Raw genomic sequence first — 70,255 nt, 5'->3', positions numbered from 1 at the left:
TGAATCCATGCTTTTCCCAGAAGTGGGGATTGACTGCCGAGGCAAATACTGTCTGCACAGGAATGCGGTCTGGCACAGGGCTGGGTTGTGCCTCTGATCGCTGGTGTAATCCACTTCTCTCTCCATGTGACAGTACCTGAGCAAAGTGGGTTTTTGGAAGCATATGGTCTGCACTACTTGTGCTGCATAAGAGACAGTGATCATGTAAAAGCAGCAAAGGGAAAAAAGGAAGGGATGCTGAAGATAGTGGGGAAAAGTGGATTGTCTGATGTTATGTAGATCAGCTATTGTACAATTCCATGCCAAGTCATCAGAAGGATACCCTGGCAAACACATTTCTAAAATGAGCCTTTCTAATGCAAGATGTTCAATAGTTCTGACTTGAGACATTTTGGCTATGTACTGAAAATGGGCAGGATTAACAAAGTTTTCTGCTAGCCCACCATGAACAGTGTCTGATGCCCCGTTCTGAAAATTTTAAAGTATGTCAAGTCCATTTTTGACAGCAAGGCCCTGAGCAGAGGCAGATCCGACAGCAAGATTTTGTTTCTGCTGTTTGGCTAGCAGAGTGTGTGTAAAGAATTCATATTAATTAATTTATGAATTTATTTACATATTCATATATTTATGAAACATCATGTTATAAAGAGATCAGAAGATACTCTACAATGCCAAAATACCATTTATTAACGGCCAGCTAGAAGGGTAGTGGAGACCACTGCTACTGGCCGTCTGCAAAATCTGTATTGTTCTCTTTCACAGTTTTTTCCATTCACTCAGGTGTTGCTGCTCGTTCTTTGCAACGTGACCTTTCTGGGGCAGCAGCTGCTGGATGCTAGCTGCCTGTGCAGTGCCTCATTCGGTTAAAGCCTTGAGCCAGGATTATTTATACTTTCGCTTTCTGTAATATCTTTACCCAAGATATTTGATCAGAATAGAATTTCCCATTCTATCTAGTCCATCCCCGTCTCAGAAAATATTAGGGATAACTCTCCTTCCTCTTTCCCACTTCCTGCCCTGCAGACTCGGCATGGAGCAGGCTGTTTCCAACAGACGTAAGTGGTTAGGAAGGATGTATTTCTTTGACTGTAGGTCATAAAAAGAGTGGAAACTGCAGCAATCAAAAGTATTTCTTCTGCTAGGAAGAAAAGGTGAAACTTGTGATTTTTATGGGGGGGGAAAAATCAATGTGAGGGTCAAGGACGTGTTCATTCCCTTTGCCAACATCTGCAAGCGGTGAGGAACGAACGCCTTTACATCACTCTCAGAAAAGATAGTTTATTTTCTGTTTCCGTTTTAAAATGTGTTTCTTGAGTATAGAAGAATGCCCAAAAGCTTGTGGTTTTATTTTTGAGCCCTGAACAGAGGCAGTTCATGCGATGCTGGTACCAGCAGGAGGAGCTCATGGCACAGCCTGCAGCGCTCCCTCCCGCCCGAGGGGGAACTTGGGAGTCCAAGCGCGGTGGGGGGCAGCGCCCGATCACAGCTGTCACTGCTGGCATGTGACACAGGAATGCACAAACTAACACTAAGTCTGGAAAAGGCAAAGCGACCCAAAATAGAGGGCAGGTGGGACAGCTTGCCCCGGGCAGGTGCTGGGAGGTTGAACGTGATGACTCGTCACGCGAATGGCCTCGTTGTGTAGGGAATCCCAGCCTCAAGCTTTACTTCTGAAATCTCTGGTTTTCCCTCGGTAAAAACCTTAGCCGAGGTGGCATCAAGACCAGCTGGCAACCAGAAGGGGGGAGTGTTCACATGGTGTGGTGTTTTATAAAGTTTTAGGAAAGCCCTTTACAGGCGGGTCAGTTACTCCACTGCTCACTAACATGAATGTTCCCAGCTATCCAAGGGCAGCAGAACAAATTTTGAAGTGAAAGGCTGGTAGCTTTTATTATGGAATTGATGCTTGATTTCAGAAAGCAGAGATCTTCAGCTTGCAGCTGCTAAGTTTCCTCTGTCCAGGAGAAAGCAGGACAGAGCCACCAGCACTGAAATTGCTGAGGAAATTGTTTTAGCAACTTTCTGCAAAACCCCAGGATGAATGAGACAAGCCCACTGTCTCTCACATCTGTTCTGCTCTCTGTCTGTTTTTGTACTCTTTTAAAATCCAGCATTTAATTTTGCCTGAAGGGTAGCCAGTTCCCATTTCACTGAGGCAAGAGACTAACGTCTGTAGCCAGTTACTGTGGGCACCTTTCTTCTTGCTAAAATAAATTAATCCTGAACAGAGTCTTTTTATCATGGCTATATTCTTATCAGACCATCTCCCTTTATGTTTCTTCCTTCCCCAGCCATTGTGGAAACAGACATCCTGCCCAAGGCGTCGAAATCCACAGTCTGCTGCTTCTATGGAGCCTCTGGATTTTTGCCAGTGGCCCCTTGTGATGATCCCAGATGTGACTGCTTTTTCTGTGCTACCCTGAAAATATCCGGTGAAGACAAAGGGCTGCACTCACCACTGTTACTGCTTTGGAGGCCAGCACTTCCTCTGCTGTCAGGGATGTACAGTGGGAGATGTTAGTCATGATGTACCCCAGAGAAACCATGACTAAAACGGCAGGGTCACAGTCAAAGGGATATTCCTACAACAGAATAAAGCCAATCTTTTTACTGCATCTCTCAACTGGTCCTCCAGTTTTTACATCCAGTTCCCATGAACCCAGGAGATGTGTATGGCATGTCTTTCCCACAGTGTTCTTCTGTGGGGAAAATGCAGATTCCTGGCACCTACATTGTGTGTGAAAGGAGATTAGGTTTTGGTACAGCTTTTCTTCAGGGAAAAAATGCAAACAATTCTATTCTTATTTCAAAGTAACCTGCACTTAAATAGCAAAACAGCCAATGCCTTAAAATAAGACTAAAATGATTTTTGACTGACTCAGTTTTTTGGGGAGAAGGCTGGGGATAAACGAGGGAGTGGAAATACCAACTTGTGACAGTTTTTGTGGCTTGGATTTGTGGGGGGTTTGTGTTGCTTTGGTAGGCTTGAAAATCTTTAGTAGTCCTGTCTATCAGAAAAACAACGTTGTAGTCCTGGCTGCAACTGTAAGTTGTTGAAGAGACCCATGAGGAATCACAGGAATGATGTTGTAGCAAATGCACCTTGCTGCTGGGTTTCCTCGTGTAACGTCTTGTAACTTTTTTCTTAGATTTTTCCCTGCAGTTTCCCTGCTTTGATGTAAGTTGCCTGACTGCCAGACTTCCCATAGCCTAAGACTGCGCTTTGTCTGCGTGTTTGTGCATGCAGTAAAACATTCAGAAGGGTTTTAGCCTGTTCATCGATTTTTAGGCATTCACTCGTTGAGGGGAGACAGGTGAGAATCTGATGTGATCTCATTTGTGAGTCTGTGCTTATTGTTTAAAGGCTTTACTTCAGTGTCACAGCAAAGAAAACCTTCACGTCTCTCTGTTGGTATCCATCTTGCAATTGGTCTGCCACTAAACTGAAGAGATTGGAGGAAAGTGAGAAGAAGATAAGAAAAAAGATGGATCTCGATGCAATTCACGATCATCTTGCCTTAACTGCTCTAGAAAGCCACATGCTGTTCAGCTGGGCTGAGGAATTGTTACCATTGAAAGCACTTTGTTGCTGCTTTAAATCAGGAAAAACCTCTGCCCTGCATCGTATTTTCCTAACAAAGTAATTTGAGAAAGTTGACATTGCACTTGTCCTTTGGAGTTTGCAGAGTCTTTTGGAAGAACGTTTAGACAGAACCTGAAATGTATACAGCTTTTCAGGACTGCAACTTATTAGGTTATTTCCCCCCATGCCTCCCCACCAGTCTGCAGGTAAATCCAGCCAGCTTTCTGACATCCAGCTCACGGCTGTCCTCAGGGCCATGCAGTAAATGTGTGTCATGTTGGGGATGTGTGGGCATGTTCAATATGGCCTTCATGTTTATTTCCAAAAACAGAACTGTATCTCTGTGGCATCTGTTCTGTTAAATATTGACTTTCTCTCAGCAGTGTTAGAGGCAAGGAACTTCTCCAGAAAAATCAGCTCACAGGGATTTGCATGGCACTTCTGTGGCCAGAGCACAAATTTCTTTATTTTTTGTTTTAAGTAAATTGGGATAGAGATGCCTTTTGAAGTGTCTCCTCATACGAGGCAGGAACATTGCTTTGGCAAAGCACGAGGGCTGATACTTGGTCCTTTGTATGCAAGACTTACAAAGCAGAGTGCCTTAGTGACTGATGGTCTGAGATCCGTTTTAAATGGTGTCTGCCTTTTTGTTGTTACTCCTCAGGAATATCCTGACCTTGCAGACCTACAGGTGGGCTTTTCTTAACAATATGTGCAATGATCGCACCAGTCAGAAATAATTCACCCCTTGTAAGCAAATGTCTTGAAATAAAAGGCCAGAGGTGGCTTGTGAGAGTCTATGAACTTGATTCCAAAACATGATGAAAACTTCCATAGGAGAGGAAGATACAAGAACTAAGCATGATGGTCCCTGAATAACTGCTGGTGGTAACACCTAAATGGATATGCAGCCAAGAAGGACGTAAGTATATTCATGCCTTTTGCAAGCACGTTGGTAACGCAAAACCAGTCTACAATGGTTCCATGTGGCAGGGGCTTCACTTTTGTTTTTGTGTCAGAAGGGAGACTGCCTAGCCTGGTGTTTCAAGTTGGCCCTGTAGCTGTCCCCCTACTTATCATGTGAGCCAAGAGCAAATCTCCTAAGGAGGCATCTTCATTTGAAGTTGTCTGCTGCTGGGGATGCCCTGTATCAGGTGGTCGTGGGTGGTGATCTGGTCCATATGCTGGCACTATGCTGTTTGCTGTGTTTCCAGAGTAAAAGCAAGCTCTGGTGACATTCCTGGCTGTGAGTTAAATTTGTGGATGGGTAGAAGAGCCCATGTCAGCTGGTGGGCAGAGAGGGTCTCGAAGGCTGACTTGATGAATTCCTGCTTAGCCAGGCTTCTCTCATGGGCTTGTCTTCTTCATGGAGGTTGCTGCTGACTGCACAATGGGTAGCAGCACACATGTTAGCGTGAAGCAGAGAGATGGTCAGAGGCCTGGCAGTCCACAGCCTCTGGGGTGCAAGTGTGTGTGACTTGTTCTGAGCAAACCAAGCCTTTGTGTCTTGTTGGAACCAAATACTTCAAAGGGCACTTTGCATCTCTGCTGTTCCTCCCTGCAAATGGTAGGGGAGAGGAAACCTCCTGGTGAATGTTAGTGAGGATTTGTATCTTCGTAGAGCTGCTCTCTGTGTGGGCCATTAGGTGCACTCTGCATGCAGAGCTATTGATTATGCTGAATTTCTCTTTGTTCTTTTGTTTTGGAGGCTTTAGTATTAAAGGCAAGTATCAGTCTGGTGACTGAGAACTGTAATCTCTTTATCCCACAGGAAAGAAAACGAATGGACTCCCTCTGCCCACTTGTTCTGAGTACTTCTGCCAAGGCTTCAATGAGGAAACTAAGCATGTGGGTGGGAGGTCTTGCTCCATCTTGCCTGGAGGGAAGGGACCTGGGGGTGCTGGTTGATAGCCAGCTGAATAAGCCAGCAGTGTGCCCAGGTGGCCAAAAAGGCCAGCAGCATCCTGGCTTGCATCCAAAACAGTGTGGCCAGCAGGACGAGGAAGGTGATTGTCCCCCTGTACTGGGCACTGGTGAGGCTGCACCTCAAATACTGTGTTCAGTTCTGGGCCCCTCACTTCAAGACAGACACTGAGGTGCTGGAGCGTGTCCAGAGACGGGCAACGGAGCTGGTGAAGGGTCTGGAGCACAAGCGTTATGAGGAGCGGCTGAGGGAACTGGGGTTGTTTAGCCTGGAGAGAAGGAGGCTGGGGGGGGACCTTATCACTCTCTACAGGTGCCTGAAAGGAGGCTGTAGGCAGGTGGGGGTCAGTCTCTTCTCCCAGATGACAAGAGGAAACAGCCTCAGGTTGTGCCAGGGGAGGTTTAGGTTGGATATTAGGAAAAATTACTTCACTGAAAGGGTGGTCAAGCATCGGAACAGGCTGCCTAGGGAGGTGCTGGAATCACCATCCCTGGAAGCGCTTAGAAAACACATAGATATGGTTCTTAGGGACATGCTTTAGTGATGGACTTGGCAGTCCTGGCTTAACGGTTGGACTTGATGACCTCAAAGGTCTTTTCCAACATAAATGACTCTGATTCTATGATCTTTCATACTTATGTCCCGCAAACCACAGCGAAGGAGAGATGTGCTGTTGCCTGGTGTCATAGAAGTAATGCTGTGCTAAGGACAGCAAAAGCAGCCTACTGCAGAGCAGGAACCTCTGCCTGCATCCCAGGTCCCCAGCTTGGCAACCTGATAGTTGGCTGTGGTTATTTCATTTCTAGGAAAGAGGCTGATGCTATTGACCCTAAGCTGCTATTTGCCTAATAAAATACAGAGAACTGAGAGGTGGGAGCTAGATGTGAGGATCTGTGGCTTGCTGTCTTTCCTCCCTTTCCTTCCCTGGAAGGGTTTTTCAAGCACTGCCAGAACACTAGTCCTGATGGCTGGTAGCAATGTCCCTGCTCCAAGCTTGTCATATCCTGAAATGCTCTGTGTTGCTGCCTGCAGCCCTTGCAGACTGAAACCATGCAGCCTGAACAGAAGAGCTAGGCTCTCAATACTCCAAGGACTCTTGCAGCAAGACAGTGTTTTACCAGATGCCCTCAGCCATTCTAGGCAGCTCCTTGTGCCTGGGGCACTGCCTGTGATGCTGAGCCTGGCTATCACCTTGGCTTTGTGGCCCAAGCAGAGCATCCTGCCCATTTTGACAGGCATGTGCAACTTGGAGCAGGCACCAGGAAGGTTTGGTCCTGTGACGCCTGCCTTCTCCCCAGCATGCTGCAAGGGCTTGGCCACCAGAGCCGGCTGACCTCAGGACCAGGTGAGCTCTGCCAGACCTGCCTGCTCCAGCAGCTATTGCCACTGAAGGCAGAGGGAGGGAGGTCATCTATCAAGCAGATTTCTAAATAGCATGGGATCTTTCTCTGCCAGAAAGCCCAAATGAATTTTCAGATCACAAAGAAAATACCGTCTGCCTCATTACTGAGTTGCAATCTGTTCCTTCTCTACCCTCCAGTTATATTCCTCACCAGGGACTTATTGTTCCTTTTCAATCTGATGTTTTAATCTCCTATTCCCCCATCTTTGCCTGTCTCATTTCCCTTTTCAGAGCTGCTGCTCTTACTTTGGTCTCTCCTGCCCATGCCAGCTGGAGTGAGACACTTGCCTGGTGTTGCGCTTGCAAGTGCCTTTAATTGCCTACCGCTGCTAGCTGCCAAAAGAGAGGAGGTGCCCTGTAAACATAGCAAATGACAGTACTGCCACAAGGCTGCACAGGTCCTGCCCGTTTCACAGTGCTCCTGTGGCCAGACGTTAAAAGCACAGGCTGGCAGGCATGGGCTCTGGGGTTTCCAGGAGACAGAACCTGGGAGGCTGTTGTATCTGCGCTTGCCTTGACATCTGTGTAAAGCAACTCGCATCGAAGTGAAAAAGGAAGGAGAATGTACATGTTTGCATTGCTGTTGCATGCACAGAGCTTGACTGAGGTCCATGCTGTCTTCATGCTCAACGAGTTCTTGCTCTGAAGAACCTAAGCAAAGCAGGAACAAAAATGGCCCTGGCTGCTTGCTTTGCACAGAAAAATATTTGGTGGCAGCTGAAAACGAAGCCTTTAGTGACAAGGCCATCTTTCCCTGCAGGTAGAAGCAGTCTGGGAGAAAGGGCTGAGACATACTGCATTTGAAGAGCTCCCAGAAAAGGCTGACAATTATATATTTCAGGACAAGTACCCTTATAGCAATAACCTAAGTGTTTATGCTTGAGAAGGCTAGTGATGTGGTACAGCAGGGACATGCTGTTTGCTCTTGAGAGCCAAATCTACACCCCCTCCTCTGTGCTCCAGTATCTTCAGCGTGTGCTGTACAATAAGTCCTTTCTCTCCCAGATAGGGATGCGTTTCCTGTGGTTCATACTCCGGTGCCTATTTTTCAGCTTTTCCTGCCACAGGGACACAATCCTGCAGTGATGCTATGAGCTGGAAGTGAGCTAGCTGCTGCAGCGAGCCCGTGTCGCCCCAAGCTTGTCCATGTTGGCTCCGCAGCCCCAGCGGCGCGTGCCAGGCGTTGTGCAGCTGCAGGGCTGGGTGCCAGCAGCGAGGTCTCTGCCTGCACCGTAGAATGCCTGATTCAGCAGCAAAATCCCAGATCTGCCTCCAAGCCCTCCTGGAAAAACCATCTGCAGGCATCCCATTTGGGTGGGAGCATCCAATGCCGGATGCGCCTGCCAGCTTGCCCCGTCTGCTGCATGGCGTGTGGCACGCCAGGGACAGGACAGCCCTCAAAGGCTTCACCTCAAGCATCCTGGGCTCCTTGCTGCTTGAGGGCATGGACAAAGTGCAAGGGTTTGTGGTGTTCTTTCCTTCCTTGCCTCGCCTTGAAGGTCTAACCTGAAGTTTGCTGAAACCTGTGGAAAGACTCACGTTGGCTTTCCTGTGTCTTGGGACTGAAATTGCCACTTGCTTCTCAGTCAGCCACATATCTGTAGTGTTCTGCTAGTGCTAGGATAAAACAAAAGAATATAGAAGAGGAAGGGGAAAAAGAACAAACCTTTTCCTTTATCTAAACCAGTAGTAGTTGGCTGGGGAGGGATGTGATAGTGGCAGGAATTGCCTGAATGCAGTAGCTTGGTACCCTCTGTACCTGCCGCTGAGTAGTCACGTATTAAGTAGAACCAGTTAAATGCATCTGGGATAATCTCTTAATACTGCTCTTACTGTTTTCTCTCTGTTGATATGCAGGATATGTTGCGTCTTCTTTCTGGATGTGCTTTCTTGGAAGTACAGCAAGAGGCTAAAAGTGTTTTGCATTCCTGGACAGTTGCGCAACGTATGCCCGTTGGTCTGGGGCTGAATGACATGTACTGTTTGATATGGAATGGAGACTTTCCCCCAGCTTTTTGCACCAAATTTGTGTTAGGGTGCCTTGCAGGTGGCAACCAAACCAGGAAAGGAGAGGGTGGCTGTTTGGCAGCCTTGGCCATGATGGGCAAGTCCAGCAAGCAACAATGACCATCACCTCCCTTTCTTTGTCCCCCTGCCTCTCCAGGGCTTGGCACCGGTGGGCCAGGTCAGCTATAAGCAGGGGTTGTGCCTGGGTGGAAAATGTCTGGCAGGGACTGGCAGTTCATGCTGGCTGTGGTGAGGTCTAAGGGTGCTGAGCATCATCACTGGTTGAAAGCAAGCACTCTTGGTGGCCTAGAGGTCCAATTCTGAAAGGGGCTGAGGAGCGTTCCTGACATCTAGTTAACTCATCCCAGCTGATCATGATCAGTCCCAAGCTTTGACAAGCACAGAAGCCCAAACTGGCCAGAGGCCTTGTGCCCTTGAAAACCATCTTGCGTGGCAGGGGAGGCCCGTGGGGTTCACCGGCACTGTGACAGGGAATGAGGGCTTGGCCCTGGCTGCATAGTTGCTCCCCTTGGAAGTGTTTTTCCATCTCTGGAAGCAGCGCCTCAGCTGGTGCAGATCGTGCTGATCCCAGTGACATGTGGAGGCTGTTACATGCTTATATCAATCACAGCATGCCAGTTTATTTTCTTTCTTTCTTAGCTGTTTTGCAATGCCTTCCCAATTCAGTTGCTAATATTCTTCATAATTACATTTGGGCAGCTGCATTGGGCTGGAATTTGTACAGATGTCCTGAATTTTCCAGTGTTCTCACTCACACAGAGCATCTCTCACAAACCACTTGTTCCATGGAGAGGATCGTGCAAGCCAGCCAGCATTGCTCAGTGCCACAGCCCCTGCCAGAGCAGTGATCTTCCTCAGGTAAACAGCCTCCTCATCCCACGTCTGCCAGGTGAGCCGTGGTCACCCTGCACAGTCCCGTTTCCCTTGTCTTATGCGACAAATCTGCTGGGGACAGAAACAGAGGTTTGAATTGCAGTTTGTCTGCACAGCAAGTATCCCCAAGATGGAGCTGTGTGGTGAGATGGGGAGTAGGAATATTCTGGCCAGTATCATTTTAAGGCACCCAGGAGAGGACCGCTGAATTCAGCTCTTCCACGTTCAGGATGGTGGCTCCCTGGTGCTGACCACAGTGACCCCAAATCCCAGTGCCTTACGTGGTGACAGCCCTAGCCTGCCATGGAAGGTCCTCCCTTACTCTCTCCACGCGTATGTTGTGTCCGTGCTGAGCCACAGCGACAAGGAAAAGAACACATGGTGTTTCTTCCTTTGAGCGGCTGGCAGTACAGCCTTGCTGGGCTGCCATGGCCACCTGGTGCTTCGTGCTGTGCACAAAGGAAACCTCCTTCCGAGATGCCCTGCAGTGCTCAGATTTGCCTCTGAAGCAGGAGACGCAGTGACCTCTATTTCAACATCAATAACCACAATTGTAGTTCCTGCCCCTCCAGTGATGCAGGTCTTTATTAGACCTGACTGGGGTCTGTAACCTCTGCTGGCTGCAGGTTCTCCCAGCTGCTGGCGTGCTGTGTGAAGTGCTGTTTGTGTTTCCTTCTATTCATGCTAAGCTTACCTGCCGTGAATGATGCAATCATGCGGACAAGAAGAGATCATAGGGAGGTTCAAAGCCCAGGATGGAAAAAGGAGAGAGAGGGGAAAAAAAGAAGAAAAGGAAAAACCCAAAAAACAAGAGCCCAAAAATAGTTTCCAAGGCTGAAGGTCATTTGGGTGTGGGGCTCAGGGGGCATCAGAGACATGCTGGAACCCATGTTGGAAGCTGCAGGTTGGAGGGGAGCATCAGCTTGGTGCCTTTCCCTTGCCTGTAGCTATCTGTGCTTAAGCCATCACAGCCTGCAGCTGCATGGAGTCCACTGACTTCAGGGAAACCTGAAGTGAAGGGAGTCTCTGTGGGATGGTGGAGCCCTGGTTGCTGGAGAAGGTGGTGTGGCAAGGGCCATCACCAAAGGCAAGTACAAACTAATGTGTGCAGGCAGATGTGAGGATAAACTTCTGCAAGTCTAAGGAGTGGTAGCTGGTATGGCTGTGGTTGATAGCCACAAGCGGTGTCAAGGGACAAGGGGTGGCCATTGGAAGAAGCTTCTCTCCAGGATGGTGGTGCAGCACTGGAACAGGTTACCCAGAAAGGTCAGGGACCCTCTGACCTTGAGGGATTTTAAGACTTGGCTAGACAAAGCCATGGCTGATCTGAGCTAGTGTTGGCAACAGTCCTGCTTCTTACAGGAGTCAGGACCAGAGGCACACAGAAGTCCTTCCTAGCAGATACTTCTATGACTGCACTTCTATGACAGGAAAAAACATGCCCTTGTGTTGACTTAACCTTCCCAGTGAGCGTATTGATCTGGTTTTGTTGACACAATTGTTCCTAGAATCTGATTCTCACTAAATACGAGTGAAAATGGGAGGTGACCCGTATGTTACCTGAAAAAACACATGAGTGGGTTTCTGGTTACTTTCTGGTGCCACCCTTCAAGCTCTGGGAAAGCTGGCAGGGGCTGCACACTCATCCCTGTGATGACACGGTGCCAAACGCCACCCCACAGCGAGCTCTATAGATGCAGTTGCTGGAACGAGACTCCTCCTTGTGATCAGAGCCTAATGGTCCTTCAGCGCATATTTCTGCTATGTCTTTGCGCTTCAGCTTCTGCTGCAGGTGAAGTGGGCTGTAGCTAGGGAGGGCTTGGGGAGTCCAGTGCCGGCGTTCATGCCCTCGCCTCTTCTAAAACCATGAGACATAGTGACGTGTTTCTGCTTTGCTGCAGGCACAGAACAGGGATTTTGAGGGATTTGTGTGCACAACTGGAGACGCTCCTTTCAGACCAGGGGTTAAAGCTCTGCTCAGGCTGCTCTGCATTGGTAACTGCCACTCTTAACCAAACCTCCTCCCACTCCCGTGCTCCACCAAGACCCCCATCCAGCAGCCGCCAGCACAGCCCATGCCCGTGGCTGGGCTAGAGGCGTCCTGTATGTGTTGGCAGGGCTGAGCGTGTCCCGTTTTCTTTCTGGCTGGAGGGTTTGCTGTTTCTTTACAAGGCACTGCTCCCTGTTACCTGGGATGGGCCACCAGAAACTCTGGACATGCATTCCTGTACTGTCTCAGGGGGGATGAGGTAGTGGTTCTGGTCAGAGAACACCCTCCTTGTCGCCCTTCCTTCCGTCAGAGGCGTGGGGAATGGCGAGCAACTAATCTGGACCTCTGCGTAGTAAAATATAAATCCCTGTAGCCTAAGAAATTCTGGATAAGAGCCAGAAAGGGTTAACAAGGAAACATGTTCCCTCCAGCATAATTGTATTTTTGGCTGATATTTTAATAAATGAGTAACAGCTGAGCAGAGAGGCCAAAGGAGGGAGTCCCCTCACCCTGAGGTACATTCAAGGCAGAGTTTGGGCTGCATGTGAGTCAGGTACTGGGGTGGGCGATTTAGCACAAAGCACTGAGGATTAACTATGAATTAGACAGTTACTAGACAGTGAGTAGTAATCAGAGTGAGTGGCTAGTGCAGGTGTAAAGGGCTGTTGGTTTTTAACGTTTAAATTTTCTTTTGAATTCCCTGGAGGCAGGAAGAGAAGGAGCAAAGCCAGGCACTGCGGTGGAGCCTGAGGGAGCTGGAGGCCTGGGGTGATAAATCAGCAACGCTGCAGTGAAATTAAGGGGGAAACTAATGTAATATACGAGGCTATACGGAAAGAGGAGTTTTATTACTACAGTCAGCTCTGAAAGGATTCAGTTCCAGATGATTAAGGCAGGGGTAGATCAGGAACCCCTATCGGATGGGGCCCACCATCTGACAAGGTCTGACAACAACAGGAGCAGAGGAGGGTTTCCTCTGTGTCAAGAGGGACATTCACCTGGAGAGAGCTGTCTCCATAGCAGGATAAAATAGCTTGCATTCATGGGGAATTTCCTCTTTGTGAATAAAACTGGTGATGAGCATGACCACTCTGGCATTTCCCCCCATTCAGGAAATGTGCCTTGTTCTTGCAGAACATTTCTGGGAAGACTTTGGGGTTAGTCTGCTGCTCAAAAGCACCGGGTGGTTCTGGACGACGGTACCATTGGCTTAATGCTAATGGGAATACTGGCCTCGATAAACCCCCACCCCCCTGGCCATAGCAGCTCCACAGACTGGCAGCCCCAGGGACCGGGTGGCAGTTTGGCACCTGCTACGCTGTGGTGGGGACTTGTGTTCCCCAGGGAGCAGCCTGAAGCTGTTAAATTTCTTCTTGATAAATCACCGAGCAGTGGCTAGGAAGCAGTATCTTTTATAGCTCTCGGCCAGCGTAAGAGGTAAAACAAAGACCTGGTTCATGGAGGAATTTCTCCTGCAAGAGTGAGGGCTGTTGGGCATTGGCACTGCCCAGCTCCACGTTGTCAAAGGCAGACCAGCCCTCAGAGCACAGCACTGATGCAGCACAAGAAATTACTGGGAGGAGAAGGGATGTTGCTTTATTAAGGGATTATTTTTTATTTTAATTTGAAATGGTTAAGAAGAATTCTCATCTGGGGCAATTTTGGCTGTACTTTCCTACAGCATTAGACTTCTCTTCTTGGGTCTCTTCTACTAGAAATGTTTAGATTTATTTTTGTTTGTGTTCTGTCTTACGCAGCTAAGAAAACAGTTTCAAATAGGACAGATTGTCTTGTTCCAGGGAGGAGGTCTGATCTGGAGAGTGAAAACAGCTTGCTACTTGGAGAGCCACCCACAAAAGAACAAAGCTCCAAGGACAGTTCCCTGTACTGTGCCTCACAAGAGATACTATAGAGCCAAGATGCTGGCCTCAGGAAGCACTACTATGTAAGACGGTCTCCCTGTTACGTGGATTTTTTCCCCTAGGGTTTATGTGCTCCAGTGCCTGGTCCTCTGGGTGCTGCTCATTTGGGTCCAATGGACAGGGAGGCAAGTGCCTGGGGTATTTCCCTTCTGCTTGTAAGAAATGGGTATTGTGTTAGTTCACAGGGACGTTGCTGCGCCTTTCTGATCATCTTCAATAGCTGTTGTTAAAGAAGAAGAGTTGAGTCTATTTTAATCAGGTGCGTGTCTCTCCCGTATTTATGTTTTGCATGTCACTGGCAACATGAAAGGAAGAAATGCTCATGAAAAAGCCAATGTTCCTGCACAATGTTCAGGGAAAATCAGTTCTGGATGCACAGAAGTGAGAGTTTCTTGTGGCAGTTAGATGGAGAGTTGCACTCAGATGCTTAGAAAAGTGAGGTGACATCATATGATCTGTATGTACATCTTGTGAAAATGAATCAATGCTACTATTAAAACATCTCCGCTTGTAGTGGCTGCTTTGGCAAACGGGTCATGACGAAGAGTTTTGAACTTGTAGGAATATAAATCCTGGTAGGAAGGAATTCTAAAAACAGCAGGAATTTTGCTGCTTGAAAAACCAGTCTCAGTTTAGTCCAGTTTCTAACCAAAGAGCCAAAGTGTGGATTCAACACTTGTAGGTTCTCTATTAAAAGTTTATCATCACATCACCAAGAGGTCCAGACTCACCACAGCATCAGTCTGTTTTCCAGAAAAAATCACTCTTGTCCAAAGGACAACTGGGAATGCCTGAATGAGATGGTAAGTGGTGTGACCTGAGCCAAGAACTATTTTGCTGTTAAGGCTTAAAAAAATGTTTTCATCAAGAAATACGTGTTAGGAATGGCAGTCTTTTGATAGACAATTCATGAGACTAAATTTGCGTAACTCTGTAGAAGGAGCCGCCAATGGAAATTCTTACATTTACACCTAAGGCAATCACTTTGGATTTATTACTACATCTTGGGCTGCAAGCCTGAGTCTGATTTATTATCTACTGTCCCTTTTGGTTTCTTATCCAGGGTGGTAAACCAGTTGTAGAAAGCTGAAAAGAAGTTGAGCTGCATGTCTTGTCTTTTCAGCCTGTTTCTTGTGTTCATTTTGGTCTATAAACAAACATCTCTCAGGTCTCCTAGATTTTCTGATCGAGTTCCCAGAACAGACCACCAGTGGTCTCATTAAAGCTTATTTACGCTACTTTCATGCATGAATAAAAAAGCTCCCATTCACTGCTGATTTTATTTAGCTAGATCCTGTTGCTTGTGGTGGACATTGGAGTGACATTTTTGGCACATGGCACAAAAAAAAAAAGAAAAAAAAAGTTGGACTGCAGAAAATGCCTTCATTTTTTGCAGTATGAAAAGGAAAGGGTTAACCTGTTTTTGGCTGTATGGTATTGATTGAGGCCCCTGCAAAGAAAATACGGCTGTAAATAGTTAGTATTCCCTAGTAGCTGGGGTTTGTTTGGAGGTAAGTCATTGAACTGGGACGCTGGAGGTATGATCTGCTTCCCAGAGATGCCACCCACTTCCTGTGGGACAGGAGGAAGGTCACTAGTTGCTCTGGGTCTCAGCACCCCAGCTGAGAACGATGCTTTCTCCCTCCTCTGCTTTTTTGAACTCGCTTGTTTATATTGCTAGCTTTTCAGCAGAGTAACATCTACCCTGGCTGTGCGCTGATCACGATGGGTCCTGCTCTCAGCTGGGGCCTCTAGACACCACTACGAATAACAAATATGATTTTCCCTTTATGCTTGTCTCCTTCATCTCCATCCATGCTGCAGTGCCTGTGAGGTAAGATTAACAGCTAAAAATAATAATAAAAAAAAAATCAGTAAAGATGAAGAACAAGGGAGTAAAGAACCATCAGGTGTGAAAAGTTGTGAAATGGGTTTTGTTTTTCTCCAGCCCTGCTAGCTGATGATCTCATGCAAAGGTACCGCGTTTTGAAACGAGAAGGATTTGACCCTGTCCTTTAAGTCAAAAAGGGTGAACAAAACACAGCTTTGTGCATTTCCTTTGTGCTAAGCACATTGTGAATATTCTTAAGCATTGCCACAAGGATTAACATCTCTGCATTTTAATGTGCCTGGTGCTGGAATGTAGCTGGAAAGCAGAGCAGGCAGGAGTGGTCTCTCCAGGCGGTGGGCTCTGCTAGGTGTCTCTTTGAAGTGCTATTCATTTGCTTTCTGTTACTCTTTCAATTTTTCTTCTTGCCCCCCTTCTCCCCCGCCGACCTTTTTTCCCCCTGTTCCTTCAACAGCTTCTGGAACAAATCCTGATAGATTTCTTGTTTCTGTAATGTACTGGACTGTTTTATCTCCAAATACTTTTGCATGGCAGTAATATATAAAAAAAACCAAAAAAACATGTGGACAGAAGTATGGAGTTTGTTATTTACTTTGGATCATTAACCTGGTCTGTAAATTTGATTTGATCTCTCCTTTTTTTGTTCCTCCCCTCCTCTTTGTGTAATTTCAGAGCCCGCAAAGAGACGCTGTCTTTTGCTGCTTCGGGATCCCAGCAAGACATGGGAGTCTGATGGATTATAAATGCACCTGCTTTGTTTAAAACCCAGCCAAACAGATAAGTGCCCTTTTAATTATCTCACAACGGCATTTTAGACATAGCTAGGCACAGCATCTCTCTCGGGTTTCAATTCGGTGAGCCCTCTGTGTTTTACCATTGCAAATGAATGCTCTGCAGTTCTCCTTTTAGCTGAGAAATACCAGATGATATTGGTATTTCACGTGAGCCATTAATTAGCGTCTGAGGGAACTGCAGCTGGTGGCTTGGGAAGCTCCCCGGGCTCTTTTCCTATCCCTCTGGAGCTGCTGTCTCCAGCAGCCTTGTGAGGTTTTGGGACTCTGAGGAGCAGCTCTGCGGGACCAGACAAGACCCATCTGAGCCTTAAGGAGTCCTCTGGGACTCATTAGAGGTTTAATAACTAAACTTGGCTGGTTTGATTGAGAAGATGCTTGTGCAGGCTTGGCGCTATCTCAGAGAAACCATCTAACGCTGCTGGCAGGAGAGAGGGCTTTCTGCATGTGCTATTCATGTGTGTGTGGAGAAAGCGATAGCCCCCGCTTCTTCCTGCCAGTTTCCAGGTGGGAAAATAGCTGGATATGGGGGACAGAAGCCCTTAGTTATACAGGGTTTATACAGGGCGTATAAAGTATTGTGGGTGAGTGGTAACAAGAGTTGTCCCCTCAAAGTTATGGAGGCATTTATATCTATGGATGGAAAATACAGACTATCAAGAAAATAATTTCTGGCTGTGTAGATCAGTTTCTATAGGTGACCACTGTCTGCTGTTGGACACACCACTGCAGTCATTAATTTAAGGAATCCATAAAATGTGGTCTCACACACAGTGTAACTTTGCAGTAGTATACAGCCATGGGGTTGTGGCAAATATTCACTATACCTGCAATTTACTGGGTCAGAATAACGGAAAAAACACTAAAGCTGAGCATGTGAGTGTTGGAGGGGATGTGTGGCAGGAAGGGGGACAGGAGCAGAATTATCTGCTCCAGACCTGTCTTGTCTGCTCCACCAGCGTTAATTAGCAGTGTAAAATGTCTACCTTGCTCTTATGAAAACTTCAAACAAGTTTGCTACAGCAAATTAGACTGTAGTAACTGATGTGAATTCAACTTACCTACTTCAGCAAAAGGTGAGTTTCTTGGTGAAGGTGCCAGCCCAGGACTGACAGAGAGCCTGAGGAGGCAAGGTAGTGAAGTAGGTTACTGTGGTGTGAGACCTGGATCTCGATCAACTCATGTGATCCCTAGAGTGTCTGAAGTTCCCTCTTTTCTAGGAAAAACTTCACTTCTGCTGTTATTACCAAGCAAATTTTTTTATTAATAGAAGGAATAACATGTCTGATATTAATGAATATGCTCTGTCTTACAATTGTAAGGAGTATTTATTCCTGGCTTTTCAGTACTCTGATAGCAAAAAGGCTTGACAGTGTATCAAGAAACACTGATTAAATGAAGCCCTAGCGAGAAAACCGGGGTTTGTTCATTTAGCAAGGATGGATAGGAAGTTCGAAAAGCTTGTATTAAGTTTAAAAAGCTTATATATTCTGTGTACCCTAACAGAGCTCTTTGCTCCTCAAAAAAAAAAAAAAAAAAAAAAAAAAAATTACCCTCAGAGAGCCTCAAGGTCTTGATTATTAGGTTTGCAACTTGAAATCTGCTTTCTGCCAGTGTGCTGATACCAGTGTTCCCCCAAATTAGGTCCCATTACATTAACCCTAACCTGGCCAGTTCCAGTCTTGGCATCAAAATTGCATTTGGAAATCATACCTTGAAGTGTGGCACACAACTTGTAATGCTCTGTGCTCCTTGGCAGAAGAGGCAGAACGCAGTCAGGGCCCCCCTCAGGAGCTGTACCGATGTGAGAGGTGATACTGTGCTATGTGCACCTGTGCTTTGGGTGGTGCATCCAGCAGCTGAGCAAAACAGATTCAAGAGATCTTGACAGGTTTCTGTGAAAAATCTTGTCCAGAAAAGACGACCCCCGAATCCCTAACTTTTTCCTCATCTTACAGGTGAGCCTTGAGAACACGTGGGAGACCATAGCTCCTGAATGCATGACCTTCCTTTGGGATTAGAAGGAAGCCATGGGGAAAGACAAGAAAGAGGAGGCTGTCTTTCTGAGGAAAAAGATAACTTTGCTGCGGGCTTTCTCGCTCCTCATTGGCAGCATGGTTGGCAGTGGCATCTTCATCTCCCCAAAGGGAGTACTGCAAAACTCCGGCAGCGTGGGTTTCTCCCTGGTTGTCTGGTTTGCCTGTGGGCTCCTCTCAATGTTTGGTGAGTGACGAGCTTTGTCAGCCTTTGCTTAAGCACCTGAGAGGTGGGGACAACCAGCATATTTTTACGTACAAAAAACTGGGAGAAGAATAAACTGAAAATTCCCTGTTCCCACTGCAACAGAAATAAAGGTTTAACAAGCCCTGGAAGGGGTCACTATGGGTCCTTGGGGCAAGTGATTCCTCCGGGGTGATTGAGAGAATCCCAGCACTTATGGTCTGTGAATATGAAATCCTGTGCAAGTCCAGGGCAGAGGGGTGACAATGGCTGCAGATGGAGATAGCATGGTCTCTGCCAGGAAAGCTGGGGGAATATGAGGGGACTCCTTCTATAAGGTGGAAGGGAGATGTAGGCATCTAAAAGGCACTTGAGTCTGAGGGCTGTGCAGTGCTTTTCACAGACACTGTGAAATGGGCAAGAAGTGACAGTCTTAATATGCCTTAAGGGATCCCCTTTCTGTCACTCAGAATAAAGAAACACTGGAGCAGATTGCCTGGGGAGCTGCAGAGTGCCCACCAGCCTGGGATGGGTGTCTGGGTGTCTGTCAGAAATGGTTCGGATGTGTCTGGTGCTGCCTTGGGGCAGGAGATGGGGCTGGTGGGTTCAGCCCTGCTTTCTGTGCATTGCCCTTGGCTTGGTTTCTGGCATTTAGTATCAGTCTTCTCTCACAAAGAGCTGACTTTTTTTGATGACTGTTTCATTCTAGGTCTTCCGAAATAATGTAGCTTTTAAAGTAACAATGGATAAAATGTATGGCTTTTAATTTCCTTCGTTAACTGTATAAAATCACCATCTCATAAAAGCTTTAAAGGTGCTGTCAGGAGAACTGCAAGATCTCTCAGCTCTCAGGAGAAACCTGATGTTTATTTCAGTGGGAGACTTTAACATTCTTCTTCTGTCATAATTAAGGAGAAAAAAACCAAGGAAGCAGAAACCCTCCATATGGAGAAAAACACTTTGGCACTGTGATGTGCATGCAAGTTTAGAAATCAGGACATTAAATTGTTAATAAGGCAACAAGCATGGTTATTGCTCTTAGCGTATGTGTACTGATGTTTCACGTTGCAGCCTATGTGTGATTGTTTGGCGAATGATATACTTTTGCTTAAAGAAAATATTAAAATATAAAGTGAACACAGTGTTTCGTTTAACTGAGCAGAGCAATAAATGATAATGTGTGTGCTGATCACATAGCCCAAGCTCTGCACTTCGAAAAGTTTGTCTCTCCATTGCATCCTTTGATAGATTCTGCTGGAAGAGCCTTGGGAGCCTCTTTATCTAGTTATTGTATTTTGTAGCCAAATTTCTTGGTTGTTCTTCCCTTTTATCAGCTTGATGACCTCCCCTGATCATTTTCCTGACACTTTTTTTGCAGTACGTTGAAAAGGCCTGCTTTCTTTTATGCTCTTTTTTTCTTTCAAGTAAGGCATTTATACAAGTCCCATAGCATGAGTTCAGCAAAGCACTTAAACACATGCTTGAAGCATGTAAAGGGACCCACCGGAATAAATGAGATGAGGTGTCTGCCTATATTTAACACCTTGAACAGATATTCTGCACAAATTTGCTAACAGAGAGGCAGGAAAATTGAGGTCCTCCCCATCAGCGTGACCTGAGTATGGTACAATCACCATGTGTGGGGCTTGGAGCGATGGCCGTAACAGCACTGCCTTCCTCTGTGCTCTTCCTCCACAGCTGCCTGAGCTGGGCAGATAAGTAGATAGCACAGCTAGAGATGGTCTTACCCAACAGGATCACATCCCAACAGCTCTCAGCCCCATTGCAAGGATATTTGTGCTCAAAGAAGTGAAATGTTTTATGATTTCTTTTGGTGAACAAAGGATGTTTAACCCAGCAGGTGAATCCAGTTTAGGCAGGGCTTAAGAGTCATACTTAGACACATTCAAATGACTTGATAAAGTGCTCTATAGAGAAAACACAGATGCGATTTTTTTTTTTTGGTACAGGCAGAGGCATAAATGTTCCTATCCATTTGCCTGAGAGTTTTAAGCTGCCTTCTCTGTCATGCTTCTCTTGGTGTTTCTTGTTGTGCCCCAGCACAGGGGCAGGGAGGCACAGAGGTGCTTGTCAAGGCAGGAGAAGGCTGTCCCCAGCTCTGCTGGTGCACTTGCATGTGAACATGTGAGAAGAGACTGACTGAGACTGTCATGTGGATGCTTCCCTTGCTCTGCACCATTGGGGCCATATTTTCCCCCAGTGGCAGGTCTTCCCTCTCTGAGGAGGTGTCCTTCCAGGTCCTCTGCCTGGTGTCTTTGAATGAAGGAAGGGATTTATATGAAGATGCAAGATAAGGACACAGGAATATGTGGTCTGTGATCAGAAATGTGATTGGAATTATCAGTTCAGCCATAGCCTGTTGGCTGAGCTGCTGTAATGGCCTTCTAGGCACCATTTCAGTGGCCTAACTGTGAGGAGAAGCGAGAACCCGAACCTTCAGGACATTTTTCAAAGGAAACCTCTTGTAGCTTAGTGCAATGTTTCTGTCACACACTTTTCCACATAACTTCCGTGGAAAAGCTGTATCATTAACCAAGAAATAGAGAATTTCTTTCCTTCTGACAAAGTCAATTACTTCAAAACATATTTCAAAAAACTTCAAAAACCACAAAAATTAGAACGATAATTCTCGTTTTTTTTCTCTAATTCACTACTTACTTTAAACAGATTTATTCAGTCCCTGGAAAGACACAAAGAAAAGAAAATCCATGGGATGATTTACTCAGTGCATTTCTACCTGAACTTTTCCAGGTGCCTTGAGTTATGCAGAGCTTGGAACAAGAATCACCAAGTCTGGAGGACATTATATCTACATTTTGGAGACACTAGGGCCTCTGCCAAGTTTCTTATTCCTGTGGGCAGAGTTTTTTGCTATCAGGTAAGAGATTTTGTTTGTTTGCCTTTTGCTGGATGCTGTAACAATTTAAAAACCCAAAAGTTATGGTGCCAGTCTAGGCAGTTTGAAAAGGAAAGAGTAGAAAAAATCTGAACAACTTTTAAAGATTTTTGCTGACAAAAGGAAGAAGGCATAATGAGTAAATGGTTACACATGTTCAATGTGATCTGTACTTGAAGAATATCTCTCTTCTCCCCTGGCAGCTGGTATCTTCCAAGAGCCATGGTATTTTTCAGAGACTGACAATAGATGTCAAATTTATTTCAGATCTATTTTCATTTTGAAACTTTCTCAGATTCTCTGGTGGAGGCAATTTTCTGGCTTAGCCCTAAGTTAAAAAACACTTTAGAAAATTGTAAATTACTACTTTTTTAACTTTTAAAAGAAAGTCCTCACCTCTCAATAACCTGTGTCCTTCATGTAAGCTGAGATGAAGCAGGATATATGAACCCCACTACATGGCTCCATACAATTAATCTAAACTTTTACATTCAAGTTGGGAATTAATATTTTTGTGCATATGATTTTTAACCCATTTACTGAGAAAAGCCTATGAAAAAGACTCTATGGGAATTCACCATCTGCATGGGAGAGAAGGATTAAGCTGAGTGGGGAATCTTCACCCCCCACCCCCCCCCACCCCCCCGAGCTTTGTGCATTTTTACATCATGTCATTTTTTGGCCATCCACAGACCACAGTTTGTGCTTGATTCCCACCCCCAGGCCTGCCAACAGTGCTGTGGTTTCTTTGGCGTTTGGACGCTACATGCTGGAGCCATTTTTTGCCCCCTGTGCAGCCCCTGTCCCTGCTGTGAAGCTTGTATCTCTCCTGGGGTACTGTAAGTACTAACTTCTATGGGATGCTGATCTTGAAGCTTCTCTGCCCCAGACTAGGGGCACTTACAGAGTGTTATCTTCTGGGATCACTGTGGGATCAGGACCCCATCTTCCTTTGGCCACCCAAAACTTTCTGATCCAAGGTCCTGGTTTGGGGCCACTATGACCTCCAAGAAGAGGAATGGGCCTCCCTGTTGAGCAGCTGGAGCCCTAGGTCTAGGAGATTGTGCCAAGTGCAAGAGTAGGAACTCTTCTTGTATAATTATGTAAATGCCAACCTGGGTTGAGGGTATAAGGCTCAAGGCTTTGGGTTGCTCACCTGGTGCATCCAGCCTGTGAAGCTGTCCTGCCTGTTCTAGGTGGGTGTGTGTGGGCACAGGGACCACTGTGAAGGAGGTTGCTGAGACGTCCCTGCAAACTCACACCTTCCCCTCAGGCGGGCGTGAATCACCCAACAGGAACCAGGGTCCTGGTCCCTGTCAGAAGCATAACTCAGCTCCCCTTCCAATGCTGTACATGGGGCTACACCTGTAATATTTTCTGACATCTCTCGTGCTGAGCATCCTCTCTGTAAAGATGCAGCCTTCTCCCTGGCATCCCTAGAGCAGAGACTGCTGCTATATTTTTTCCTATATGCATCGAGCATGGGCTACAGCTGTAGCAGTGTGGTCTCCCCTCCAGACATGGTCCTCACCCTCAATTCCTGGAGCGTCACCTGGAGCGCTCGGCTGCAGACGGCTCTCTCCATCATCAAACTCCTAGCTCTTGCACTCATCATCGTGCCAGGGATGATGCTGCTGGCCCAGGGTAGGTGTGCTGCTGCGTGGCTGAGGGAGGGTGCTCGGCATTCCTGTCTGTCATGGCTTTTATTGGACGCTAGTGACAGGAGTGGCACTCCTTTAGCTAGCGGGAGCTTTCCCTGCCTGTGCCCTGGATGTGTATTAGCTGGGAGCTGAGACCAGGGTAGTTGGCACTAAGTGGCATCATTGCACCAGGTCAATGCACCTGGCTCAGCTGTGCTTTCTCCAAAACTGAGCAAGCCTCAGTACCTGAGGCTCTGTGAGCCTGCTCAGGGTCGTACAGGCACCTTCCTCTACAGACTGTCTTTCTTTGGTGTCAGACTTGCCTGTTTTCAGCGTGGCTCAAAATCTTTCAAATGCAGCAAAAATTTGATGTACATCAGAGATGTGTGACAGCATCCCGTGGTGACCCGAGCCAGTCACAGCTGCGTAATGAGTTACTGGCCCTCAGCTGAGCCCTGGTAACTGCATCTCTAACCTTTTTGTGGCTTAAGCTAAAGTTTTTTACCTCCTAATTGAGACAAGCAGTAACTTAGTAAACTTAAAATGGACTCGCACAGGATTGCACTCACATCTGGAGTGGGCAAAAAAACCCTACCAGTCGTATCTTCTGGGAATGATGCAAGAGTACTGGCTTTCATCCAAGCCTCAGTTTATAGAAAAGCCCAAGGCATTCCCACACAAGGGATGAAGCCTGCTCCCTCTCCAAGCTATTACCTTCCTCTGCAGAGAAAACAGCACAGGCAGTAGGCTCCACATTCATGTTTCTTTCTGATGTCTGGAGCCAACTCCTTTGAACATGCAAAGATCCCCTCGGGCTGGTAGCGCTTCTGAACCGAAGGACTGCCCTGCAGCTAGAAATCCTGAGCCATTATTGTTAGGAATGCCTTCAAATGACAGGCTGGAGCCCTGGCACTCGTCCTCCAGTGAGGAGGATAAGTGCCGGTGACATCTGGAGGGAGAATTCACCGAGAGACCTCAATATGACAGGTTGTATTTAACGTGACTCATGGGGGACTGTAAATCAGTCATTAATGTATTGCAGACAATAAATCCTTTTTATGCACCATCACTTACCAGCAATCATTTTAGAACATAAAAAGACTACTCTGATAGGCCTGCTCCCATATTTTGGTTTAGTTTTCTTCAAATCTGTTTTCTTTTTCATGTGTTTTTGGACTTAAGAATCAGTTTTGTGCTTTTAAATCAGTTTGTCTGGTTCCCCTGCCTTATTCTACTTGTTTTGGTTACACTCTTGTCTTTTCCTCTGTCATTGCCTTCCCTTTGGCTCAGGTTTGTTTTAGAGACTTGCTGGGCCAGTGTTTCAAACTCAGATGCCCAAATCTCGTCACAGAGCTCCTGGCAGAGTCACCTCCACAGAAGTGGCCTGACTTTGCCCATGTGCTCCATGCCATTTCGTGCCTTTCCTGCAAGCTCTACACCTTTTACTCTTAAAGAGACTTTGATATGAAGAACTGAATATGGATATGGAGTGAAACCTTGGGCTGACTGGATTTGAAAATGCTGGAAATACAGCTCCTTTTGACCGTGGGTTTTTTATTGGCTCCCCTTTGAATTAGAAGCTGTTAGGTGTTTCTCCCTTCTCTGGGTTTTTTTGGAGTTTGATAAAATACGGTTCATATCCAAAATCCTAACTTTGATTTTGTTGTTGTTGTTGTTTGTTTGCTGCTGTTGTTATTTCAAGCAGAGAACTTTTAGGAAAATGGGGAGAGTTGGTAAAAGAGGATATCTATCTGAGCCACCTCTGCTTTTTTAATTTTATTTACTTTGCCCTCTGTGTCCTCAGTTCCTCATCCTGCAAGCGAGCCGCAGTGGCTGGCAGGGGCGCTGGGCAGGGAGCGTGCCCAGAGCAGGGTACCAGGCTGGCGGTCCCTGCTCCTCGCTCCTGCTCCCTCCTCTGCCCCGGTTCCCATGCTCCAGCCAGCATGGGGCTGGGGTCAGCGCTCCAGCAGTGGGATCGAGAGGGAGCACAGTGAGAGCCGATTTAGCTGCCTCGCTGGCTACACCACATCAAAGAGGAGTGTGCATCCTGCTGCTTAGGGGCCTGGAGGGGGGAAGAGGGGGATAAACCTGGTGGATTAATTTTGGGCCTAAAAAAGAACAGGACAACTTAGGTCCTCTCGTGTCCACAGTCTCCCGTTCCCACAGCAGGCTCTGTCTGAAACAGAACCAGCCGCCACTGCTGCCCTTCCTGAAATGTCTCCCATAGTTGGATGGGGGATGATTTGTTCTGTCACAGTTTGTGAAGTAAACACATCAGCACAGCACTGAAATTAAAGCAATGAAAAAAATCTGAATACATGGCTCCAAGGAAGTCAAAACACACTTCCTAGGTCTGGGCAAGAGGTACAAAGGGTGTTATCCTGCAGGAAGGAAGCCTGCCTGATGTTTCCCTGCTCCGTGTCTGTTGTTCATTTCTTCTGCAGGCCACACCGAAAACTTTCAGGATGCATTTGACAGACAGTCACTGGTTTTGGATAAGCTGCCCCTGGCTTTTTATGCAGGCATGTTCGCATATTCAGGCTGGTAGGTGTGACAGGAGGGCGCTTCATGGGCAGCGGACTGGTGTCTGAGACGTGGCTCAAACTTTTTCCCTGTCTTTTCCCATCGTGCAGGTTTCAGACTAGCTTTGTGCGTGAAGAGTTGGTCAGACCTGAACGGTAAGGCTGGGAAGGAGTTACCAGCCTCTGGGGTACGGCGGCTTTCCCAGACGCCGTATGGGAGGAAATAAGTTTGTGGGTTCACCTAACTAACACCAGCTGCAACCTGCAGCAATACTGTGCATAACAAGGGATAACAGCTTGTTCTTTGTGTGTCTCTTCCTTCCCCTTTCTTGTAGAAATATCCCCCTGGCTGTCATTGTGTCCGTGATCACAGTAATTGTGGGGTACATGCTCACCAACATCTCCTATTACACAGTCCTGGGAACTCAAGACGTTCTGGCTTCTCCTGCTGTGGCTGTGGTGAGTCGTCACCCCTGCTGTTATCTTTCTTCGGTGTGATCAGCTTGTGCTGAAGGGGTGGTCAAGGCAAGTGGTTCAGTGATGGTTTTCATATAAAATGCTTATTGCTTTGTCACTTCTCTGGATTACTGTGCAACAATAACTTCTTCTAGTCTTGCCTAAAACATAATGAAAAATAACCTGCAGATGAAAATGCAAGATTTATGAGTTATATTTTACTCTTTCTTTCAATGGAGGATGTTTTCATTCTTGTGAATCTGATGTTGTCTAGATGTCACCACATGCTCCTAAAGTCACACTTGTTCTTCCTCCAGAGCTTTGTGCAGCGAGCCTTCAAAAGCCTGATCTCTGTGGTCCCTGTTCTTGTTGCACTGTCCTGCTTTGGAACAATGAATGGAGGAATCTTCACATTTTCAAGGTCACATCCCTCAGAATCTGTTACTTTTGGCTTACTGAATCAGAGGGAAGCACCAGCAACCTGTGCAACTGCCCACCCATGCGATGGCATTTTAGCCACTCTTAGGCAAAAAGTAAGGCCTTTGATTCCCAGGATGTCAAGTGCAGGATGATCCCTGTTGGCCTTTCTATTTCTGGCCAGGTCCAGACTTTGGTGTCCGAGGCTGGTCACAAACAAAGACTTTTATCTTCTCCCCTAGCCCTTCAGTTTAAATCCCCAGTTTAAAGTGAAATGTCAATGTTTCTGGTGAACTAGAGGTTTTGTTGACATTGGCAGCTGCTCAGTGAGACCGAGTCTTCTTTCACTGGGTTCACCCAGCTGCTCTGCTGCAGGGCACAGGGTCCCTCTGTTGTGAAGATCTCTGGCCAAAGGCAAACTCTCCCTCGAGGACTTTGCTTTGAGGTCAGTGAAATGTTATCGGGGATGGGCTATTCCTAAAGCAATACTCGAGGCTCAACAAGTCTTGTTGTAGTAATAAGAAAAGCTTTGTTCCATGGAAAAATTATCTTGCCAGCTTCACTGGTTACTATGCTGCAAGTCCTTATGGGAGCTTTGAAACTGGAGAGGAGGGCAGAGCTCACAGAGAAGCATGTTGTGCTGGTCTTGAGGAGCTGAGCGGACTCTCTGGAGCTGGTTCTGTTTCACAGCTTTGATTGCAAAAGGAAAAATCAGTTGAAATGAAAGGGATGTTTCATAGCGTGAAAGCTAATGAGTTATTTGATCTGCTACCCTGAATTCCTGTATTAAATATAGGTGTGGAGAATCCTCCCCGTTAGCTCCTGCAGATAGTGGTTTTCTTTGAGGATGGTAAGTCCCTGGACAGCACAGAGGTTCTGTGTGTCCCTATTGCTTTTCTCTCCCTCGTCCTGGCACCATTAAGATAATCACTGCAGAAAGGCCATATAAACAGCGATGGGGCCTCCCTGGCTGCTGGCCAGCCACACCCCAGCAAAACCACAGAGACAGCAATAAAACCAGTTTTACACTCCTGCTCCAGCTGCTTTGGGCCCTGCTCCAGCTCAGCTGATGCTCTGGCACGGTTTGTTTGTGTGGATATTAAATTTGTGAAATTAGACGCAATGCCTTCTCCCCGATTGCCCTTTCATGAGTCAAAGGAGGGATGGAGGTAAGGAGCTCTCTGCTGTCATTCTGTAACTGGTCTTCTATGTAACTGGCCTCTTGGCAGTACACCAAACTATATTTCCCAACAGCTGGCCAGAAGTCTGAAAATCCAGTATTATCTGAGGAAATTGCACTTTATATATCTATATATTTATTACTATACATATATGTGTGTGTATATATATATATATGCATGCATCAAGACTGACAATCCCCTTTCATAAACTCACCAGCCTCTCTTAAAGAATTAAAGTTTGTGAGCCCTCCACTTCCTATTGGAAAGATTAACTGCTTCTCTGATGGCCAGAAACTTCCTTACTTCTGTTTCCAGACTGAACTCCTTCATGGTCACTCTGGACTTGCCCAAAGGTCTCTGCTAATGGGCCGCCCAAAGGGGATGCTGTCAGTGGTCCTTCTAGTGGGCTCTGCACTGTGTTGAAGCAACTGGTCCTGGGAAAGTTATGGGAATCCGACATTGGGTTTTTCTTCCAAATGCCCCAAAAGTGCGGCTAAAGGCAGAACTGTGGCCTTGAATAGCAGACTTGTGCTGGGTGGGGGCTGCCTTGTGGCCTCAGGTCAGTCCAGCAACTGGTCTAATTTCTAGTCTGGATGTGGGATGCTAATGCATAGGGCTCGCTGTCTTTTCCTAGGACTCTGTTTGTGGCTTCCAGGGAAGGACAGTGGCCTCCTCTCTTCTCCATGATCCACATTCGAAGGCACACGCCCCTTCCTGCTGTCATGTTAATGGTAAGGAGATCTGGCTGTGTGACATGCCCTGTTCTTGCAGTCTTGGCTTTCTTGCAAAGCCTGGGGATGCTGAGGAGTTTTAAAGGATGTTGAGACACTAAGTCAGCCTCTGAAAAATGAAGAAGGAGGAAGAGTGGAAAGGGCTGCAAAGTATTAAGTCCCCTTGTACCAGCAGTGGCATCCAAACCCACTACCTTATAGTCTTGGACACCTTTTTTAAAAGTACTGTCCCTCTCATCTGCCACATTTGCTGCTTGATATTGTCCTATGAAAACACCTCTGCCAGGCTTTGGCTATTTAGAAAACTGAAATTCCCAGGGATGGTGGAAATGCAGGGAATGACCATTTGCAGAGATGCTGTCAGTTTTGGTTTGGGTTTTTTTTCCGGCAATGGTTCAGCTCCATCCTAACTGTGCTACAGTGCCTCACAGCTTGGCTGACCTGCTAAAAACTGAACAGGTATCTTTGTAGGTAGCCTTTGTACCGGCAGCACAGGCTTTTGGATCATGCATGTTTTAATTACCCTGCCTAGGACACAAAGCATCAAAGCTGCTGTTGATCTTAAAAGGATTGCTCCTTTCTGTGGCATGTCATAATAGTGCATTTAGGCTTTTTGTCTTCAGTCTGTGACACTTATTTTGTAAAGCATTCTCACCTCTGAAATGTTGGGGCTGTGAAGTAGCTGCCTGTGGTTGCAGGGGGGCTGGAGGAGGTGATCTGTAGTACCCTTTCTAGTCCGAGGACCGTAGTAAGGCTATGTATGTACAGTAGTAAGACTGTAATATAACAACTATATTTCATCTTCACAATGCTCAGTTCCCTTTGGTTACTGCCATGGTGTGTATCGGAGATATCTACCATCTAATGAACTTCTTCAGCTTTTCTCGATGGCTCTTCATAGGATTAGCTACCCTCGGGCTCATTGTCCATCGCCACCGTCATCCGGAGCTGCACAGCCCGTTCAAGGTAATGCATGGCATGTGTCTAACAGCCAGGAATGCACAGGCTTGTCATTTCACAGTCTGATTTGCTAATAATTAGAGCATTATATGGCCATGGTTGCCTTTAGGCTCTAATGGGTCTTGATCCCTGTTGCTCAGTAAGGCATGTGGGGAGCTCCTGAAATTAGTTTATGTGCCCAAGTAGCCAAATGTGGTAAATCCTATAAAGTTGGTCCTATGTAGTGTCAGCAGTTGCATCTGTAAGATGACAGCCTGCTCCAGGGATCAAAGTTTCAGGCTGGAACTGGGAGATGTGCAGAAGGCAGTTCCCACACTCATCTCTCATGGGCTGCAAGGAGGGACTCTTGCCTGGATGTTATTTCAGGGGTAAGACAGTTTCAGCTCTAGCTGAAAAGCAAGAGGGTTGGTGTCACGCTTGGGGCAAAAGCACATGGCCAGAGGGAACCTGGAAGCAAATCTGACTTAAAGGCAACCATCTGCTGGCACAAAAATATTATATAGTGTAAAGCAACTTGTGTGCGACTGTTGCTGCTGCAAGCCCTGAGGATGAGCACAGGGTGTGCATGCCTACTACAGAGTGTAAGCACCTTGTCCTCCCATGCCTTTCCCTAGTCTCCAGCTGGGCCCCTCTGGTGGCCCTTCTCAAGCTGCTGGGTGCTGGGATCCTCCTTGTGTCAGAGGGGGATGCTGGAATTGGTGCTGGAGCAGCTTTCTTGTGCTCAGGGCAACTTTCCCACTGCCAGATAATGCACAGGTGTTTGGCCGGGACGGCGTTTGAGGTGTGCATAGTGTGTTCCTGTCTCCAGTGGTGCCTGCATGGCACCTCCAGCCAGCTCCCGGAGAGGAGGGAGGTGAGGAGACCTCCGAGGCTACAGGCACTGGGCAGCTGATCAGCGAGAAGCTCAGGAGACAGAAAAGCTTCCCTCTAACTCCCAGGGCTCCTCCCTGAGCCGTGCAAGGGCTGATGTAAGGTCTGGGGTAATTTTTTTTTTTCTTGGTCTTTGCTGGTGACAGCATGTTTAGCAGAGACCTTGATGCTTCCCAGTTTGTTGGCTGGCTGACTTGTGTACTCACCCAGAACCAGATTTTAAATAAGTTTTCTCTTTTTCTTTTAAACCAAGCTTCCTAGGGGAAGTTTGTTAGTGGATGGCACTAGTGGTCTTTTCCGCTGCTGAGATTTTGCCCCATCTTGTTTTAGACAGATGTAGGTTTTTCACGGTTCCTAGGGGCAGATTAAGTGAGAGAGGGAAATGCTTGACTTTGGGTCAGTTTGGGTGATATTCCCCCCCCTCCTTCTTTTTTATAACCCGGTGAGAGGGGCAGCCCAGTTTCCTGGGGGGAAGGGCTGCGCGCAGGTGGCGCGGGCGTGTGCTGCACTCTAGCGGCCGGACCGAGGTCGTGCTCTGCCACCAGTTTACGAAGAATAAATCCTAAAATAACGTGATTGTGCGAGCACTTCTCTTTACCAATTTGAGTTCAAAATGGTGAGAAAACACCGGTAAAAGGAGGAAGCAGTCCTCTCGCGCACCTCTCGAGCAGATGTGCAGCGTGAGGGCGAGCACGTAAGAGAGGCTGGCAGGGGATGCTCAGGCTGGAAAGACAGCAAGAGCACGTAAGTTTGGTGGCTGGATGGCTGCCATCGCTAGAGCAACTGATCTCTTCCAGCTCGGCATGGTCAGCATCCAAAATAAGATCTCTATTACCGGAAAAGAGATTGTCACCCTAGATGAGACCAGCAGCTCCTTCATTCCATCAACCATGGCAAGGAGTATGTTGGCTGAGGTTGGATCCAAAGACTGAGGGAATGTTTCACAGTTTTATTATTTATTGCAGTCTTCTGATTTACTCTCCAAATAACCCAGATTAACTGTCTCACCCAACCAGCTAATGCTGAAATGTTGACTGCTTCTTTGGTCTTTCATCAGGGTGTCATTGAAGCTCATGTTCTTGATGTAGGTGCAATAGACAGTCTGGTTTATCCTGTTTTGGCCACTGTAAGTCTCAGGCAAGCCGGAGGTGGGTCAAAATGAGTCACAAGTGTAATAACCAAAGAACAGTTCGATTCAAAGTGCTGCTTCTACTGTTGGCTGCAGATTTTCCACCAGCAGTCACCACAGGTGGCAATTAGGTATGTGTGCATGTGCATGCACAGCAGTGGCATATTCAGAGAGCAGTGGGGTGGGTATAGGTGCCTTCTCCCCCGGCCTGGCTTTCAGTTGCAAGTGAGGTATTCATTATGATGCACATGAATATGGAAAACATGCACCCCACAGGGCACACTGGGCTCCAAAGGTGGTATGAGTCAATTTTTTTTCTATGCATCCTACTTGTTCACAACTGATGGTAGTGAAAAAGTGTGTGGGACACCTATGTGATTTTTCTCATGTTCTTTAAGATGGAGAAGCAACTACAGCATGTGCTGGGATGTATGTAGGCTGGTTTGCAACAGCCATCAGCTTTGCCTGAGTGTTCTGTGCTCTTTTCTCCAGGTTCCCCTGTTCGTTCCCATCTCTTTTACCATCATCTGCCTCTTCACAGTGGCAATGTCTTTCTACTCAGACCCTGTGAACATTAGTATCGGATGCACCGTGGTTTTAAGTGGCTTTCCAGTCTACTACCTCATAATCCATAGGCAAATGTCAAGTCGTTGCCGTAGCCCATTTTGTGAGTATGCATTTGAGTTTCAGTATTGTGGGTCTAAACTCGCTCAGGGGTGGGGATGTTGCATTGTTCCCAGGGCTCATCTCTAATGCAAATTACTCCATGACCAACAGACCTCATGAAACCTAATTCACGACCTGTGCAACCCCCTCACTGGCTTTCCCAAAACCGAGCCTCCGCAGCCGAAGAGAGGAGGGGTAGGCTGTGCTGCAGGTGGTTGGCAGCCAGGCACAGGCTGTGTCTACCTGGCTTGTGAATATACTGACAAGCCAGCTCGATGCTTTGTTTTAAAAAAGACAGGACTGAGGCCTACCAACAGAGGGAACAAAGAGGATTACTTTTGCACCCCAGCCCTGGTTTCTACTAAACTTTACCATATCTTTGGGATCACTACCCCTCAGTCAAATTTGGCTGACACTGAGCAACAAGATCAAAAGCTAGGATGGAGAAACATACAGGCAGACACTGCAACCCTGCGCACAAAAACACTTGCTGAAAGGCAGGGGAGAGGTCTTGTAGAAGAAGATGGTGTTGCCTGAGGGCTCTGTGTTTGGTGAAGAGACCAGGATGGTTTTGGGCACAGATGTGGGCATATAAATGAAATACATCTCCACTGCGTGCATTGTCTAGCACAGATTTCCTTTGAATGTAGCCTTGGAGGCACAATTATTTACTTAGAAACAAGAGCCCAGTTTTTAGTTTAATGTATAACTTCAGTTATGAATCTTGTTTTCTTTTGTTGGGCTGAGGTATATCAGTAACCACTGAATAGAAGAAAACAAGCAAGAAAGGAAACAGATACAGTGATCTGCTAACATAAAGCTCTCCAGCCATCAGTGCTGATGCTCTGATTTTCAGTCATATCTCAAGATTTCCTCCACACTAAACTTTCTTCCTTCCCCCCCCCCCCCCCCCCCTTTCAGATTACCTTACACACAAACTACAGTTACTGCTGGAAGTGGTCCAACAAGAAATCAAGACTTACTAAGAAAACCATCAGAACTCATAGGAGGAGATAAAATCTACTTCGTTTCTGATACCTTTGATCCTACCAAAAGCAGGACATGTTCTTATTCTTTTCATCCTGCAAATGAGGATAAGCCTGAGCCAAAACCTTGTTGCAAGTGTTCCTAAGCTTGCTGATTAGGATTAATGTGCCACATCTGTTTCAGCCTTTTTCTTTTTTCAGCAGACCAGTGTAGTTCTCTGAAATGAGCTTGCTTTGCCTGCAGTGTCTTCGAAGATTAGGATCTACCAAGATCCTAATTTTGCATCCTAGCTCAGTCCTCAGTAAAATAGTGTGTGTATATACACACGCACACAATTTTTACATTTCCTAACTTTGCAAATACGGGAAGGGATCATACTGCAGAACTTAGAGTCCGATACATGGAAGCCAAATGCAGATTTCGAACTGAAGTGTAGTAGCCACACTGGACAAGCATTATGAAGGGAAATGGGTGGTGACAGCAAATTAGAAGTAAAGTAGATGAATTGGAAAGGAGGAGGCAGAGGGATAAAATTTTATTCACTGAAAAATACAGATTCAGGTTAATGAGAAGATATTTGAATCCCCTTTTGAAAGTCAAATATTAACAAAGTAAGGTCAGGATGTTTTGATTTTGTATAAGCAGAATGAGTTTATTTTGCTTTGAAATAACGTTTCAATTTTGAATTTTATTTTTCTGAAATGACATTTCAAAGTGTACAAAGAGATTAAAAAAGCTTAATATCAAAAAGAATATGACAAAACAGATCCTAATCCCTCCCCCAACTCCCCAGCCCCGCTCCTTACCCAGTACTACCAGTAAATTGTAAGTAAAAGTAAACTTGAAAATTCAGATTTTGGCTCAACTCCCATGAAATACAACTTCTCCCTTAGTTAGACAAGACCACTGATGAGACTTGGGCAGAATCCTGAAGTGCATCTTTTGGTGCTGTAAGAAGATGTGAAAGACTTTGTCAGAGCTTTAACTTTAAAGACTTGCTGAATCAATAAATAAATTTTCATTTGAACTATTGACATAAGAAAAGTTTTCATTATTGGATTACTTCTGTTTACATTATTAATGTGGCAACATTACGTCCAGATAAAACAGCAGTTAGCTATTTCCAATCACTTATTTGTTAATATTTTCATAAAAGATGGGAAGTAGTATGCTGAGGCTCCTTTAATGACTGCTGGAGAGAGCAATATTAGAACATGGACCATTTTAAAACCTTCTTTATTAGGCATTTATGTACTTAGAGTAAAACCAAAGTACTGTTTACAAACCCAGTGTAAAACCAAAGTACTGTTTACAAACCCAGTGTAATCTACTGGAACTTGTTAAAATTCACCATCAAGATTTGGAAATAAATAAGCTGGGTTTTTTTTCCCCAAGCAATTGAGATTTATTATTCTTGTTATGACTGCCTCCTGTTCCTGTGCTAAATTAAGCTGGGATAGCAGCAGCGTGGTTGCAGGGCTCACTTCCTCCCTCCTCTCTCACAGTTTAATTTATGAGCTGCTGGACATTGTCCAACAGGAAATCCAGTTGTACAGGGAAAACCATCACAACCTACAGGAGGAGAACGTACTGGCTTTAAATGATAGTGTGGTTGTGAGTGGGATCTGGAAATGTTTCCAGGCTCCCAGACACGGCTCGGTCCCTCCTAGCACCAGGCTTTGCTGAAGCTGAACCGCTGGCACACCTTTCCACAACACCCAGTGGCCAGGCCCTGGTGTGGGTGGCTGGGGAACCAACCTGCAGAAGACACTGTGGAACAAGATGATCCCCATCACTCCAACATAGCCTGTCCACCCCCCTTTGGTACTTGTGTGTGTGTATTTTCCAGATCCTGAGGTAGAAGTGTGAGGCACTGCCAGCCTGGTCCCATGCTGCAGGACCCCTGTGCGCACAGTGTGCCCACACTGTTGCGTCAGTACTCGTGCATCAAACCTTGGAGTGATCTGAAATTGGAACAGAGCTGCTGTATGTCTGCAGATAGACACACAGAAAGAGTGAAACATCACTTCTATGTCCATTTTTTCTGAAGAGAAATAGGGAACAAGAACTGAAATTCCCTGGGGGGAAAAAGGTAATCCTACCTGCTGGACCATGGTTTCTTTATACATGATAAATCACTTGACATCTGCAGGGAAACCACACTTGGGTGCCTCTGCTGACTCTGCAAGAATATGATCTTGCAGGGCTATATATTGGATGCCTGCTCCAAGACCTGTCAGATACTGGAAACGCAGACAGATATAGTACCATGGTTATATTGACAGTTAGAAATCAGAGGTTCAACAGCTCCACAGATGACATTCCAATTAAAAGTGATAAAAATAAAAAATACACTGTTCAAATGGTATTAGTTTACAGTGAGCTCAAGTCTCCAGTTTGTGGTGAGTTTGTTTTTAGAGAGGATGGTATGCTGCTCCCAGCAAAGCTACGTAAACATTTTCTACCAAGCCAGAATGTTTTTCCTAGAGCTGATATCTCATGCCTACTCAGGCTCTTGGCTTCAGTTCAGAAAAGTATTTTACTAGAGAATTCACATATGCAAAAATGAACCTGTGGGACCCAATCTTATAAATCTCATCAGTCAAAAGGAATCATGAAAGTTGTGCAACTGTGGAGATGAGAGCCAGATACTATATGGAATCATAGAAGCATTTAGGTTGGAAAAGACCTTTAAGATCATCAAGTCCAACCGTTAAGCCAGGACTGCCAAGTCAACCACTAAAGCATGTCCCTAAGAACCATATCTATGTGTTTTTTAAACACTGCAGGGATGGTGATTCCACCACCTCCCTGAGCAGCCTGTTCTGATGCTTGACCACCCTTTCAGTGAAGAAGTTTTTACTGATATCCAGTCTAAACCTCCCCTGGTGCAACTTGAGGCTGTTTCCTCTTGTCCTATCACTTGTTATCTGGGGGAAGAGACCGACCCTCACCTGTCTACAACCTCCTTTCAGGTAGCTGTAGAGAGGGGAAGGTCTTCCTTCAGTCTCCTTTCCTCAAGACTAAACATCCCCAGGTCCCTCCATAAGTTCCCAGCTCCTCGTAAGACTCCCAGACCCTTCACCAGCTTTGCTGCCCTCCTCTGGACACGCTCCATCACCTCAATGTCCTTCTTGCAGTGAGTGGCCCAAAACTGGACACAGTATTCAAGGTGTGGCCTCACCAGTGCCAAGTACTGGGGGACAATCACTTCCCTGGTCCTGCTGGCCACACTGTTTTGGATACAAGCCAGGATGCTCTTGGCTGCCTTGGCTACCTGGGCACACTGCTGGCTCATGTTCAGCTGGCTCTTAACCAGCACCCCCAGGTCCCTTTTGGCCAGGCAGCTTTCCAGCCACTCTTCCCCAAGCCCGTAGTGTTGTGTGGGGTTGTTGTGACCCAGGTGCAGGACCCGGCACTGAGCCTTGTTGAACTTCATACAATTGGCCTCAGCGTATCGTCCAGCCTGTTCAGATCTCTCTGCAGCCTGCCCTCAAAGCAGATCAACACCCCAGCCAGTACAGTGTCATCTGCAAGCTTACTGAGAGTGCACTCAATCCCCTCATACAGGTCATTGGTAAAGATATTAAACTGGGCTGGCCCCAGTGCTGAGCCCTGGGGAACACCACCTGTGACCAGCCGCCAGCTGGATGTCGCTCCATTCACCACCGCTCTTTGGGCTCAGCCGCTCAGCCAGCACTTTACCCAGCACAGAATACACATGTCCAAGCCATGGGCAGCCAGTTTCTCCAGGAGAATGAGGCAGGAAATGATGTCAAAGGCTTTACTAAAGTCTAGGTAGACAACATCCACGGCCTTTCCCTCATTCACTAAATGGGTCATCCTGTTGTAGAAGGAGTTCAGGTTTTGACAAGGACCTGCCATAGCTTCCCACCTGGAAAACCAGTAATGGGTAATAATCAGAGGGCTGTACCAGACCAGAGAGTTTTCTAGTAACATCCCTCACCCAGGCTCCAGGGAGGCAGCAGATTCCCTGTGGGTTGCGTCTGATTGGCATGTCAGGCTCTCTGTTCCTCTCAGAGTGGAGTCACTGATGACAGCCACCTTTCTTTTTTTCTTAGCAGAGGCGGTTGTGATGCCTGGGGTTGACCAACTCTCCCTAGGCAGCCCCTCTAACCTGGACAGGCCTTTGCCCATATTGTTTTCCTGGCCCTCGGGTTCCGCACACCTATTGTGTAGGGGCACCTGGGAAGTGGGCTGGGAGGTGATTCATTTGCTGCCCTGAGCAGGGACCTGTTACCATTCCTCCTCACCTCTTAGGTCCTCTCCTGCCTGATGGTGAGAGGGCAGGGGAGCCTCCGCTTCTTGTGATGTGTCCGTGCCGTGCATTTGTCTCAGTGACGGTAGAGAGCGGCTCCAGCAGTCTATCTCCCTCTCACACTCCCTGACACTCCTTAACCTTTCTCCTTCCCCTTCCAGCTCTGCCACCAGGCAGAGCAGATCACCCACCCGGGTGCCCTCCGGCAGCAGCAGCAGGCTGGGGCACTCCCTGCGGCCATGACTTGGGCCCTGTGCGGTTACGTGGGAGCCATCTGGGATGCCACATGCCTTCTGGCACTGGCTTTTGGCTGAGTGGAAACCATAGCTCAGTTTCTTCTGGGAGAGTGATTTCCACAGCTTGAGCTCGCCTCTCTAAGCTGTTAGTGCGACTGCATGGCGACTGCCGTGCCATGCCCCAGCCGTTGCACTCTCTGGGCGCTGCTTTCATATGGGTGGGGGTTTGGCCACCTTCACTCCTGGTCCTGCATACGCTGGGTCAGAGCTGCCGCTTGCCAGGGCCTCAATGCTTCCCACCCTGGGAGGAGGGCCGGGGCACCCACACTCGCTCCGTGCTCGCTTTACAGTTTTGCCAGTTCATGGAAAGCTCCCCATGGTCCCCTGGTGCGATCCTCCGCTCTGGAGCATGTCTGCCGGAGTAGCATATGGGAGATCAAAAGTCAGTCAAAAAAGGCTAGAGGAGGAAGAAACAAAGTTCAACTTCATAATCTCATTTGTGGTGGTGTGCTTTTTTTTTTTTTTTTTTTCTCTCTCAGTACTATGTCTATAAAATGTACTCAGCGCAACCTTTCCAGAAACTAAACCAGAGATTTATGTGTTTCAGCCAATACTGATCTGGCCTGAGTAGATCATCAGGAAATAAAAATGTTCTGGCCAATTCAGCTGAATGCAATTTGTATAACAAAAATACCCACCCCACAACCAAAAAGTGTTTGCATCTGAACAAGTTTATGTACTTAGTACTATTTGATCTGTTGTTAAGCGTTATGCTTCAGAACACAGCTGGTAAACTGTCCGCCTTTAGACAGAAAGGCTGGAGGTCAGAGTGGAAAGCTCCTAACCCTTCTCTGATTTCCGTGGGGAAGAATGGAATAGAGGATCAGCCTGCAGGGTAAAGGAATACAAATACAAATTCTTGGGAAGGTGCAGAGCTCTGTGTGGGCTGACGTAGCCTGCCCCACAGGGCTCTGTGCTCGGTTTGTGCTGGTTTGGGTCACTCCGTGCAGCGCTGCATGCTGCAACCCTGCTGAATGGTGTAATAACCAATGCAGAGAGTGTGCTGAGAGATGCACCCGCTTTCTGTGTTGAGATTTGGGGTTTGCTTTGCAAGGCAATGCCAGCTTTGGCTTTCAAAGAATGATGATCGGCAGAAGCTGCTCCTGGCAGGAATCTTGAAAGGAGAAGGTCCTGAATACGCCCAACCACTGGAAGGAGGGGAGGAATTGACACAAGCTAAGTGCTGGTGCATGATGACAGGAACCAGGCAGTAGGGATAAACGATGCCAGTTTGTAGGGATGTTGATTTTACTGGTGCATCTGCCAAAAACATCAGCTGTGCCTGGCCGGTCTGCAGATGCGCATGCGTAGTATGGCGCAATAACCAGAAGGAAGTGTTACTCAGCTCCGCTTTCTAAGGGTCAGTGGCTAAGCGGAGAGGCATCCATGATGTCCCACGGAGAGAGGCCCTGAGAGAGACAGCGAGGTACAGATGTGCAGTTGGGAGTTCATGAGGAGCTATCACAGGCCAGTTGTACTTTTTTTCTGAAGGTCTTACTGCAGCTGGGGGACCTTTCCCATGTGGAGCAAGGGTTCAGAGGGCTCATCCAACTGGCAGGCACGTGGCTGGTGCCCTCAGCTCCCAGGGGTGGTGACTGAGCAGCCTGATGACATGACTGTGAGTAGGGCAGCTGGGAGGTGGCGTGTGCCGGGCTCTGGCAGCTTTCCTGGGGTGCTGCTGAGCTGGGAGGGAGGCAGATGGAGAAAGCTGGGGGTTTCATAGCTTGTGGGCTTGGCTATAAGGTCTGCTGGAAGGATACCTGCTTGCAGTTAGTCATATGGTAAGCTGCACTTATATCTTCATTAATTCATCCTTTCTTCTATGTGAGGGAGAAGTGTAAGAAAAAAGGTGGCATGAGGTTGCTTTTAACGTATAAAATTCCCTCTGTATAAAGTTATTCCTCTGGAGATATAAAAAGCAAATTTACATGGTATCTCTCAATTGCACAAGACCAGATAGCAAAATCTTCAGTAAAAGGTGAAGATCTGTCTTGCTAGGTAATTTTTTTTCCATCTGCTTTGTTGTTTCACCTCTGTTTCTTTCTAGTTGGGGTTATCTGGTAAGTGGAAATTCCCTTCCAGGAGCAGAAATGCTGACAAGTGAAAGTAGGGCACAACTGGGCATTTTGGAAAGCCGATGGGGTTAGGGCAGACTGGGAGCCCTGGGTACTGACAGGGGAGCTGGCAGGGGTTAGTATCCATCCATGGAGTGGCGAGAGGGAACAGGGATGGGGGAGCAATGGAGGAAAGCTGCCTGGAAATATCATCCCACCCTCCTCCCCCGCTTTCCTCTCTGTTTATCTTCTGCCCCTCAAATCCCACACTTCAAATCCACAAACTTCAAATTCTTCTGCCACAGCAGCAGCAGCAGCAGCACACTGCTGTGCAGAGGGGAGAAAAGGGACCACCACATCCAAAAAAATCTCCCAGAACTGCTGGATCTCATGAATCTCCTGCAGTGGGATTTGCGAGCAAATTAAGTGTGAGCATTTTTCTAGGAACAGGCCTGGCTGGTGTTACTGCGTACAAAGAGCATCCATGGTCTGAAGGCAGTGCTGGAGCAAGCTGAGGCTGTGAAGGAGATGTGGGTCCTTCCTTGCTCTTTGTTCTGGCAGTCCAGGGGCTGCCAAGCCTTTGTTTGTGGACCTTTGTACTGTAACCAGCTCTGTAAGGGAGCTCCTCCTATGACGTTTTCCTCTGACTAGCCTGCTCTGAATACCCGTGGTCCCTGCCAAGGCATGAAGAGCATCAGAGCAGGATAAATGATCATTTTCAGTTTCTGTTTGAATAGGGTGCTCAAATTCTTTGGGTAACCCTGAGTAGCTCAGCCACAGACCCTTGCAAACTCCATGGCATGCAGGTGGGCAGGTCTCAGCTGTGTCTGTGTGCTTCACGATAGGGAAATGTTGTAGGAGCAGCAAAGTGATGAGATGCATGGAAAAGCATTGGCTGGGTCCAAAACTGGGACTTTCAAAGGAGGCTAAAGCACTGCATCAAGCAAAGTAAAATCCTCTGAATTGGAATTATTGGTGGCTACCTGTTTCAGCTTCGTCTCTGTGTAGGTACTGTGTTTCCAGGGTAGACTGCAGAGCAAAGACTTTGCTGGTAAGTGATTTCCCCTGCCAAAGGAATTTGACACCTTCTCCTCAACTGGATACAGAAGAAAGTAAGACAGAAAAGTTCATGAGTTGAGAGGAAGACAGGGAGATCACTGATCAAAACAGACTTGACTTGGGGAAACTTAATTTATTGCCAATTAAAATAGATTTGGATGATAAGAAACAAACCCAAAAATTAGAACACCACCTTCCCCTCATCCACCTTCTTCCCAGGCTGAAATTCACTCCTTCAGTCCCAGCTTTTCTACTTCCCCCCTGCCTCCCACCCACAAGTGATGCAGAGGGGATGGGGAATGGGCGTTGGTCTCAGTCCATAAGAGTTGCCCCCCACCACTGCATTGTTCTCAGAAATTTCCCACACTCCAGCATGTCTCCTTTCCTCTGGGCTGCAGTCCTTCAGGATAAACCTGCTCTGGCATGAGCTCCTGCCCATGGACTGCAGCTTCCTTCAGGGCATGTCCACATGCTGCAGCATGGGGTCCTCCATGTGTTGCATTGTGGATATCTGCTCACAGAGGCCACCCCTGCAGCCCCTGCTGCCAGCACCTGGGCACCTGCACCCGGTAGAGTACCTGTGAGCATCACCTTTGCTTTCACCAGTGCCCTCTGAAGACGTCCTGACTTTTGCAGCTGATCACACACTGCCTGAAAGCCAAATCTTATTCTTATTAGCCAGGTGGCACTATTGGCCTTCCTATAACAAGCCGAGTTTATTCTGTCAAGTTTTATTTTCTTACAATGTGTATTTTAGAAAGATATATTTTAGAGAAAAACAGTGACCTTTGTCCAGCCCAGAGAGGTCAGGGTCATTTCTGTGGTGCTTACCATGCCACATAAATGTACAAACATCAGTTTATTTGTTCTGGGCCAAACATGCACTTCCCAGGTTGAAGGGGTCTCCTTTTCTAAGAAGCAGTTAGACTTCTAACCAGACCAGGGATATCACATAGTGTGACAGCTTTGGAAAAGACCCATACTTTAATGTGGATTTCTCTTCTGATTAGGTGTTGGTCAGCTCTTCTGCACCTGTGGTATCTTCTGACTCATCCACCTGCTCCCAAAATGGAGTACACCTGGTATTGGCTTGATGATTCTGGGCACTGGATTGAGTATGGGGAAAAGGTGAGATCCATCTGCTGTCCATGCCAAAAGCTCTTGTTAAGCCGTCTTTGGAGAGTTATTTAGGGCACGTTGTTCTGCAGCTGGGGTGTTGCACACGCGCTGCTGGGTGCCCTTGCAGTGCTGCTCTGATGCCCTGGTGGGTTTGTCTTCTTAATTTTCCGTTCATCAAAGCAGTACTGCTACTCTGTGAAAGCATTCAAAGGCCTGGCTTTGAAAGTGGGGGCATTTTCCAGAGATGACAGACACCTTTTGGCTGAAGCTGACACACAGGCTGAAGGCTGCTTGGTTGCTGTTGCTACAAGCAGCTGTTCTCTGTGGGCTACCCCTCTCGCTAAAGAACAAAATGCTTGAAGCCTTTAAGACTTAGTTCAAAATGGCATTCAGTGATACAGGCCGGGGAAAATACTGCTTTTTCCCCACAGTGTCACCTAAACCAAAGACTATTTTCTTGTTCTTTCTACAGCATCCGGATCACTGCTCTGCCACGGTAACATCTGCAGATCTGGAGAAAGAATTTCTAGCTGACCAGAAAGGCACTGTGTTATTCACAACTGGTTCTCAGATGTATGAGTTAGACTTTGAAGGTGAAGTAGCTCCTTATTTTAAGCCACTTATACAGTGCAGCAGGCTGTAAGGCAGCCTCCTTCATGCAGGGTTCTCACCCTGTGTCTGGGTTTCTTTGAACAGGTCTTTTTCCTCCTGTAAGTTTTCTCCAAGCAGAACTTGAGCAGCATGTACATTTCTCTGCAGTTTTGAGATACCCTGCTCGAGCTTCTAGACTTGCGCATCTATAGCCAAAAAAGCATCTCTGACAATGTAGTATATTCAGCAGAAGAGCCGACTGTAAATATTTCATGGCATCTGGCGTATGCATTTGGGTTTATACAACTAAAGAGGAGGAATGAAAAAGGAAAAAAAAAAAAAAGGACTGAGAAGTCAAATGGTGAAGAAGTGAGCCCATGATAGACGTCTTGCAAACTACTTATGCAGTGAGAAAGCACATAGGTGCAGCAAAGGAAAATTTAGGGCTGATTGCACAGAGAGAAAAACGGCAAAATGAGAAATGCTTTTTCTGTTTCTGATTTACCCATCTTAAAACTCCCGTTAGCTTTCCAAACTTTAAATCTGTTTCCTGGCATGAATAAAGAGGGTGGTGTTTAAAGGAGGAAACAATGGATAATTAGCTATGTCACACAGCATGTGCTCTGTGATATTGCTGCAGGACCAAGAAGGGAGGGCAGACTTTCCTCTTAGCACCATGTAACAATCCTGTGCTGCTAGGAAAGCTAGATTTATGGCCTCCATCGTATTGAAAACTCTTCCCTGCTGTAGGCCTGACATCAGATGTGGTTTTCTCTGGCCAACAGCCTGGATGTGAATGCATGTGCAAGTGCAGTTGGTAGTTGACTGCCTTTGAGCTTCACAACCTATGCTAGCAGGTGGCTGGCCTTGCTGATCTCCAAGCAGAGCAGCACAAGTGGGAATGGTTTTGAAGTATGGGGTAGGTGTGGTAAAGGGAGCACCTTGACGTGGTATTCGGGGCTACCTCTTGCTTTGTTTCTTTTTTAAACATATAAGGGTATGTCCCTGGACAATAAATTATCTAATTATTGAGTCATTGTGTTTTTATTTCAAGACATGGTCCAAACAAATTTGACCTATGGAACTCGAAGAAAAGTTGCCCGATGGCCAAAATTTTGGTCCTCTCAAGGTGGACAAGACAGAAGGTAATATACTTCAGAAGAAGATAATATATTTAATAATGTCGCTACCTGACAGCACCTTTCTGCTAAGAATACCCTCAGTTTTAGAGTTCTTATATTCACGTTTAGATACCTTTTGTTGACTGGTTTAATGGCAAATTTTGTGGTGACAATATTTGTAAATTATGCAACGCTTCTGTGAAGCGTGCTGAAGGGATGTTTGGTGGCAGTCTCTGGCAGCTGTGAAGGACCCCTAGAGTAGTTTTATTCTCTCTGTGAGAGCAAGGCCACATAGGGCTGACACAACTGTGCCAGGGATTTTTATTCCTTGATTTATACCCCAACAGTACTAAACAAACTGTGCGCAGAGTAGGAGCATGGGACTGCCAGTCCCAAGAACTGTGGAACAGATAGATGTCATCCCCTGAAAAGCTGAGGACAGAATAAAACACAGAAGCAAATCCCTCTAAATGAAGTAAACTGAATGCACTTATTTGGGATACCCTATCTTACGGCTTTTTTAAAGGAAGTTCAGCTTGGCAGAATTTGAGTATGTCTGCTGCAGAAGTCAGTTTTGCTACTGCTTTATTTTAGAAAGAGCCACCTTTGCTTCAGAAACTCACTAGCAGACGGTGCATTTGAAGCTAAGCGTTCAATTTAAGGGTCAGTTCAACCAAGGGTGGGTTCATTCAAAAAAAGGGAGACAAACTGTAGCTCCTGAATGGATGCTACTGCTTCTGTTGCCTGGTTTAAGACATGCATGCCAGGAGGGCATTAATGCTGGAAGTTGTTGAGCACTGACCAGTGAAGTAGTGCCTGCAGGGCACAAGCCTCCACCCGCAGCCTCCTGACAAGCTTGATCTTGGACAAATAGGGGCAGGCCACCCATTTGGCCAGGGATTTAGAGATGAGTAGCCACATGGAGGGAGAGGGCTCGCACTCCTGTTTCCTAGAGGTTCAAGCAGCACACATGGAGGGCTAGCTGGAACAGTTGTACAAACCATTCAGCTAGGAGCATGTTACTCCTCATTTGAAGCTCTCCTATCAAAGTCTTGACCTGCCAAGAGATGCATTAGTGCCACTAGGACGTGTGTGGAAATCTAAACTGGAGGAAGGGACAATGGTAATGTGGAAACTAAAACAAAAATAAAAATCCAGTGATAACAGTGGCTGGATCCTCTGGAAGAGGGATTTAGTTAGGAGTATCGTGGACTGACTTGCTTCTTTTTCTTTTCTGCAGCCAAAACATGACTCTGTCATGTTCCATCTATCCTCCACAATGGGACCAATCTGCACTGCCTGATATTGGGTTCAAGGTATGTCTTTCCAGCTCTCCAAGGGGTAGGGCAAACCATGTCCTGTACTGATTTTTCTGAGAATGTGACCCAAGGCAGTTGAGATATTCCTAGTTTTTAAATATGTCTTATAAAATAAGAAACCATGAGGTAAACCAGCACTGAGAGTTTCACATTCAGAATAGACCTGTGTCTCCTGGGAGGCTCCCTGAGACCCCCTACATAAACCATGCTGGATAAGAAAGACCCTTTTCTCCACTACGGGTCTGACCTGTCCTTTGCACTCTCCCAAGGCACCTGGTCCTCTGATAAACTGGACGAGCTGCATCTTAAGGGGGTGTGCCAGTATTTCCTCTGTTGATTTGAGGCAAAATATTATTTGCTGTGTTAAAACTAGGGCTTAGCCTTGCAGGGAAGACGCTAGAAGGAGCTATAATGTCAAATTAAGGTGAAACTGATATTCATTATTCTCATAGCAGCATGAATACTGCTGTGCATTTCATCTTCAGGTTACTTTGAAGTAAAAGTAACCTAGATGCAGAGGTGGGTCCACCGAAGGAAGCTCGTTGGGATTGCATTCATCTCCCTCAGTCAGTGCCTATGCTTCCACATAGTTGGGTGAATGTGAAGGTGGGGAGAGGATGGTTAACTGGAAAGACAACAGAGGCTTGTGATTTTACCGGCAGGACTTTTCCCCTGATGTGAGGAGGTTGGTGAGTCCTTTGGACTTTGGGAGTTGTTGCTGTCAGTAATACATTATTTATGGTGTTTCCAAAATTTTCAGTTGGTACAGCTCAGCTGCACTTCCCATGAGTATGGGAAAATTAAGAGGCTGTTTGAGAAGACAATGAAAAATTACTGCATCCACCAAATGCAGAGGATCCAGAACCCCACACTTTGGCAAGTTTTTCAGTGGTTTGTATCTATTTTATTTCATTATCCTTATGGCAGCAGAAGACTGGTATTTCCTGATCTATTGTCCTCCATACTAGCGTTAGGAGTCGCCAAATCCAGCAGCCCAGCAGAGGTGAGCCTGCCGTGTATCTGTGTGCCTGTGTCCGGCTGGTAGTGAGGTTCAGCACATGTTCCCAGTAGGCACACACGCACAAACACACACATACACACAAAAGGTATGAATAAGCACACAGCTGGCCATGAAACTCAACACAGCACAGCACTCATGCAATCATAAACAGCACCAATGGCCTCATCCTAGAATCCTAGAATCATTTGCATTGGAAAAGACCTTTAAGATCATCAGGTCCAACTATTAACATGGGACTGCCAAGTCCACCACTAAACCATGTCCCCAGGACCACACATCTATGTGTTTTTTAAACACTTCCAGGGATGGTGATTCCACCACCTCCCTTGGCAGTCTGTTCCAACGCTTGACCACCCTTTCAGTGAAGAAATTTTTCCTGATAACAAATCTAAACCTTCCTGGCAGGACTTGAGGGCGTTTCTTCTTATCTCGTCACTTGTTATCTGGGAGAAGGGACTGACACCCACCTGTCTACAACCTCCTTTCAGGTAGCTGTAGATAGCGATAAGGTCCCCCTGTGATCATCCTGTTCCCTTCCTCCGGATGGCTGGGATGCAAGCCTTTTACTGGAACATATGTACATGCATGGGTCCCTCTAGGGGCTGGTCTTTAGACTCTCAGCCTACCAACGCGCTGGCCCCTGGATCCTCTCATCTTCAGTTAGGTTCTGCATACACACACACACACACACATGCAAGTGAGTTGCTATAGATTTTATGATGTCTTCACCATGAAAGCCTTGGCCTGGACCTCCTGGTCCCTCTGGTAAGCAAGCTCAGACCTTCTGGTCTCTCCAGCATCTGGCCAGACTTATGACTCTTTCAAAACCTGACTCCCAGGCCAGCTACCCTCCTCACTGGCTGTTCAGCCTTATGTTGGTTAATGATCACATACTGACACACACCCCCTTGTTTGCTGTCATTACTGGTGCTATGGATGTATAGCTCCTGTGACCGAAGGTCCTACTGCGGTTGCTGCACCCAGACCCCCATACATGCGCATGCACACAGGCTGGAAGGTCCATCACCCAAGTAAGAGTTAGAAATGGAGTTTAATGAGTACCCTATCAGGGCAGACTGTGCTGATCAGGCATAGGGCATGGTCAGACAAGTCTACTGGCCAGTCCTTTTTACCCCCTTATCTCTCTGTTTTCCTGTGTTTGTTCCTCCTCAGACCATTATGACCCCTCCCTTCTCCCACCTACAGTTCCTCTGTTAAACATCCCATTACAAGTCCTGTGCAAGCCCCAAATGCTCTTCCCCTCTGTCCCATAATAAGTCCTATATTCTCATCGACAGTACCCCCCTTATGTCTGTGAGCTGCTCTGGACTCTTTCCATTGCTCACGGTGCTGGTTGTCCCTTGGTTCCTGGGGCTGAGGTTCCCCTGGGGTAACCTTAGAAGTGGCCGGGGCTGGGGTTCCTCTCTCTGTGATTATGCTGTTGGGATTGTCTCTATGCTTTTTGTCTGTGTGGAAATGAGCCTTTTATCACATAACCTAACAGGTTGTGTGGGGGCTTCTTGCTAGTGTTATTCAAAAAGAAAGTTCTTTTCCTTCAGCATGACTGAGCTGTGGTATCTCAGATTTATTCCTTTTGTTTTAGTGTCGTCCACATAGGAGTTTAAAAAAAAAAAAAAAGCAGACTTTTAATGTGATAAAGATAGGGGTAAAGATGATACAGTCTCTGCTGTGGCTTCATACAGCTCAGTTTTATAACCATATTTATGCATTCAGGATTTATATAACCTGGGAACTGACCAATTCCCAGTCAAGTGATGTTTGTCTCTCTACTCTCTCATGTGGTATGAAGTTGTGGGTGACACAGTCCATAGCAATGCTGAGAACTTTTTGTTTTGTTGGAAGGAGCCAGCTGTGCAGCCGGGTACCAACAGAAGTGCAAAGCAGGCAGTAACCCCACTGAGAGCAGTTTGTGTCACTGTTCCTCCATGACCCAAAAGTAGGAGGAGCTGAGTTGGGAAATTGTCCTTGTTTGAACCAGGGTAACATGTCATTAATTTCTGTTTGGTTGGGGTTTGGGGTTTTTTTTTTGTCCCTAGGCAAAAGGAGCAGATGAAGAAGCTCAGTAAATCAAAATGGGTGGATGAGCGACTCCTGTTCCACGGGACAAGTCCATCCCACGTGCCTGCCATCTGTGAGCAGAACTTCGACTGGAGGATCTGTGGGACTCATGGGACAATGTATGGAAAAGGTACAAGTGCATAAGTGTGGGTTCAGAGGCTGTAGCAGCATGGGCTGCAGACCCCAGCCGGGCTGGTGGGTGGGTGTGAGGTGATTGACTGTCCCTGACTCCCGCACTCATGCCATTAGGGCACTGTCAGCTGCGTGCATCTGCATTGCTGCAGGCAGCATCCACAGCGATCCCATTTTTGGAGGGGCTAAACCCACCCCTCTTTGCCTCAGGTTCCTGCTGTTTAGCAAAACTCTTGGGCAGGCAGGACTGGGAGGTTGATGGCAAGAAGTGGCTAGAGCGTATCGATGCTTTAAAATAAGCCTATGTGGAAACACCTGGCAAGGATGGGTGTAGAGCTACCTGGGCCTGCGAATTTCTGGCTGCCAAAGTGCTGATAGATGTTTATTCCTCAGCTGATGTATTGTCTTACTTGTGGCTTTTTCTGGTCCCTAGGAAGCTACTTTGCCAGAGATGCCAGCTATTCTCACAAGTACTGTTCCTCTCATAGTGGTTGCTACAGCATGTTTGTAGCTCATGTTCTTGTTGGAGACTTTGTTCAGGGAAACCCAGATTACCCTCGCCCTCCACCCAGAGCTGTTAATTCAAACAGACTTTACGACAGCTGTGTGAACGACCCGACAGACCCTTCCATCTTCGTCATCTTTGAGAAGCACCAGATTTACCCTGCCTATATCTTGGAGTACAGCAGTGGGGCCCAATGTATGATCCTGTAATGAATGGTGGAACCTCCTTTGAATTTACACGGAATAAATTACACTTTAGTACATCTCTTTTTAATGTTTGTTCAATTTTAATAGTAGCTTTAGAACATTTTGTACTGCAGTGAACCAATATCCAACCCCTGAAGGACTTTGGGACGCTGCTGTTTGGTAGGTGCTATTCTTTTGCCAGCAGAAAGTGCTAAACTATAACCCCCCACCTTATCACTAGCCTGGGATGGGGATGTACCTGCCTTGTGTACCCTGATGCAGTGACACCTACTGCTGGCAAAAGTGGCACCACTTGATTCACTGATATAGTCACTCAGGGATGGTTCCTGCCTGTGGTGTTGCTGATGTACCAAAGTGAGACTGGGTGAGGACTGTGGAAGGAGGAAAGCCAGGATGGTTTGTAATTAATCCTGGCAATTAACTTTGCTTTGTTTCCTGGTCACATTGCTGACACTTCTCACCTTGTTCTTCTATGTCAAGTCTGCCTGTCCCTGTGACACCCTGTCCTTGCTCTATCCCCACCGGGTTTAGGTCAAGAGAAGCGGGGATATCACAGCTGCTGAAGTTAGATCCCCACTGCACCATGACATTAACAGCATGGAAGTCTGCGGTGAGCTGAATAATGGCACATGGCAGCATCCCACCAGGGCTGCAGAGCCAGTGGTTGCAGCATGAGCAGTGAAGTAAAGGAGCTTTGTGGCTGCTGGTTGGTGATGGCTGTTTTTAATTGCTCTGCTGCTGCCTGGCACTTCTCCAGGCAACTGAGAAGTGCCCCAGTGGTGTGTGCTCCAACTGGGATGGATGGGTGAAAGCTTGGATGATGAACATTGTACTTGAAACTTGGTGGATGGTGGGATAACATTTGGGATGACTGATAGCATGGAAAGAAAAATTAATCATAGAACCATAGAATGGTTTGGGTTGGAAGAGACCTTAACAATCATCTAGCTCCAACCCCTCTGCCATGGGCAGGGACATTTTCCACTAGACCACTCAAAGACCCAATCAACCTGGCCAAATATTTTAAATAAACTTAAATTAATGGTTTACTTTAAAACAGTCTTGCTGTTTAAGCTGTTGCAATTCAGAAAAGAAGTCACAAGTGGTTCAGTTATGCATGCTATGAGTGGGAGGAGCCAAGAGTAGGGGTGCGTGTAGGATCTCATCAGCTTTCTTAAAGCTTGATATCTTCAGGCACAATACTCAGAAAATGTCCCAAAGGCAGCTGACTTGAGTCCCTGCGCTGCCACATTTAGTGTACTTCCATGTCCCACCGCTTTTGTAGGAGCCTGAACATTATTCTTTTGCAAGTTAGTGATCTGATCTTGTCAGCCACAGGTGAGCAGAGAGCTTTCCATGCAGTCAAGAAGTAAAAGTGAAAGTTAGACGAATGGACTTTCTCCTGAATCTATGATATTCTGAAATTTTTAAAAAAACTAAATATAAAAGTATATGGCAGCAAGTTATCTGCCATATATCTTTCTCAATAAGTGAAGTGGTACACAACAGTTAATTGCTTTCCTGTTCTGTCAATATCACTGCACTGGAAAACTGCAGTGATTTTGGAGAGCTGTTTGCTTAGGATTTGTCAGTTGTCATAGACCTGCATCTGTGCTTTGCATAAACATGAATCTGAGTATTATTTGTACAAACAATAATGGAAAGTCTGTTTTAAGCTATTAATTTTATAAATAGATGAGATTATATAGAGAAATTTTTTGGTTTACAGTCTTGCTGCCTTGCTGTAGCATCCAGTGGGTGCTGTACATGGGCAGCCTTCACCCCACGATTGCCCTCCCCTTGTTGCCTCCAAGCTGCAAGCTTGCAAGGATGGGAAGGGACTGAATAATGACCACTTCCAGCTGTCACCCTGCCTTGGTCCTTGCAATGTTGCATAAATTTTGTCTATGGCTTCATTGGCTTATTGGGGGGATTGCATGTGCAGGCTTTGGGCAGGATAGGGGCTGGGAGATGGAGCGTTTGGGAAGAGTTTTGCTGTTAGAGAAAATGTTCTGTGGGATGATGCCCTTGTACAAACCATCTTCCCCCATTCCTCTCCACCATGACAGAAGAAACAACTTATTGTGTGGGAGAAAGGTGGGCTTTGGGGTGTGATTGCCAACCTCCTTGGGGGAGGAGAAGGTAAGAGACAGCCTGCTGAGGGGCAGGTCAGCCACTACAAAAGGGGTTTTGTGGTCTGGAAAAAAAGAAACCAGGCAGAGAGGAGAGGACAGGTGCAAACATGCAGTTTGGAAGAAAAGGAGATCTTCTAATAAGTCAAAACTATTTCTGACTGCAGGGAGAGTTCTTGCAGCCTCCAGAAATTAGGTGCTGGGTGTTATATTAGGAAGATCAGGCATGGGTCTGGTACGTGCAGCTGTAACTGTGTGCTGTATGTGGGACTGCTGGCGTGTAGCTGTTGTGGGCTTTGTAGGTGTTGGAGAACCAAATCTGAAGTGGAAGTGCTTCTTGAGCAGCTTGCACTATTTCAAGGTCATTCTCTGCAATTCTTACTGTGTGTCACTGCCAAAAGGGGCAGTCCCACCTCCAGGTGTGTGTTGCTGCTGTTTTCACCATGCCACTGCTAGTGACTGTACTGGAGTGGGGAGGATCAGATGCAGAGCATTCACCTACTTGAAAAGTGACCTAGCCAAAACCCCCCACAAAACCCAAATCCAAAATACGTTGTTCAGCAAGGATGGTTTCCAGTCCTGTTTGTGCCAACACTGATAAAGAAGCAGGGGAAGATGGGGGTGGGGGGTAGGGAGGGGGGTGGGCTGCGGCACAGATTTTGACTGGCATAAGATGATATTGAACCTCTATCCCAAGCAGAGCTTATTGAACATTAAAAGGTTTGGGAATATTTTGGTCAGTGAGACTCTGAGAGCAGAAACCGCTAGTAAAAGTGAAAAGCAACTTAATCTGTAAACACTTCTTCATGGGAGTTTTGTTTGGTACTATAAATTTGCTACCTCTGGAATACCTGGGTGCCTCCGGAGCACTGAGCAGAAAGCATTCCTCAGCCCCCTTTTAGATGAGAAATGTTTGCAAGCCATCAACAACACGTGCAATTGTTGGCAGGCTCTAAGCATGGATCTGACCTGTGGGCTTTTAATTTATTTTTTTCCCCTGGAAAGAAGCGTTTGAAGATCTCCCTACTCTGTTGAGAAAGGGTTAAATGGCCTTTGCCTCATGCCTGGGACTGACAGTTTCAGAGTCACCAAGATGGTGGTGGAAAAGGTCTGACCTGAGGAATGCTGTGAGTAGCCAAAGGGATTTCTGTGGAGTTTGCTGGTTTCTGTGCCAGCCAGACTGGCACTGGATGGGCTGTTGTTGGGGTGGGCTTGTTATGGAGCAGCAGCTTCTCTTTGTGATCTCCTGGAGAGGCACTTCTCCAGTCATTTCTTTAGCAATTGCTTTGCAGGAACCAGCAACAATTCAGAAAGATCGATTGCATTTTGTTTCCATATAAATATTTCTTCTACATACTTAGATGCACTGTCTCTGTCTCTGCCTGCAAAGATTTTAGCTCAAGAGATCTTTTCCTCACAATGTATTTCTAATTGATTTTCTTGCCCTGTTCTTAGGGCTTCACAATGTCCCCTGCTTTAACACTGTTGGTTACATTTAACTGGTTACTTTTCAACAATTTTGACAGAATTTATTACAGGATGATTAAACTGCAGAAACCTAATGCTTGATTGAACATGCTGAATGGCATGTTATTTTCCAAAACATTTAAACTCCTAAAAATCAGCCTGAGCTCCATAACCTGGCACGACCACTGTATGGTTGCCAGCTGAAGAAAACACAGATATTGTTCTTGGCATGACATGCTTAACAACTGCGTTATTTAACAAGGCTGTTTCTGGATCAAGAGAGTAAAGATCCCAAATCACTGTGTGGCTGTGGTAATGACGGAGGGCTGAGGGTCTGGGGGAGGGCAGGGGACCTCAGGTATGGGCTGCAGGAGACAGATCAGCAGGAATCAGACTTTGGCAATTCAGGAAACAACTTTTTCTATTTGTTCCTGTTCTTTTGCAGTCTTGTTTCTTTTGATGAAGCCTATTGTCTGGGGTGTTGAGTTCTAGGCACTATGTCCCAGAACAACTCAAACTATCTTTCCAAGATTACTTTTACATCTAGCTTAAAAATATGAGCACTAGGAAAGGCTGACCTGGGTCTTGTCCATCTGTTCTTAATAAGCTTAGATTTTCCTTCCAGATGTTTTACTACAATGTCAGAGGACCCATTAATTGGTGTGCCAGAGCTCAACCTGTAAGTACTTGGGAGGTGTCTACACATGATATCCCCACCACTGGAGAAAACTGGCTTTACCCATTCCCAAAGAGAAGCTTTATTTCACTGTGTGTTCTCTAAATCATTTTCTTGGGCTCTATCTTCAGCTTTGGTCTCCTTAATTGTCTTTTTTTCAAAATGTTTTTCCCTTTACTAAGTCCAAAGGAGATGTTGGAAGTGGCATTGGTCTCTGCTTTCTTTAATAGTTTGTACACATTTTCACTCTTGTTTCTTGCAGACTCTTTCTGACTGCACTTTGCAGAGAGCCCCTTGCATCTTCCAGTTTGTTTTCCTTTTAAAAATTCCTGTAGGTTTACGGTTTTTTACCTGTACTCCGTGGCATCCATCTCAAGCTGTGATCTGTTCCTCTGTCCCAAAGGCCAGCTGACCTTCATTTTGCCTCTCAGCTCAGGTAGATTCTTCTAAGAGTCTTTTCCATATCCTTTTTCTCCTTCAGTCCTCATACAATCTGACCTCGTATTAGTGATTACACAGCCTCTCCTTTCGTGTAACTTGACTGAAAGTCCTTACATCTATCATGTCTTAAGAAAATGCCTGCCTTGGTTTTTTGGTTTTTTTTTTCACTGAACAACTAAAATGCCTTACTAAGAGAATGCCCTCTCTACATTTCTTTAGCATAGTCTGAGATATGATTACTTTCACTGCATGAAACTTTAGGCTACTAATTAAACCTAAACTTGGTGACAGTGCTATCAAAAAAAAGTTTTTCCCATCAGGACCTCCTCTAGCTGCTGCTATTTCTGTATACTCTGAGTAAGTCCATGATGTGTACTGCTCACTGGCTTTTCTTTTCCTTCCCAGATCAACCTTTGGATTTATTTTCTTTCCTCCCCCCCCTTAACTTTTAGTTCTGCTTGTTCCTGTTAACGTGTGGCATCTAGGCAGTTTCCTGATCTGAAACATGATTATTAAGACTTGTAAATAATGCAAAATCTTCATTACATAGCAGCTGGGAAGGCTGTTTTCAGGACTCCTCTCTATCTAAATGCTATCAACTTAGATAAGAAAGAACAATCCTTTAACAGCTCTGAATTCATGATGATTGTGAAGGCTGTTGCTCATCTTGGGAAGTAACTCATAGCAGTGGGTGGCATGAAGGATGTGGACTTGGTAACCAGGTGATCTATTCCCACATCTGCTGAGGTTTTGTTGGGGAACCCAGGGAACTCAAAAGTGTTGACTTACACAAATGAAACTTCGACAACAACCAAATAATACTGCTGCTAACTAACCAGGGTCAGGGTCTGCTCAGTGCACATACCATGGGCTGGCATGTTCAGAGGGCAAAAAATTACATGCCTGGGTTGAAGCACAGGTTCTCCCTTTCTCTCCCTTTCTCTCCCTTTCTCTCCCTTTCTCTCCCTTTCTCTCCCTTTCTCTCCCTTTCATCTTTTTAAGACAGTTTTGTACTTTTGATTGTTCCTGACACTCACTCGTCTGGTGGCATGGGAACCCACTGGTACTGACTGCATGACTCCCTGCAGTGAACTGAGTACAGGTAAAATTCACTGCACCCCTGAAACTCAGCCCCAGGTCTCAGCCACTAGTGGATAAATCCTGCTTTGAATGTTTTTTTGTGACGACTGCCTGTCAGGTGGCACACAAGCTTTCTCCGTAGTCCTCTAGTGCTGGCCAGTCCTTGGACTGTCACAGGGGAGCTTCTGATGCCACCTCTACTGTCATGACCTTAATTTCTATAGCATTCAACCTGCTCTGCAGCTTCAGTGACATCTGCCCAGGTGAAGTGATTCCAGGCAGATCAGGAAGGCACTCTACAATTCACAGAAGTATGAGATAAAGTTTAAGGGGGGACTACTTACTGGTTTACAATTTACATATGTGATGCGCTGCTGACTCTGTAGTGCAGCTTCCCTCCTGAATATGCCTCATGTAGCCCCATGACCAGCAGAAGCAGCTGTCTTCACCAGAAGGAATGTACATCTTTAAAAGCACTTACTAGAAAACTAATTGTGTAAACTGGGGAGTTAAGGGAGATGTTGTCTGTGTCTGACAGAGCACGAAATGTGAGAAATATATATAAAATTTCCCATTCTTTTGTTTAACTTTGTGATTTAATTGCTGGAGCTATTGGAGACCTGTACAGTTGGAAGATTAGAAAAATGAAGCGTGGTATTCAACACACACAAAAAAATGGAGAAGTATTAGGAGGATAGTTTGAGACTAACATGCAGGTCATGGTGCATATGCCCCGCTTGAACTGGCAGCATGAGTACTTCAGACATACCTCCTGTAGTCCACCTGTAAGGCTCTTCTTTTGATCCCATTGGACAGCCAGTTTTGAGCTATTGCAATCCCACTCCTCAAAAATGGCTGTGGGCACTTAAAATAGTACCTATAATGTGATTTAAGTCTTCTATTTTTCTTCTCTGACTATCACCCCATCTTCTTTGCTCACAAATATCAGTCACCCAAACAACATCCTCCTCAACAAACAGTCCGCAATCTGTCTGACCGCTGCTTTTCTCCCAGCCAGCACCCCACCATGCCAAACCCACGCTCCTCCTGCGTGCCTTGGTGCTCCCCTGCCAGCCGGAGGAACCCATGCAGGCCGGGGTGCTGAGCCTGCTGCCACCGGGTCCCTGGGTGGTGGTGTCCACCAGGAGCCCCCACCAGCCGGGCAGCCAGCCTGGCTCCGGACCGCTCTGCCGGGAGGGTGGCCTGGCTGGGGGGGGGACTGTAGGCTGCTATAGGGGGGGGCGGTGCAGAAACATGCAAGATTGGGGTATGGTGAGAGGATGGTGGGAGAGCTGAGGGTGGTCGCGGTGAGGTGTGAGCCTGAGGGAGAGCTGGGGGGTCTCGCACAAGTCCAGCGTTAACCGTCACCAGGTTGTAGGATATGCTGGGTCCTGTTCTTCATGAGTATCTGAACCACAACCAGGTCAGTTCCCTCTCCCCCCAAAAAGTCACAGTTTAATCACAGCTGCTGAGCACCAAGTGCAGCTTCATGCAGGTTTTGATCCACAGCAAGAAGAGCTGGAGGAGGACGTAAGAGACAGGGAGTGCTGCAGAGCATGCTGAAGGGCTGCAAAGCTATTGCAAATGTTTTTGGGACTGCCAGAAATTGATCTGCCTTTTTTTGTTGCCCATGGTCATCTTTCTGCACTGTTGCAGATGCCCTCTCCATGGCAGGCTGGAAAGCTGCTGGTGTTGGCTGGATGGGCACAACCATTGGGCTGAATATGGGAAGCAGGTGAGCATCTCCCTCTCACCCCCAGCACCCTAGGCCAGACACTCCCTTTCTGCTGTCTCCTTACCCCAAAGTGTAAGAAAGACTGTAGCATACCAGGACAAGAGGTACAACTAGATTCAGACCCCATCCCCATCCCTTGATGACAGAGGTGCCCAAAGGAAATTATAAGCTCAAGGCAGCAGGCATGTGGTGATACTTTCCCCAAATGCTCTCCCTGCCTCCAGCAATTTTTGGCCTGGGGATCCCCTGCATCAGAGTTGGTATCCATATATGCAATAATCCTGGATGTGTTCTTCTTTCAGTAATTATTCCATCACTTTTTAAATCTGTATAAACTTTTTAGCATCCACAACATCTTGTGGCAGGTATCCCCACAGCTGAACTGAACGTTGCTTGAAGGAGGCTCTCCTTTTCCTTGCTTTGAACTCAGCATTTGATAGCTTGATTAAATAAAGTGATGCAGATATTCTCCAAGTGCTTTCATGATCACCTCACACGTTTCTGTCATTTTTTCTGATTTTCCTCAATACTCCCAGGAAATCCAGCTCTGAAAACAGGCTGCCTTTACAGGTGGCTGGGGAATCTGTTGAAAACTCATTTTAATTTGTAAGTTCTGCGTATGAAAGAAAGGTTCAGTTTCCACATATTTTTGCTGAAAAACAAATCCTTGAAAACCACCTGCTTTTCCCGTCAAAGCCCCTGGGAGTCATCCCTATTTATAAGCTCACTTGGAAATAATTCCAGAGCCTGGAATCACAGCTCTGCCTTCCAGGGAGCCTCTATTCCTCCCCAGCCCTGCAGTCAGAAGAGGGTGATGTGCAGCAGGGAGCGAGGTGAGTAGCGCTGAGTAGGGGTGGTGACGGGAGGTGACATGCACAGGTAACCAGACTGCACAGCCACCAGTGGTCCTTAGTGGGGGACACAGAGAGAAGTGGACAGGAGAGAGCCCCTCCAACCTGCTGTGGTGTAGGGACCAGCAAAGACAGCAGAGACCCTGCCATAGCTCGGACATGAGTCTGTGATCTGGCTGGTTTAAACCATTGGCTTTTTCCCACGACTTGTATAGGTGCTAAACCCAACTCTGTGAAGTGTGCGACACAACTGTGGCCCAAAGTCTGTTGCTAACAAATATCCCTCTCCTTTGTAGCATCCAGAACAAGGTGTTGCCCCTATAACTTTGCAGATGTGGAGCCATGGTTTCAAACTCATCAGTGTGCTTTTGAATTTGGAAGTTGGTTCACAGAAATCTGAGATAAATTTCAAATATAAAAGAACTGTGTGCTTACCTCTTGATGTACTTATGGGGAAACCAACTGTCATGCAACTTCTTTTACAAAATGCCATTGTAAATCCTTTTCTGCTTGGGTGTGAGAGCAATGAGAGAACATTTCATGGAGTACAAGCAACCTCTCTGAGCACAGTAAGAAGGAGAAGGGGAAAGGGAAGGAAGTAAAACATGAAATAGAGAAAAATGGAAGCAGTGTTTGCAGACTAATAAAAAGTGGGGGTGGCTCTGGTCTGAAAAGTGAGACATTTTAGAGTAGTGTTTCTGTCTCCTTGATGATACACCATGCTGAGCTAAGGTTGTATATAAAGGAACCTCTCATGTATTTACAACTGGCAAATCAAGGGCTGAAATAAGGATGCAAGTATGTTGAAGGGAATGATATTGACTCATTCATCATGGATGCGTTGTCCCTCTTCGGCATACACAGTGTAGCTGTTTGTTGCATGCATTATAATTTGACTTTCTATATGAATCCAGTTTACCATGGTGCACAGCGAGCACAACACGCTGGTGACTCTGCTTTTCCTTGGGTGTTAATGTGCCATACATCTTCAACATCTTCAACAGCCAGAAAAAGGGAGAAGCTTGTTGAAGACCTCTGCAGGGCAGGTGAGCTGTAAGCAGGCCAGTGAATTAGCTCTCAGACAATGGCTGAGCTCCATCTTAGTAGCTCCTTCTGGGTTTTATTTTCTCACAGCTCCACTCCATTACTGTGCTCTTGTAAGCGAGTGTGGGGAGTTTTGATCCTTATGTCTTCCCCAGTGATAAAGCTGAGTCTGAGTCATCCAACACCATCCAGGCATGTAACTGTGTGGGGGCTGGTGAATTTGGCATTCACCCAAGAGGCTGCCAGGTTCTTGGGGTGTCCGCATGCAGCAGGCTCTGGGCTTCCCCAGCCTCTGAGGCATCGTCCTTCTCTGAGCTACAGTCATGTGGGCAGTGGCAGCTGCCAGATTGTGAGGAGCAGCAGAAATTATTCCGAGCATCTCTAGCAAACAGAAAAACAGTGAAAGTGCCTGGGACAGGGAGCTCAATACAAGGTGCCATGTCACACCAGTGGAAAACAGAAAAGAGGTAGCATGAGTTAAGACAGAGTTTAGATCCCCAGAAAAGGATTACATAGTTCAGAGAAGCCTGGTTTTTAATAGAGATCACACTACTCTAAATGGAATGAAAAGTTTGCTGGATATCACCACACTTCAACCACTTGGAGTGAGGCACAGTCACAAAGATGTCCACAAACCTCCCCAAAACTTTCACAGGCAGCACTTTAAGTGCCTGTGAGGATTTGCCCTGTGCTGTCACCATGAGGTCAGAGAGAAGAAGGTCTCTTCTTTCAATACCACGAGTGGAGCTAATGCTGTTGGAAGCCAGGTCAGCAACACCTTAAGTCTCGGTAGCTTTGGAGACAGAATCTATGTGAAAGGAAGAAAATGTGAAATGGGTGATGGTAGTAATCAGCTTCTCAGTCAGCCGCTACAGCACAAAACGTCTGCACAGATCCCTTCTCACTGACAGCAAAATGCCTGAAGCAGTAATGACAGGGAGCAGAGGAGGGGCTGGGTGCAGCAGCAGCACGAGTGAGGCTAATCCCACTGTGTTGCACAATGACATCTGCTCTCCTGGGCAATGTTCCCAGATGGCAAAAACCTCCTTTCTCATTCATGGTGCATTTGTCTTCTCTTTCAAAAAATGGTCCAGAGAAATCTGAATACTCAGACTGTGATAAAAATCTGCAGAAGTCCTAGGGCTATAACAAGTAGCAGTAGGAAACAGGTGAAGGAAAGGTATGGGATGTTACATTCATTATTTTCCTGCCTGTGGAAAACAATTGAGTCCTCTCCTGCTTCAGGATGACTCATTTATCTGCTAATGTAGACTTCGTGCAGGTAGGCTGGGTGGTGGGTTTCAGTGTTGGCAGGCTGTCACTGTGGCAGGCGTGCTGCAGCGGGAGTGCACCAAGGAGAAATCCCAGTGGCCTGAGATGGCCAGGGCAGTTTCCCACTTTCTGCTGATGACAAGTTACATGGCTGGGGGTGTCCAAAAAAATCTGGCAGAGACAGAAGAACTCTACCGCAGTGGAGTTTCTAGGGTGGTGTTTTATATTCTTCTATCAAGGCTGATACTGGTGACAATGTGAAACAGCAGGTCTAACGCAGGCAAGCATAGACATATAGCCTGGGGAAAACATACTTTTGTTTGTCACATAGCCTGCTAGTGACCTGGGAAGGTCAGGGAGTAAGGCTGACATCCTGATTTGTGGATGCTGTAGTCTGGAGCAGGAAGAAGAGTGGAACTGGAAAAGCAGAGACATCAATTAGGGGAAATTTGTGCAGTGTTGTTGGAACAGGGGTGGGCAGAGTCTTGTAGCGATTGTGGGAAATAAGAGAAAAGGGAAGAAAGTGAATGTTCAGGTTGGAGCAAAAGGCAGATATTGATGATCTGATGTGGGTTTGGTGAGCTTTTCCTTCTCTGATTCCTCTTCCGATGGGTTTCATTGCATGGTCCTGCCATGCAATTTGGGAAAAGGATAGTTTTACTGTTTTCTTTGGGTCTCGACAGACATTGTGTGAACTGTTTGTGTCACTGCATTTTTCTTTTTTTGGTAGTTTACTGCCAGAGGAGGCCAATATAGCTTAGTGGTGGTAACAAGAGGTAATGCAAGATTATGCTTGAAGAGCTGTTTATACTTTCTTTAGGCAGGACTATGGCACAATATATTTAGACATGTTTACAAGCAAGTAGCCAAGCGAGGAAGGAAAAGGTAACACTTTGCTGAAAGCATTGTGTGATGCATCTTGCTGCAGAGCATCACCGTAACATATATGGACATTCCCTACTTTTAGCTTGTATTAGTAAAAGAGAAAAGTTTATGTAGAAAATAAAGACAGAAGGTTTTCCATAGCAGTCCCTGAAACATGACCAGGAGACTGTCTCATGGAAATCCCTTGAGTTTCTTAATATTGGTCAAACTTGTTTTAAACAGGCATTCAGGTGCTGTTCATATATGTCACGTTTCCTTCAGACTGGGACCCTTCGGCGCTGCCTGAAATAGGATATGAGGTATATATTTGTTCACATCTGCTCGCTGCTTTGGGAAAAGTTATAGACTGTAATGGCTTCCATCAAGCAAATCTAAAATACATGTCTGAGTCCAGGAACTGGTTTTGATAGTTTTCAGCTTGCACATGTGTCACTCCAAAGTATACAGCTAGAAGAGGAACAAGGACAGCTGTGCAGAAGCGTTCGGGGGGGGACACAGGACGTCCGTTCACACCATGGAATTGTACATCTAAATGGCCAGTGCACAGAAATGTTGGTTTATCCATTGTGCTTTTGGTTTGTCCTAGATGACGGCGGATGATCTGAAGGTTGAGCCTCAATGCTTCCTATTCACAGGACTGTTTCTCCTCTAAAACTCAGTCATGCACTAGAATTTCAAATCAAAGCACGCGTGTTAGGGGGACCATCAGCTCATTTAGCATTGCTGTAATGAGATTTAGGTCTTGTGTGTTTTTGAAACATCAGGCAACTTGATTATAAATAAAGCTGCTTCGATGACTCACTACAGTAACATCAGGGCTTGTCTAAAGATGAGTTAGTGCACAAGAAAGGTAAGTATGGACTTGATACAAAACAATGATTTCACCTTCTCTTTTACAACTGGACACCTATTGTGAACCCCCAGTGTCTTTGCACAGCTTCGCTTTAGCTTGCTTAGGACTGCAGGTGCTCTCTGGGCAGAAGAAATGTGCTCTACAAAGAGCAGTATCTTCTTTGTATTACGGACAAGCTCTCAGAGTAGAAAGTTTAAAGCACACGGGGACAGGAGGGAGAGTGAGGAAAGGACCATGAATAAATGACAAAAGGCTCTGAACAATCCCAGGCCATGATTGCACCACCAGTAGGTGGTGGCTAGGTCCTTTGGGAAGGACTGGGAAGGTGTAACCGAAAGCACTGTAACACATTGGTCTGCGTTGTGTTAACTTTTCTCCAGCTAGCAGAAGACAGCTGTGATGACAGCAAATACAGGGAAATCAAGAACCTATTTCAGCAGACAATGAAGGATTACAGCATCTGCAGGCTCTGGAGGACTCGGAGCCCAGCGCTTTGGCAGCATTTCCAGTTGTTTGTATCCGCTTTACTCTGTTCCCCTGGTGGAGTGGAGCTGTTCAGATAATGGCTGGGCCCCATCCCGTCCTCCCAGTGTGGCGTGTGGGTGGTTCCCCCTTGGCAAAAGGAAAACTGCCTCCCTCTCCACACAGCCCTGTATCCCAGCCCTTGTGGGCCCAGGCACATTCCTCAGGAACGGACCGCTCTGATTCTCTGATTTATGGTGGAAAAACAACTAAATCCGAAAATGGGAAGGGGGGAGGACATAAAAGTTGGGGCCCTATGGAATTAGACCTGGGGTTTGTAGGATATTTATGTTTTGATTAGGAAACCCCAGCAACTTAAAAGGTTTTTATTATAAAGATGGCTTTTATAAAGCCAGGTTTTAGATTTGGTGTGCATGCAAATCTTGTTTTATAAGCCTGGCTTTACATAAGCCAGTTTTAAATCTACCAGGTTCTGTGAACTTTTTAAGGAAAAAAAAAAAACAAACCCAGCCATTTTAAGTTTGAATTTTACGTACCCTCCCTGTTGGTAGAACATGATTTGGGGAAATGTTTTCTTTACTGTTTGGCTTCTCACAACTGCTCTGTTCTCATTCAAAATGAAGAAAGCCAGAGTTTTATTTTTTCATTAAATGTGAGGGCTTGATTAACCACAGCCAGAGGAGTAGGTGGACTTTTACCCCAGGATATGGAAGACCTATGTTTAATCCTGTACTTGAACTGAACCTAAGGCTCCCTGTTTTGAGTGCCTGCCTCTATCATTTCATAAGTGGAGCATGCGATAGGGTCACTTGGGCTCAAGTGTAGTAACCAGAGATGCCAGTCTGGGTCTGAAGTTTTCCAAGGAAAAAACAGCACCAAACCTGAAAGTTCCTGGGGAAAAAGAATAATAATATGGTGCCTGTTAGCATAGGCATTTTCCACAAATTCAGCAAAAACATTTAGTCAAAACTCTGGTGGAGTGAGCTCTTTGTTTTGTAGGTGTAATGTGTGGTTTTACAAAATTCCTTGTGTCAAACTTCTCTGTGACTAAACAGAGCATAATAAATTAGTGAACAGGTTTGATTTGGATGGATATAAGTGGTTAAATGATTTTTTCCCCTCTGAGAGGGAGAGAAACTATAAATGTTTCAATACATCTAAACAAGTGACTACTTCAGTTCTTCTCTGAGAACAGATATACTGAATTTGTAGAAAAAGAAGTTTGCTTACTGGCCAGTGTTTTATCAGAAAAATTGAGGTCGGAGACCAAAACATAAAGTATTAATACTATTGAGAATTAGAATTCAGGACTGCAGAGGGAGCATGAGAGAGCACTGTCTGGCCTGTGATATATTGTCTTTATCCCTGTATGAGGTGTGAGTAGCAGCGATTTGCTATATATTAGAAACTCAGTTTTCTTTTTTTTGTTCTCTTCTTCCTCATCAAGACAATCCTTTATTTCTGAAATTTCTCCTGTTATAGTAGCAAAGTTTCTTTTAAAAATACCTGAAGCACATTGGAATTTTTGCATTTGTGATGACACAGGAATTCCTCTTAGCTCCAGCTCAGAGTTCCCTTGTTTCTTCTGCTGATTTTGCAGGGAAGAAGGTCTAAGACATTTTCCTTAGGATGGAGGCCAGGGAGGGAAAAACTTGACCGTGGAAGACTACCTGCACACATTAGTTTTCTTGGCCTTCCTGGTACTGATAGGAACAGTCAAGAAGAAACCTCTGAAGGCCAGATAAGAATCAAGCCATCCCTTCAGCCATGCCATCAATTCCATCCATCTAGCTTAGTATTTCAGTGTCAGACCATAGTCTGCTGAAATGACCTAACACCACAAAACGAAGAGGTGGTTTTTCTTTTTCCACAGCCACATACCCTCTTTCTCTGTTAAGGGATTTTTGCAAAGGCAAGGCTGAACAGAGAGTAGCTGTGGGCACTAGCATACCTGCCTTCTCATGGCATGCAGGAAACCTCCGCCAGCCAGTTGATTTCAGGTGGAAGGCTTTGTTCTGACAAATGAGAGAGGAGAAGGCTTGAGTCAAGGAAAAAGGGTCTTAGCTCAGCTCCTTTGCCTCTTCTGATTTTAAAAACTGCCGCCTCTGGTTTGGTCAAACACACAGGTTTACTGGGGAGACCAAGACAATGCTCCAATGTGTGCAGTGTGCGCATGTTTCATCACGTGCTGGGATACAAGTTGTATGGCTACACCATTTTTGTGTTCCATCTTCCATATAATTTTGGATCTGCCTGGGACTTGGGTGAAGAAGGCAGCTGATCCATAAAAATAAGTGCTTGTGCATGGGTGTATATGCATATGTTAAACTTCTGATGTGTTATTTTGTAGGCAGAAAGAGCACACGGAGAAGAGAAGCCCAGGGCAGGAGGTTGATGAGTGGCTCCTGTTCCACAGGATAAGTCCAACTCACATGCCTGCGATCTGTGAGCAGAGTTTCAGCTGGAGGATCTGTGGGACTCATGGGACAATGTATGGAAAAGGTACAAGTGCATAACCTGGACTGGCATCAAAATGCTTGCAGTGCTCCCAGAGTGCAGGGAAGAGCACAACACAACCTGTGCTTCCTATTGTGTGGGCCTGATCCTACCTCCTGAGACCTTTTGTAACTGGTAAAGCAACAAAAAGCAGAGATGAAAGCCACCAGATCAACCTCAGCTGTTGATGCCTTAAAATAAACTCATGTGGAAACACCTGGCAAGGTGTTTTTAGAGGTACCTGGGGTAGGAATGAGAAGAAGGTGCTTGTCAAGGAGATGGCTGCCAAAGTGCTGAGGGCAGATGTTTGTTACTTCAGTTCAGGCATTTTCTTACCCAGAGGCTTTTTCTGGTCCCTAGGAAGCTACTTTGCCAGAGATGCCAGTTATTCTCACTGGCACTGTCCATCCAGCACAGACCACCACAGCATGTTTGTAGCTCAAGTTCTTCTTGGACTTTGTTCAGGGAAACCAGTTCTAACTCGACCCTCCAACCAGGCCTGGGATTTCAAACAGCCTTTTGGACAGTTGCTCAGAAACTCAAAAAAATCCTTCCATCTTTGTCATCTTTGAGAAGCATCACATTTACCTGGCCTACATCTTGGAATATATGCATTCACCCCGATAAAGATGATGTCAGAGGTAACAACAGCTTCTCTGAAAACAACACTTTAAGGTTTGATTCTTTTGAACCCTATGTTGCATGCAAGAACCCTATATCTGATGTACAGCTATTCTGCAGCTCTGTTTTGGTTACAGGAGTGGAACTACAAGTATGGTAACTTCTGGAATGGCTGGGCCCTCTATGACAGTTGTTTTCCACCTAAAAAGACTGGTGGCAGTTAACTAGTAATGAAGAATATAACCATGACAATGTAATGATGATTTGGATGCAAGTGCAATGTCAATTTAAATGTGCATTATAATTATTTTATAAAACTAATTGCTTCCATGTAAAATATGGTACATAAGTAGATGTTGTTTAGGACATACTTAGGGAAATTAATACAGAAAATGAGGAAAATGGAGTATAAAAAGCATGTTTGAGGGGTGACTCTTTAGAGTTGTTTTTCCACGGAGTGAAGATCATCAGCATCTTGTCAGTGTAAGAAAAGTAGACAATGGGTTCTGAGCTGTTTTTGTCCTGTGGTTTGGCTGCTTTGAGTTTTGTGGCAAGAAAAGGTTTTTAGATCATATCCTAAAGGACTGTTACATCATGTTCCCTAATTTCTCTGCTGGTCCCATTTGGTTATCTTGCAATAAGAGTCAGAAGAACTCCAATTCAGACAGGAAAAAAAAATATTCCTGGATAACAAAGAAGCAAATGACTCACTGGTCTTTCTCAGTCTGCCTTGGCCACTGATTGTGTACTGAAGCCAGAGTAGACAACACAGCGGACAGTTAGCGAAGGGACCCGTCTTCACATAACCCCTCTGAGAGAATGGGTAGACACCACAGGCTGTGCTGCAGTCCAGTCATACCACAAATCAAAACAACAGTAATTTCCTGCTCTTCTAGAAAGAGCTACGTTGTTATTTTGAGCTGTCTGTGCCCTTCTGGACTGCAGGCTGGGCTGAGATCTCGCTTTAAAGGGATTACACAACCTCCCTCCCAAAAGTTGAAGGACTCGTGTGAAAAATTCCTTGGATTCACACCAGGACATTGTGGTGGATTTCTACCAGGTGTTACCACACAGGTGTGCAGCAGCCTGCTGTGCTCCTGGCCCTCCCATGCTTGAGGGCAGCCCTGGCGTGTTTGGGTGTTAAACTGCAGCAGTGGGGAGCAGGGCGGCCGGGCCATTGCAGGTGGCTATTGCTCAGTTTTTGCTCTGGGTAAGGGAAGAGCAAGCTCTCCTGTGCTTGCCTGAGGCTTGGTCTTGTCCATAGACCAGCTGGAAGCAGCTCTCTTGAGCTCTGCCCTGGTGCCAGCCGTTGCACTCAGCCATCCCCTGTGGGCAGCCCTGGCCTCTGCAGGTCTAGGAGGACTTGAGCAGGCCCATAAAGTGAACAAGAGCGCACATCTGCTTTGAGTCACCTCATCTTGACTGGGAATGTTGTCTCCTATACCTGCCCAGAGCTGAGTTTGGGGTCATAAAGTTGGAAACACCTGAGTGCTGGTGGCCCCATCTCATCCAGCCATTGGGTAACAGCATGAGGAAGAGTCCCACAGCATCTGTCAGTGGAAGACCCTGGGGGTGTAGGAAATTAATGCTATAAAACATCCTGGAAGCCCCATAACTAACACTGGAGATGTGCTTTGCTTTGCTCCCTGACTGCACTGCTATTGGCACTTCCCAACCTGTTCTATGTCAAGTCTGCCTGTCCCACTGGTGACACCTTGTCCTTGCCCTGTCCCCACTAAGTGACTCCCTGTCCCAGAGCAGAGATTTCCTGGCTTTAGGTCAAACAAATCAGGGATATTGTGGCTGCTGAAGTTAGATCCCCACTGCACCATGACATTAACAGTGAGGACGTCCATAGTGAGCTGAATAAACATGCATGACAGCGTCCTGCTGGGGCTGCAGAGCCAGTGCTTGCAGCAGTGAGTGGTGAGGCACAGGGGCTTTGTGAGGGGTGGCTGCTGCACAGCCACCCCCCCTTTCCACCCTGCAGACTGAAGTTGGTTGGTGGTGGCTATTTTTAATTGCTTTGCTGCTGCCTGGCACTTCTCCAGGTGATTGGGGAGTGTCCCAGTGGTGTGTGCTCCAAGTGGGATGGATGAGGGATTGTTCTGTCATCTCAAATTTTGCATCTTGTCTGTAGGAAATCTTCTAAGTAAATTAGCCCCTAGACTGAACTGTTGCATTTGGTTTATTTTCCCTTCTTACCCTTCTGTAAGGAGCTGGGTGATTTGATCAGAAACTGAAGATTTTTCTTAAGCAAACTTGTGAGCTCATCAGGAGCTTTGTGGACCTAGTGGATGTGGATCTCACTAACCATGGCTGAGCAGAGAGCTTTTGATGGAAGCAGGAGGTAAAGGATGCATTGGAAGGGGTGATATTTACTAGCCAACATTTCCAGTTAGTGCTAAGACTGTTCTTTCAGCTCTCTCTGGTAATCAGCATACCAAATCCTAGACTCTTCTTGCTCCCCTAAACCACCTGTCCTGCTAGGTCTTGTTAGGGTTTGCTGGGCTGTAGGTGCTTTTCATTGCAGGTTTATCTAATCTCATATTATTACCTCTGAAGTGTTCCTGTGTGTTTGGATAGTGCACATTGCACCTCTGCATAACAATCTGACGACCCCGTTTTACTGAATCACTAGCTTCTGATTCAGGGCTGGAGGTGACGTATGTGGGTGTCTGAGATGGACTCTTGCTGTTATAGGGTACAAATATTTCTTCCGCAATGCAGAACACCCCCAAAGGATTCAGATTCACTACTTCCTGTGACTGACCGCACACATACATGGGAGCCTGACACTATGCTTTTTATGGAAGCCACATTTCAGATTCCGTGTTTAACAAAACCACCCACCATCAATGGGCACAAAACAGAGCAAACGCTGTTAGTTAAATCACATACAGGCAAATGGCTCGTTTCCTTCCTGCTCTGTAGTTAAACCTTGTAACTCAAAATCCAGCCACCTCATTTCATGTTTTTTTGAAGGTGAGGAGAGAGATGACTACACTTTAATTTCACAAAACACTATTGCTTAGAGCATTTTGTATTTTTGAATGCATGAAGACTAACAAACAGCTAGCACAATTCTGGAGAACTGAATGTAAGATCTTGCTGTTTGCTGTGCATCTCCCTCACGCTCTGGTAAGCTTTCATCTGGAGGGTACCACACCAGTAGAGCTCACTGCCCCTTCATGTGGTCAAGTCCCAAAGGGAAGGAAAGCACCCCAGAGCACTATTATAAATTTATCCTTACATCTTGATTCAATTATTGCATTATAAAGGGAAACAGTGACTTCTGTCCACTGAGGTCCAGGGGGAAATGAAGGAGAGGAGATGGACTTTTGGTTGGTACTGGGGAATACCTACTGGCCACAGATGACACAGCTGGCTGCAGTCTATTTACTGGAAGAAGTTTTATTTATCCAAGTAGATAAGCTATTGTCTAGCCACCAAGAAAGCCCCATGTGGCTTAAACTGATTACGTATTTACCCATCCCACCAATAAACTCACTGTGTCCCTGTACATGGGGAGATGAGTTTGACAAATGTAGCCATTTTCACTGCATGGTATTTTTAACTGTCATGGGAAATAACGGGTTTTGGTTCCTGCAGGTCTAGGTAAGGTTCACAGAAAATGCTCCTGTTTAGGATTGGTAATAGCAGGGTGTTCTGGCAGTAGGAAGCAATGACTAATTGGGGCTGAATCAGAAGATGGTTGCAGAAGAGCTGCTGGCAGTCATGTCATTCTCTCGTATGTCAGTGTCTGCTCTCTCCACTTGGACCAAGCTTTCCCAATTCTGTATTAACTCTTGGGATGAGGCTGTCCAAGGGTTTCTTTCTCACACAAAACTTTGCCTAGTGAGGCTTTTAACACAATCACTGAACAAATAGTAGCTGTAGTATATTTTTCCTTATAAATCAACTTATTCCAATGAGATAGGAGGATTTTCTCTGTAAGTGAAAAGTGTTTGAAAGAAATGCTATTGAGAGACATGTGAGGAGCTAGCTACTACCTCAATATGGAGGACAGGATGATAGCTTCTCCCTGGAGAAGGATAGGATCTCTGTGGGTGTGAGTCACAGATGTCATGTGGAAAGAGGGGACAGGAGTATTTAAGGGAGGATGAAACCAAGAGTTCATTTGGGTTTCAAGTTAGAAATCTGAGGAGGATCTGGACCTGAGGTGGGATGCCAGTCTGCCCCTTGCAGGCATTTGATGGCTTGAAAATGAAGGAAAGATTGCTTTGCAGCTGGGTATTAAGCACTGGTTCTGGTTGTAAAACTCTTTCTGGGACAGTAGGAAGCTTGACTACAGTTGCTTCCCTTCATTCATTGCTATTATGTCCTCTCTTGGGCCTCAAAACAGCAGAAGTCAGTGCCTACCCAGAGCTGTAGGCACCCGCTGCCTTCCAGCCAGGTCACACACCCAGAAGCTCAGATGACCCCTGTCCCCTCAAAAACTGCTGGCGATGGCTTAAGCTGCAAGTCCCAATGCTTTTAGACTCCTTCTAGCCATGGGAAGAATTTTCACAGGTCCACAGACCATCACAGGCCCTTGTAAACTAAAAAAGCTCTATCTTTTGCAAGCTGTACACAAAACATCAAGCTCTAATGTAGGCAACTGCTGGATCATTTAGGACATCTAAATCCAATGTCCCCTCACAACACCACAGCTAGAAAACCTATTGATGTGATGATGAGGAGAAACCTCTGTTGATAGCTAAAACACCAGCTCCCAAGTCTGCTTAGTCCCAGTGACAGAAATGTGTTGCATGCAAATCCTCAGGCAAGAAAAACGTGGCTTAGGAACAGTCTGTTGGCAGCCAAAAGTAAAGGCTGCCTGCGTTGCCGTGGCCAAACCCCAGTGAAGAGAAAGCTCTTCACGGAGGGGAGCCAGGCTGGATCCCCAAGCTGTGACCATGGATGAACCTCCCCAGCCAGAGAGACAGCAGTAAACACCACCGCCACCGTCTTCTGGCTGGCGGCAGCAGGACCTGGGCCAGGGTGCCAGAGAGCAAGTAAGCAGGGGCCACAGGTCACCTAGGAAGGAAGGCCTTTTTGGGCAGCAGACTGCTCATCGGTGATGTTCCCGTGGTTGGCTCTGCAGCCATTTGCACCACGAGGAGGGGCCAGATGACTGCAAAGCTTGAGCTGGGCACGTGCATAGCGAGAGACATTAAGAATATCCTTGACCACTGCTCTCTGAGCTCTCTCCAAGAAAAGCAGTATTGCTTGGAGCTGCTGTATGCTCCTTCCAGGATGATGGATAAATTCCTGGCTCCTAAAATGGCCAAGGAGAGCTCAGATGCTGGCCCCAAGAGCAGAGGCTGGTGAGCTGCACCCAGGCTGCCAGCTAGGCAAGTAAAGGATGTTGTGAAAC

The 70,255-nt window shown here is 46.3% G+C and overlaps 2 protein-coding genes across 7 annotated transcripts; both read left to right on the top strand.

Annotated features, from left to right (window-relative positions):
* The first annotated feature begins 15,289 nt into the window (after positions 1 to 15,289).
* LOC101920940 (cystine/glutamate transporter-like) lies at positions 15,290 to 34,085 on the top strand. 3 transcript variants are annotated; one of them, XM_055808287.1, is made up of 13 exons: positions 15,290 to 15,556; positions 16,244 to 18,585; positions 21,355 to 21,481; positions 22,223 to 22,338; positions 23,001 to 23,143; positions 25,584 to 25,683; positions 25,773 to 25,817; positions 25,997 to 26,120; positions 26,435 to 26,538; positions 28,350 to 28,446; positions 29,263 to 29,412; positions 31,898 to 32,072; positions 32,993 to 34,085. In XM_055808287.1, the coding sequence occupies exons 2-13, from the start codon at positions 18,359 to 18,361 to the stop codon at positions 33,055 to 33,057; spliced, it is 1,473 nt and encodes a 490-aa protein (XP_055664262.1). In that variant the 5' UTR covers positions 15,290 to 15,556; positions 16,244 to 18,358; the 3' UTR covers positions 33,058 to 34,085. The 3 variants fall into 3 exon arrangements, with proteins under 3 accessions (XP_055664262.1, XP_055664264.1, XP_055664263.1); XM_055808288.1 differs by having other exon boundaries at positions 15,291 to 15,556; positions 23,018 to 23,143; XM_055808289.1 differs by lacking the exon at positions 23,001 to 23,143.
* Positions 34,086 to 38,155: 4,070 nt separating this feature from the next.
* On the top strand, positions 38,156 to 48,895 carry LOC114011610 (protein mono-ADP-ribosyltransferase PARP12-like). Of its 4 annotated transcripts, none has more exons than XM_027784011.2 (8): positions 38,156 to 39,100; positions 41,757 to 41,874; positions 42,338 to 42,458; positions 43,511 to 43,601; positions 44,818 to 44,893; positions 45,657 to 45,787; positions 47,975 to 48,126; positions 48,562 to 48,895. In XM_027784011.2, the coding sequence occupies exons 1-8, from the start codon at positions 39,066 to 39,068 to the stop codon at positions 48,840 to 48,842; spliced, it is 1,005 nt and encodes a 334-aa protein (XP_027639812.1). In that variant the 5' UTR covers positions 38,156 to 39,065; the 3' UTR covers positions 48,843 to 48,895. The 4 variants fall into 4 exon arrangements, with proteins under 4 accessions (XP_027639812.1, XP_027639817.1, XP_027639814.1 ...); XM_027784016.2 differs by having other exon boundaries at positions 38,160 to 39,059; XM_027784013.2 differs by having other exon boundaries at positions 38,160 to 39,251.
* The last annotated feature ends 21,360 nt before the right edge of the window (positions 48,896 to 70,255 follow it).

This window comes from Falco peregrinus, chromosome 6 (assembly GCF_023634155.1).
Source record: "Falco peregrinus isolate bFalPer1 chromosome 6, bFalPer1.pri, whole genome shotgun sequence".
Lineage (NCBI taxonomy): Eukaryota > Metazoa > Chordata > Aves > Falconiformes > Falconidae > Falco > Falco peregrinus.
This window is presented reverse-complemented; position numbering and strand designations above follow the sequence as displayed.

Coding starts and splice junctions, on each gene's coding strand:
- LOC101920940 (XM_055808287.1), top strand. CDS start 18,359: ATGCATGACCTTCCTTTGGGATTAGAAGGAAGCCATGGGGAAAGACAA. Junction 22,339..23,000: donor TGTATCTCTCCTGGGGTACT/GTAAGTACTAAC, acceptor CAGCTGTAGCAG/TGTGGTCTCCCCTCCAGACA. Junction 25,818..25,996: donor GAGTTGGTCAGACCTGAACG/GTAAGGCTGGGA, acceptor CCTTTCTTGTAG/AAATATCCCCCTGGCTGTCA.
- LOC114011610 (XM_027784011.2), top strand. CDS start 39,066: ATGTGCAGTTGGGAGTTCATGAGGAGCTATCACAG. Junction 42,459..43,510: donor GTATGAGTTAGACTTTGAAG/GTGAAGTAGCTC, acceptor TTTTATTTCAAG/ACATGGTCCAAACAAATTTG. Junction 43,602..44,817: donor CAAGGTGGACAAGACAGAAG/GTAATATACTTC, acceptor TCTTTTCTGCAG/CCAAAACATGACTCTGTCAT.